Source organism: Arachis hypogaea, chromosome 17 (genome assembly GCF_003086295.3).
Source record: "Arachis hypogaea cultivar Tifrunner chromosome 17, arahy.Tifrunner.gnm2.J5K5, whole genome shotgun sequence".
In the NCBI taxonomy this organism is placed as follows: Eukaryota; Viridiplantae; Streptophyta; class Magnoliopsida; order Fabales; family Fabaceae; genus Arachis; species Arachis hypogaea.
In genome coordinates this window covers 10604836-10676924 of record NC_092052.1, presented here as the reverse complement: position 1 = coordinate 10676924, position 72089 = coordinate 10604836, and the positions used below count along the sequence as shown (strand labels likewise).

The following is a 72089-nucleotide window of genomic DNA, read 5'->3' as shown; positions in this document are numbered from 1 at the left end:
GACAAATTATTTATAATTTAATTAAGATGTTTTAAGTTCAAGTTTTAAAACTAAAAAAATATTTTATTTATAAATTATATATAATGAATAGTATTTTAAGAATGAAAATGTTCATTAACTATTTTTAATTTTTATATCTCCATTATATTTTTAGTATAATTAACAATGCACAATAATATTTGTTTTAGTATATAGATATTTTTACCTTCACTTTTAAAATTTTTTAGATTTGTCACTGTTTATATAGTTATATCTATTAAGAGTAAATAATCATTTTTTATCATAAAAAATTGAAACACTCACAATACTAATCATAACTAATAATTTAAATTAATTTTATAATCATAAAAAATTTATTCCGCTTCACATTTTTAACCAAACGTGAATTTTTCACATTCATATATTAGTAATCTCATGCCTTTTGAATCTTGTATTCACTATCCACCTCCAAAATTTCACTAATAGCATCCATATAAAATTCAAAACTATTACCGAAACACACACAGTTGAGGCAATGCAAAATTCAAGTTCAAACCTTTTGAATATTACAAATTGACATCACACATTCATATATCACAGTACTAAAGTTAGGATCTTTCTAAACTAACAGCAATTAATAAAAAACATTTAAGTTAAAAATTAACAACAAACAAAAATTACTAAATTAACAATGAATAAAATACTGAAATTAACAATTTAATCAGAAATCAACAAATAATCTTATGTGTTTTTGTTTGTATTGTTGTGCCAATTTATAAGGCTTTACGTAGCCGAAATATAAATAAGGGATTAGTACGTAACAAAAATTATCAAATAAAAATCAACGCCTTTGAATATTTAAATCGCTAGAATTGGAATGCCTTTATATATATTATCAATCGGTATGCATCTGATGAAATAGCTCTCTTATAAACCCACACGATCAAATGAAAGTTTAGCTTGGTGGTTTGTTTCAACAAACCATTTGTAACCTAATTAGTAAAATATTTGTAACATTTTCAAATTAAAGCAAATCATTACTAAATTGAAAATTCAGCAAAAATAATTTTTGCTCTAACTTAAAAAACAAAAACAATGAAAAAAAAAGAGTAGAAGCAGGCACCAACAAGAACACAGCAAAAGTGATGATGGAAAGGCGATGACGAATACTTTGAAGGCAAATTAATGCAATAACAACGATTGAGATGGGAACGTACAAGCTCTGAATTGTCAGCGATGGTGATTACACCGGCAACGCTCACAAACGATGAACGCTGGTGAAGAGCGACAACGTCCGTTGGATTAGAGGAGAATCGACTTCACCATTGATGAAGGACTTTTACTCTGTGCGCGAAACCTTTTTTTTCTTCAATTTGGTACCAACTCCTTCACGGGTGAGTGATTAGTTTAGTAAATAAGTGTTGTATTATTAAATTAAAATAAAATAAGGGTTAAGTACGATTTTGGTCTTGAAGGTAGGGGTTGAAAATTATTTTCGTCCCTAACTTTTTTTTGCTTACAAAATCGTCCCTAAGATTTAATTTAGTTTTAAAATTATCATTTTTACCAAAATTTTAACTTTTATTACCAAATTACCCCTAATTAAAAAATATAAAATAAAAAAGGAAAAAAAAAACGAGTTAAAGGACTGGGGAACAGGGGAAGGGAATCACGCTAGGGAGAGGGATTTTAGGGAAGAAGAGGGGGAAGGAAAGGTGGGAAAGGGAATCTGCTGCCGCTGCTCCTCGCCGCCGCCGCTACTCATCGTTGTTCGGTCACTGGATCTCGCCACTACTCCTCGTCGTTCGGTCTTCGTCGCTGCTCCTCAACGTTGACGCCAGAATATCCGCGAGGGTGGACATCACGCACCGCTCGTCGTTTCTGCTTCTCCTCCTCGCTTGGTCGCCAGTCGTCGCTGCTCCTCGCCGGTCGCCGCTGCTCCTCGTCCTCCTCGCCAGTAACTCACCTCTGTTGTTGTTCTTTTGCTTCTGCTTCTACTTCTATTATGTTATTGATTCTAATTCCTTCTACTTCTATTATATTGTTGATTTCTGATTATGATTCTTTTATATTGTTGCTTCTAGTTGCTTCTGCTTCTGGTTGATTACATTGTTTCATTGTTGTTGTTGTTCTGCTTCTACTTCTGGTTGATTACATTGTTTTATTGTTTCATTATACAGATTTGTTGATCCGTTATCCATTTTTTTAATGTTTATTACATTATTTCATTGTTGTTGCTTCTGGTTTTGGTTCTGCTTCTACTTTATTTTGGGGAAGAAGTATTTTGTTCCGAATGACGATTTTAAAATTAAGTTAAACCTTAGGGACGATCTTGTAAGCAAAAAAGGTTAGGAACGAAAAAAATTTTCAACCCCTACTTTAGGAACCAAAATCGTACTTAACCCATAAAATAATGACACATATATAGGATAATGAATAGCTACATAAGAAGCCAAACTAATGGCAAATTTAAAAAATTGACGTTAGATTAAAAAGGTCAAACGAGATAAATCTTTCATGGTTACAAAATTAATTTAAATTATTAATCATGGCCAGTATTGTCAGCGCCTCAATTTTTTATGGTAAAAAATGACGATTTACTCTTAATAGATATAATTATATAAGGCTGTGCAAGGATTTTATTTTGTCTTTCATAGCCAACAAAAATCTATTTTAGTTATTTTATCTTATCTTTTTTTTCATTAATTTTTTATTCATTTCTCAAGCAAACATGTAAATATTAATTACATGTTTAGCAAAAAAAAGGAAAAAGTTTGGTAACCAAAATTTTTCAGCCATAATCAGCTAAAACTTTCCATATTTTACTTCATTTATATCACTTAATAACATTTTTATTTTTTACTTCACTCTCTTATCATTCTACTTATCATCGTTCATTCTACTTATCACCGTTCTTATCAAATCTGCTAATTAATGATATTAATTAGAAAATCATATCCCTTTTTATTAGGCACTATTGTAATCAATACTTAATATTCCTTTTTATAATTTGATTTTTATATATAAAAATATAATAAAAATTAATAATAATTATATTTAAGAACGGTAATTATAATATCAATTACATTAAATAATTGCAATTGATTCTTTGTCCGTTATGGTATTTATCATCAATTATTTAAACTATATTTTATTATGTAGTTCAAATTATTTTACATATATACTAATAAATCATGATTCAAAATATTTTAATATTTTATTTTTGAAGACATTATACATTTAAATTAACGTATAATTTTTTAAATCACCGTCTTTGATAATTTAAAAATTTATTTCATGTTTTTCAAAGTGAAAATGATTTATTTTAATTCACGTATATTTCTAAATTTTACTATAATTAGATTTGAAAAAAAAATGTCAAATACCTAAATTAATTTATTCAATTGACAAATTTATTCATAACATCCACAAGTTCATACACATAACATCCATAATTAAGTAAGATACACATAACATCCAAAATTTTATATTAATAACATCCATAATTTCATACTCATAACATTCATAATTTCATACATATAATATTTATAATTAACAAATTTTTACAATTAATATTACCAAATTTTAAACTATGTGTCTTGTTATATATTTCAAATTATCTTACATGTACACCAAAGGGTCATAATTTTAATATTTTTTATTTACTATTCATATATATACTTATTTATTGATTTTAATACGACGAGTTAATAATTATTTTTTAAATTTTATTTTTTAATTTTAATTTTTTAATTTTATAATAGCCTATATGTAAAATATGAGTTGTATACTAGAAGTTGTTAAATTCTCTAATTTAACATTCATATTTTTATACGTATAATATTTATAATTTTATATATATAATATCCATAATCAATAAATTGGTGCTAATTTATTATTATTTATTATTTTATTTTGCAGGTCATGAACCAATAATTTTAGATATTTTTAATTTTCAATAAATAAAAATTGATCAAATTTAAAATATTTTATTTTTTATAAAATGTGTTGAGGTGATTTGAGTTTTTTTTTTAATTAAAGAGATAAGAATTTGAAATTTTTATTTGGAAGAAAAAAATTATACAATTATAAATACATGTAATAATAATGAAGGAGAAATTTTCGCAATCTGATTCACATTAAATTTAGAATTAACTTTTAGTATAATTAAATAAGGAAAGATAATTAATGATAAAAAGAAATTAATTGCGTCAATTAAATTAGGAGAGTGATTCACACTCTCTTATAAATATAAATACTATTAGTCATATACCTTTATTTATTATCTATAATATTTTAGTTACATAGCATTGATATTGGGCATTTACAACGGCCATTAGTTAATCCTTAAAAGTTAAAACTAAAAATTTTGGCGGTTATAAATTGGGTAGAAGTTAAGTGCATTGTGTTGATTTCAAGCTTAATGATGCATTGGGAAAGGCCTTTTTTTTTAGAAATTAACAAATTAACCTCTTGTTTTTTAATATTTTTAAAATTATTCTAAAAGGATATTTTAGTTTTTTAAAATTCAGTATAAAAATATTTTAACTTTTTTAAGAGTAAATTCAAAATGTAAACTTTAATACAATTAAAACAATAATAATTTTTAAATTCCAAAACAACAATAATTTCAATCCAATTTTCAAACATATTAAGATTTGATTCTCTAACATATTCTCAAATCTTTTTAATAATTTAAGATCTACGAGAAATATCAATTAGTAACAACTAACAAATCAAAACCATATTTAAAACCATCTATAGATTAAGATAAAGATTGGATTCATTAATAAAACAGAATTTTCTTTTGGTTAAAAAAACTCACAAACTCTATAAAAACTACATGGCCATAGGATTAAAAACATTAAAATCCTAAACCAGTTACTTTCACCACCTTGCAATGGAATTCACCTCTTTTTCATGGGCAATCAATTCCATTGAAGATCCAAGCATACCACAAGACTTGTGTTTCGACGATTGCTTCTCCATCATCTTCAGTTTCACCAAAGAATTGATCCAAATTACTCAACCCACAAGTCCAACCTCTGAGGTTGACTTTTCTTCTACAACTGTGGCCAATGAAGCGTTCTTGGTTCCTTCAGATATCCTGTGTAATTGTACTCCGTTCACAGACCTCAATGGAGAAAACACCGCATTCTTGCATGAAGTCTTCTCTTCATTGCCTATATCCCATCAGATATTGGACCAAATTTTACCAGCAATGGGCGAAACCGCAAGAACGATTCGAAGCCATGAAGGGTGTGACTCCACCATGCTGGAGATTGTTGTGAACCTTTATGTTACTACGCACATTGTTGTCGAAGATTCTGATTTCTATAACGATGATCTTCGTCAAAACGTTCCTGAACTGGCACAACTCGTGAATCTGTTGGAGAGAACCAGAATTGATAAGCAAGATGATGATGCCGAAGAACAATGCGCCATTTGCTTGGAAGAGTTTGATTATAGTATTGAAGATTCAAGTGTAGAAGTTGTTCGCACAAATTGCTCGCATGTTTTCCATGAACGCTGCATATTCCGTTGGCTCCGGCGTTGTGCCGACCGGCAATCGCCCTATTCTTGCCCGTTATGCCGCTGTAGCATATTTCCAAACTCACAGATACATGACGAATAGGTTCATCTTCAGTTCTTCACCATAATATATTCCACTTAATTACCCGGCTTACCACTTGAAGGAACCTTTCTTTTTTAGTGTTCCTTAGGCTTCTTTAATTTGTTTTAATAATTATGTAGCATTATTATCCTAATTGTTAAGATGTGAATAAATAGTAATTTTCTTAAGATAGGATAAATCTCCAACCTTAAAGTAAAATTCTAATAGTTGTTTTGTTAAATCAGTCACTGTAAATTAACTTTACACAAACAGCTAATAAGAATGTCTCTGCATGAGCAAAACAAGAAAGATCAATTGGCCATTTTGTCTTTTCAATTCAACTTTCTAAGATCAAATGCTTTAAATGATGGTGTTTGCTACGATGATACTGATAAATTTAAAATATGGACAAATAATAATAAGTCACGTGGAATTTATTTTCTATATCAACATTTAATTTTTGTTTTTTTAAATATATATTATATCACCACTTTTACTAATACACTCTTTTAATTAAATAAAAATAAAAAAATATTTTTTATTTAATTTTATAAAAAAATCTTAAACATCTTTCTTTTATTTGATTAGACAAAAATATCCTTTTAAATTAACGAAATTTTAGAATTCAATTAATTCTAATTTTATAGTTTCAAATAATTTAAACAACAAAACAAGAATATATTAAAAAAACAAAAAATCAAAATTTGTTCGTCTTCTCAAATTTCTCTGATTATTTGTGCCCTTTAAGCAAAACATATGAAAGAAACAAAAAATCAATCGTTTTTCATCTTCTCCAATTACCCCTTTAAAGCAAAGTAGTGAAAATCCCAAATCAAAATCCTAGGTTCTTCGCCGCTGCTGTAATAGTTTCTTGGACAAGAATAATAATAATAATGGTGAAAAGCCTGCTTTTTTGCAAAGACTCTAACACAATCCGATGCCAACAATGGCGGCGGTTTTTCTGTGCCTCGTTACTGCGCCGTAACCATTTTTCCAAGGCTTAATTACTCCGTAGAGCCTCCGGTTCAGACCATAATCGCAAAAGACGTGCATGGGCAGTGTTGGAAGTTCAGACATATTTATAGAGGCACGCCAAGGAGGCACCTTTTGACTACTGGTTGGAGCAATTTCGTTAACCACAAGAAGCTTGTTGCCGGTGACTCCATTGTTTTCCTCCGAGCCTAAAATGGTGACCTTTGTGTTGGGATTAGGAGGGCCAAGAAGGGTGGTATTGGTGCTGGCTAATATTAATACGAAGAACCTAGGGTTTTGGTTTGGGATTTTCACTACTTTGTTTTAGAGGGGTAATTGGAGAAGATGAAGAACGATTGATTTTTTGTTTCGTTGATATGTTTTGTTTAGAGAGAACACGAATGATTAGAGAAATTGAAAAAGATGAAGAAATTTTGATTTTTTGTTTTTTTAATATGTTTTTGTTTTGTTGTTTAAATTATTTAAAATTATAAAATTAGGATTAATTGAATTCTAAAATTTCGTTAATTTAAAAGGATATTTTTGTCTAATCAAATAAAAGAAGGATGTTTAAGACTTTTTATAAAATTAAATAAAAAATATTTTTTTCATTTTTATTTAATTAAATGGGTGTATTAGTAAAAGTAGTGATATAATATATATTTAAAAAAATAAAAATTAAATATTAATGTGAAAAATAAATTCTACGTGATTTGTTATTATTTGTCCATATTTTAAATGTATCGGTACGTATAAATTTATTATCGTACCGTAACAAACACCTTAAATTATACTTGGGATACATTCATCCTTGTTACTGACTATAAGAAAAAAAAAAGCCTATTTTGATTTCAACCAAAGCATAAGTTTAGAAATATTAGGAATAGGAGGATTTAGATCAGAGAAGGTTTAACTACTCTCTGTTGGTCTCTATAATTTCGTAAAATTTTTAATTAAGTTATTATACTTTTTTTTTAATTGGGTTTCTGTACCAATTTTTTTTTTAATTAAGTCCCTCTTAGTCTTAGTAGTAATTGACTTAATTTTATAGAGACCTAACTAAAAAAAAAATTGGTACAGAGACCTAAATAAAAGGAAAAAAAGGTATAGGAATCTAATTAAAAAAAAAATTTTAGTGCAAAAACTCAATTAAAAAAAAAAAATATAGAGATCTAATTAAAAATTTTGCGAAACTATAAGAACGAGTAGAGTAATTAAACCATCAGAGAATGGTAACTTATCCGAAGCTAAAATCTAACTTTTATCTCCCCAAAAACGTTTACATACGATGTAGACTTCATGTTATTTTGTGTTAAGGTGGTGTGTTTTTTCAAATGGAAATATTTGCCTATTTGGTAATAAAAAATTATTAAAATTTATTATTTTTAATTTTATTTAATGTATTTTATAATAAATAATTATTAAATAAAATAAATTTAAATTTTTTGAATTGATTATTTTTTGTCTTTCTAACATTATTCCTTTTTAAAATTAAATTTTGAAGAGAATATAATGTAATAAATGTCTTAATAAATTATTTACTTGTTAAATCTTTCCTCTAAAATAACCAAAGTTTTAAAAATCGGACCGGACCGACCGATTAAACCGGTCAAATGTCTTAATAAATTATTTACTTGTCATTCTCAAATGCTGGTTTTGTTCTCTCAGGTGGCATGTCAAGTATGATTGGCCTTCTTTCAGATCTCAAATGCCGGTTTTGTTCTCAAATGCTTCAATATTGGGATTAAATTATTAATATAAATGGATAAAACAATTTAGGATTAGAAGCATAATGTTCAATTTTAATATTTAGATCTTTTTTTTATCATTTAACTTTTGAGTTTGTATTTTGATAAAGATCATATGGTTTTAGTCGATAACATTTCATATAGTGTTTTAAATTTGAAAGATATTTAAAGATTTATATTAGACTATAATTATATTTTAGGATGTTTATTTATAATTTATTTATTATTTTATTTAAAACGATTTTTTCGGTAGAACCACGATTGAACCGATTAAACTAATAAAACTGTAAACCAATACTTAGAACGGTTTAATGACCGGTCTGATTCTCAGAACCTTTTAAATAACAATAACAATGTCAAAAAACTCAAAATGACCAAAAGTTTCGAAATAATTTCTGACTTCCCAACTGACCTGGTCATAATACTCTATATATCACCAAGTAACATACTTTTTATTAGATTTAGCATGAAATGTGTTAGTTTGGGTAGAACTTTAATTTCTTCACTCAATTAAACTAGGAGTTCAATAATATCGGCAATTCGGCACTAATATACATGACGGATCGAAAAAAATTTTAAGAATAAGAATAAAAATATGTATACTAAAATAAATTTTATTGAATATTATTAATTATACTAAAAATATAATAGAGATATAAAATTTAAAAAAAATTAGTGAATATTTTTATTTTTAAAATATTATTTATTATATATAATTTATAAAAAAATATTTTTTATTTCTAAAACATGAACTTAAAATATTTTAATTAAATTATAAATAATTTATTATCTTAATTAATTTATATTTTATTTATTTTTATACACATTTAATAATAAAAGACTAAATCAATTAGTACATTAACGCCTAATGATACACTAATATTTATAATTTGAAACTAGAATTACATATAAATACTAAAAAAATTAAACATATATATGAAAAGTATGTTTATATAAAATAATAGAAACTTAATTTACAATTTTTTTTCTTTCTTTCTTTTTAAAATATTAAATTTGTTATATATTTTTTAATTTAATTTTGATATAATGTTAGATAAAATATTTTATACATCTATTTAATTATGTATTGTAATTAAAATATTTTTCTATTACTATTTTTAAAATTGAAAAATATATTCTAAATTAATAAATTAATCAATTCACTTTAAAAATTTATATGTAACATAGGTATATATAATAGAATAAAAGATAAAAAAAATAAGTAATAAGGATAAATAAATTGAGAATAAAATAAAGTATATAAAATTATAAAAAGAATACAAAATTAGATTAATATCTAAACTATAATAGTTTGAATTAAAATTTGTAATTGAAAATATTAAAAAAAGAAACAATGAAATTGAAAGATACATATAGAGTAGAGAGCTATATAAAACAAATAGAGAATTTAAAATTTATTTTTGATAAAAAAAAAAATAACCACTGAATAAAGAATAGAAAAAAAAAAAGTTAAAAATATGATTCACCAGTAAAAGGATTTTTTTAAGCTATTAAAAAAAATCAAAACTGTATAAAAGTTACATAACTATAGAGCAAACCAAACTAATTACTTTTGTTATCTTGCCATGTTCCTAGCTAATCACTTTCATCGAAGACCCAGCTATACTACAAGAGTTTTATTTTGGTGATTGCTTTTTTATCATCTTCAATTGCACTGAAAAATTGATCCAAATTACCCAATGATTTTTCTTTTACTATAATTACGCCCAGTGAAGCAATCTTTGTTCCTTCAGATCTCCTATGTAGTTATACTCCACTCACAGACCTCAGTAGATAGATGATGAATAGGTTCATCCCCACCATGCTATGTTCCACTACCACCACTAAAACTTGAAGGAACCTTTCTTTTTCAGTGTTCCGTGGTGATTTAATTTGTTTTAATTATGTAACATTATTATCCTAACCTGTTAAAATTTGAAAAAATAATAATTCTCTTAAGATAGGATAAATCTCCAACCGTAAAGTAAAATTCTAAGAGCTGTTTTGTTAAATCAGTGTAAATTAACTTTACACAAACAACTAATAAGAATTTGTTAATTTGTCATGTTATAATTAATTATCTTAATAAACTATTACAAAAAGAGAAATCTCTGCACTAGCAAAATAAGAAAAATCAATTGACCATTCTGTCTTTTCAATTTAAGTTTCTATGATCAAATGCTTTAAATTATACTTAGGATATATTCATCCTTATACTGACTATATAAAAAAAAAAAGCCAAAAATCTTATTTTAATTTCAACCAAAACATAAGTTTAGAAACATTTAAGAACACAAGGATTTAGAGAATGGTAACTTATCCAAGCTAAACTTAATTTGCTAACAATTGCTAGAGAAAGAAATTAAATACTCACTAAAAGTATAATATCGGCAACTTTTGGATTTCAAAAGTTTTTTTTTTTTTTTTGGCTATCTTGAAAACACCCTATATCTCAAGTATAAAATATATAGAGCTAGCTGCCATACAACACCATAACTAGCATCCATTTTGAGAAGCCTAACCACAAGAGTTCACAAATTTATGAAGAAAAATTAGCATCATTATTATGTTGAAAATTGCATGCATCCTTGGCTTGAAATCACAACTCATGTAGTTTAAATGGTACCTACTTCCAAAGATCCAAGAATTCCAACCACACTATAAAACCATGTTTATGTGTCAAAGAACAGCATTGAATTTGTGAGTAACTGTGGCAGGATACCATTACTTTTGTAAAACACGCTACTACCACTATTTATGTGTTAAAGGTAGTACATACAATATTCTTCATAAATCATGACAGAGTAGCACAATAGGACATTCATGTAATAAATTTTGATTTAGGACAATTTAATAAATGTGATTTTTTTATGTTATTTTAGTAAAAAATCCTCATTCTTTCTTCACTAATTTTTAGCCCAAAAAAAAAAGGCTTACATTACATACGATATGTAGACCCGATGTTTTTTGTGTTAAGGTGGTGTGTTTCCAAAATTGAATTTTAAAGAGAATATAATGAAATAAATGTCTTAATGAATTATTTTACTTGTCAAGGTGGTGGATGCGGATGATGGAGTAGTTCATGGGGAGGCAGTTCAGAGTGAGAAAAGAACACCAGATTGAGAATCTGAGCAGTGATGATGTTGAGGCCTCGAGCTCAGGGGAGGGAAATTCAATAGTGGAAGAAACAACGTTAGGAACGGAAGAGAGTGTGAGGGACTTAGAAGATTCAGAAGGTTCACAGAAGGATGAAGACAGTGACCTTGCTCAAGCAAAACAAAAAAATAGTTAGAAAGATGATATGATAGAAAACAGAGCTGAGTGAAAATTAGCAGTGGCAATCCTTCAAGCTCAAAATGAGGTCATTACAATAAAAAGAAAACAAGCAAAACAAAAAGAGAAAGCAAGAAAAAAGTCGTCCAAAGAATCAAAATAAGGTGTGTAAAAATATTTATAAATGATTTACTGTTCTTGGAACGTTAGGGGGTTACAGAGTGTTGGAAAAATTAGTATGGTGAAAAATTTGAAGAAAAAATATAATGTTAATCTGTTAGGATTGTTACAAAAAAAGGAGGTTATTACAAATTTTGATGTCATGCAAATTTGGAAAAATAATGCCGTAGGATGGAAATTTGTCGGATCGGAAGGAGCTTCTGGGAGATTGTTAATCATGTGGGATGAACAGATGTTTAGAACAAAATAATTGCTACAAAGGGGCTAGATGGCTGTGCATTGAAGGCGTTCTCCTAAAAAATAATTTTAACTTTGCGTTTTGTTTGGTGTATGGTGCTCATGAAAGAGAGAAAAAGCTACTTGTGTGGAAAGAGTTGAGTTTTCTGTCAAGATTATGTCAAGTATCGTTTTGCTTTATGTGAGACTTTAATGAGGTTGTTCAGGTGGAAGAAAGAAGTATGTTAACAACATCAGCAGAAGAGTTTAAGAACTTGGTCCAGGAAATGGAGCTAGTAAACCTAGAACTGCATGATCGTAAGTACACTTCGTTCCGAGGTCAATCATGTAGCCGTATTGATAGAGTGCTGGTGAACGTGGAGTGGATTGAGGAGTTTCCTGAGATGCGACTTAGAGGAGGCCCGAGGGGTTTATCCAATCATTGCCCGATAATAGTGGAGGATAGCAGGATGGGTAGGGGGCCAAGGCCGTTCCGAAGCTTATATTCTTGGTTCACACATGACGGTTTTCTCCGACTGGTGAAGGAAGAATGGAGGGGTCTAGGAAATGCTCAATTTACAGATAAGTTGAAGGCTTTGACTGTATAGTCAGTAATAGGGTGTATGATGGTACAATGGAGACAAGAAAAAAAGCTCTGGTTAGTTACTGCAAGAAATGGTATGTCAGGAAGGAAGTTCAGTGGAAATAGATGTCTAGGTTCCCAGCATGCGAAGCTGATGGATAAAAACTCCAGGTACTTTCACTGTAAATCCCTTAGCGAATAATTAATTAATAAATTAATTTTTAATAAAAGAGATTAGAAATGTGGATTTTATAGTTTAATGGGATATAGCTAATTAAAATAAGAATTTTGATACTAATTTTAAAGAATTTGGCCCAAAATTGGGCCGAACGGATTGAACCAGTCAAACTGGGCCCAAAATGGGCTCACTAGCCCAACCCACACTTCACTAACTTAATGAGCACAACTTATTCTCTTCCATTCCTCATGAAACACGCTGAAAAACTCAACAAGAGGAGGAAGAACACCCAAACATAGCCAAAACCCTTGAATAATTCAATTCAATTCACCATATCTTTTCACTTCGAATTCCGATCGCCGCATCGTTTGCAGCCACACATCCGCGGTGTCGAGTTCTACAAAACCCGGTGACTAATTCGGTAAGAAAGTCTCAATTTCAATTTCAGTTCTTCCTTTCCCAATTTTTTGAATATTGGATATAGTGAGTGTTGAGATTTTGGTCCTTTTATGTTATAGGATTCGATTAGTTTGAGGAAAATGTTCAATCTTGCTTTATTGGTGTTTGAGTAAGGTGATGATCCTAGAATCCTAGCTAATTCATTAATTTTGTGTGTTGAGTTTTAAATTTGGGTATGTATATGTGATAAATGTGTTAGGTGTACGTATATATGTGATATGAAACAATTGGATATGTTGAAAGTTTAATTGGAAGCTTGGGATTTGGTGCTAGTTGCTGAAATTGGTATTGAGGACTTGCTTCTTGCCTAAGTGGGTTATCTTGGGTTATACGAGAAAATCGGCCAAGGAATGATTTAGGTTTCTCGTATTTAATATATAATGTCTTGTAAAAACTTAGGCTAGAGGACCATAGGATAGGTTGGAAGGATTAAGTATGTTGAATGCTTAGTACTTATGGTAATGATTGATGTTTTCGATTGAGCATGTGTTGGTGATTATTTTTGTGGTTGAAATAAAATGCTAAAATTGTGATTGAGTAATGATTAACATGTTGATGATGTTGATTATGCATATATGATGGATTGTTGATAATCTTGTCGATTAAAGTGAGAAATTTAGGTGTGAAATCGTGTAATATTGAGGTATAACTGATTGTGGTTTGATGTGGAGATTTTTAGTGTTGTGTTAGTGTGATATGGTTGCTGTGTTGAATATATGTATAGGAGGTTGGGATTGAGTTTGGATTTTAATGAAAATAGAGGTTGAAGATTTTGTGAAAATTTGATTTTTGGCCGAACTTCGGCGAGCCATAACTCAGCGTCCAGACTCTCAAATTGTTTCAAACCTGTTTCATATGAAAATTGGATCCGTGAAATTTATGCCATTTGAAGAATGGATAAAAACTGTTTTAAAATGAGAAAGTTATGCGCGTCGGAAGTTCGGTATGTAAAATTGAAATTCTGCAGACTTAGCCATTTTTGACTAATCTGCAATGTATGCGTACGCGGACCCCTCCATAATCTGTGTTTCAAGCTTGGACTTTCTCTTTCTTGCTTCTTTGATGATCATTTTAGGGAAGGAGCTTTCTCTTTCTCTTTCTCACTTTTCTGAGTTTTGTGATTTGACTAAGACAGATGAGAGAAGAACGTTGCTTTGGGAGCAAGTTGGAGGGATTTGGTGAAATCAACTCGGGCTTGGATTGGATCACTTCTTTTTGCCCGTTTTGATTTTTATCAGCCTTGTTTCCTCATGGGCTTTGTTTATTTATTGACCCACCAGCCTTGCTATATTATTTTCATACCAATTTGGGCTGCTAAACTAAGTTTTGGCCTGCAACATATAATATATAATTAGTAACATATACTAAATTATAATCAACACTAATTATTTATTTTTTCCAAAAATAATATTTGTCATCACTAATTAATTTATTTAATTTCTTAACTCAACAATCTCCCCCTTGATGACAAACATAATCAAGCAATAACCAAAAGTATTTGTATTTTAGTAAAGTTAAGAAACTTCCTTTGATTGATGTTATTTGATTTTGAGTTGCTCCCCCTTTCTTTTTCAAGAGTAGCTCCCCCTGAATTTATATTTTTCTCTTTGTTCCTGTTTTACATTTTACTTAAAAAGAACACAATAAAAAGCTACACACATTTATCTTGTCTAAGGGGTATCAAACAAGCAACACCACATAGTCAGCCCAACATCAAGCTAATATCAGTAGCCAAAAGATTCAGCATATGAAATCACGTTTTAATGCAGCATTCAGACAAAAATTCCAAAAAAAAATACTAGTAGCTTGCAGCAATACCAAAAAATCATAGGACACATCATTTACCATCTTAGTATCCTATTGCTATTACTCCCCTTTTGTCATCAAGGGCGGATAATAAGCATGATCAACAAAAGCAATGTCTTGAATCCTGCAGGAAAGAGTCAGATAACAGTGCACAGTACTAACTAAGCTATCAAAGGTGTAACAGTATTTAGAGTTATTACAGTCATCTAAAATAAAAACAGATTAACAGTAGCAAAAGAAAGAGAATTTATGAGACAAAAAGAGAGCAGCATCAGCAGTTTTCATGAGACAATTTTTAGGCATTAGAACCATTTCCCTCCGAACTAGCTTCCTCTTCAACATCAGTGGCATGATCTTCATCCTTTTGAAGGTTATCAATGAAAGTCATGAACACAGCCACTCTATCCCTTGATTTTCTTAGGAAATTCTCATGCTTGCTAGCTAATTTCCTTTGCTCTTTGCTCATAGCAATCACGTGATTGGATTGGGAAACGAACTCCTGAACAACATCTTTGACCACATTCAACAGAGCAATTTCTTTCCAGTAGAGATGGATGTACCTTCAGTGGAAAGAGAAGGAGATTCCTCAGGAACAAAGTCATCATCTTCATCATCTAAGACCACCCTTTCAGATCGAGTAGGTCCTTTGGGCTGTTTCACTGAACCACCCCCTTTCAGGTATGAATGTCTATTTTAATATTCCTCATTGGTCAAGTCAACACTAAAATACTCAAATATGCAAGTTAGAAACATGCCATAAGGAAGTGCTTTGTCTTTTTCACTCCTAACAGAGTCAAACATATATCTAACCATCAAGTATGCAAATAAAATTTCAGTTTTAGTGAGAAGGGCATATAAAACAAGAGTATCAGTGTAGAAAACCCTTTGATATGAGCCACTTTGAGGAAGTATAATATGGTTGACCATTCGGTGCAACTGAGCACGCTCATATCCTAGGGCTTTGTGAGTGGGTGTAATGCCATCAATTAAAGAAATATGTTCACAAATGTAAGCCAATGCATCATTGTAATAAATTCCAACACTTTCATCTCACTTAACTGAAGTGTAAGCACATGGCCCAACATCAGTATACTTCAAAGCATCACTGATAGTTTCGTTGTTTAAAACTATGTCTCGGCCCTTTACATATGAGTGAGCAGTGCCTTCATGATAAGTCGTGTTGGCATAAAATTCTTTGACCAATAAGGGATAAACAGACTTTTTGATGTCAAAAAGATGATTCCAGTCCAGAAAAATCAAGTTATCAACAAATGGAAAACCTTTTCTTTTTAAAGATGGCAAATTGGCTAGAAAAGATGGACACAGGGTATGATACTGGATAACATCCTCAAAAAAATCATTATTCATGGCAGATTTGAATCTATAGGGGTTATAGTTTGAATGAGAGGTCAAAAAATGGGCTTTGTGATCAAAAGGTCCAATGTCTGGTTCTTTTACTGATTTAAGAGGAACTCGAGCTTTACCTTGTTGAGATCGCACAGGAACCGACCTGGATTTGTGTTGAGTTGGCTTGGGAACTGGTTCCTCAGCCGCCGGACGTTTGCCTTTGGAGGAGCTAGGTTTTGAAGAACCAGGTTTTGAGGAGCCTGGTTTGGAAGGCGTCGCCTTTGGTGGTGGCGTCGGCTTGGCAGAGGCAGGGAATCTAGGTGTGGTCTTGGTCCGCGCCATGGAAGTAGTTCTTGGAGTAGAGGTAGGAGGAGAAGGTGAGGGTGTGAAGGTTCGGTCGTGAGAGCAAGTTGAAGGCTTTGTGTGAGGCTTGAAGATTTTTTCACGAGGAGGCCTTTTAGCAATGGTTTTCTTCCTCATTTGGTAATATTTAGGCTTTTGAGGGAAGAGAAGCAGTAAAGAGAGTGGGAAGAAACCGAAGGATTTGAGGAGAAGTTATGGAGGGAAGAGAGGGAGTGTTGGTAACCGTACCCAAAAGAAAGTTTCTCAAACCATGCAACTGCATCACCACTGATTTGACTTGAAAAGACATGACCTCATTAAAGAAAGATTTTATTTGATTTAAAAAAATTAATTTTAAATTTTAAAAAGATTAAACTGAAACCCTTTTTGGACCAGAAGACATTAAATGAAAGCCTTTTCAAAAAATAAACACACAAGCCAAAAAATCATCAACCAAACAAAAAGTGTAACATTTATATTTGGGCCCAGAGATGGTTGGATTTAAGGAAACACATTAGACCACTCCAGATCTAATTTATGAGGTTGGCCCAGAATAACTTTTACTTGAAACAAGCCCAGAACACGCTGATAGAAAGGAGTGTTCTTCATCTGCCCAGAATTGTCTCATACCTGTTTATGAGACAAAATACTCCAGCAAACAGATTAGCAATATTTAAACGAAGAATCATAGCTCAAAATTCCTAGGCTAGTCCTAAGCATGCAGAATCTGTCCTCAGCGAGTGGTTTTGTGAAAATATCTGCTAATTGCTCTTCCGATTTAACAAATTGAATGCTAATATCTCCTTTTTGGACATGTTTTCTAATTGAGTGAAATTTCACTTCAATATGTTTAGTCCGAGAGTGCAAAACTGGATTTTTGAAAATATTAATGGCATTCATGTTATCACACAGTAGGGGAATGTTTTCAGCATTTAATTTGTAATCAGCAAGCTGTGTTTTTAACCATAAGAGTTGAGAACAACAAGAAGAAGCAGCTATATACTCAGCCTCAGCAGTGAATAGAGCCACTGTTGGCTGTTTCTTACTTGACCAAATATTTAAGGACTTCCCAAGGAAGCAACATAAGCCTGAAGTGCTCCTTCTATCAACTCTATCACTAGCAAAATCTGCATCACAATAACCAACTGCAGAAAAATCATCAATCTTAGGATACCAAAGACCAAAATTAGATGTGCCATAAACATATCTAATGATCCTTTTAACTGCAAAAAGATATGACTCTTTTGGTTTGGATTGGAACCTAGAACACAATCTAACACTTTGCACAATATTGGATCTAGAGGAAGTTAAGTACATAAGAGAACCAATCATTCCTCTATACCTAGTTTCATCTACATCTTTCTCAGTTTCTCCCTTATCTAGTTTTGAATTAGCATGCATGGGAGTTCCCATGGGTTTGGCATTTTCCATACCAAATTTTTTAACTAATTCCTTGGCATACTTCTTTTGATGAATGAAAATATCATTTTCAGTTTGTTTAATTTGCAGCCCAAGAAAAAAATTAAGTTCACCCATCATACTCATGTCAAATTCACTTGTCATGAGTTTTCCAAATTCAGAACAAAGGGATTCATTGGTTGAACCAAAAATAATGTCATCAACATATATTTGGACTAGAATAAAAGAATCATTAGAGTTCTCGATAAATAGAGTTGTGTCAGTGGTGCCTCTTTGAAAACTATTTTTCAAAAGAAAAGAGCTAAGTCTCTCATACCAAGCTCTAGGAGCTTGTCTTAAACCATAGAGAGCTTTAGATAATTTGAAAACATGATTAGAATGCTCTTTATTTTCAAAACCAGGAGGCTGCTCCACATATACTTCTCTATCTATCACACCATTCAAAAATACACATTTCACATCCATTTGATATAATTTAAAACCACAAAATGCAGCTTAAGCTAAGAGAAGTCTTATGGCTTCCATTCGGGCAACAGGGGCAAAGGATTCATCAAAGTCTATTCCTTTTTCTTGGTCGTATCCTTGTGCCACTAGCCTTACCTTGTTTCTTGCAATGCTACCATCTTCTCCTAACTTGTTCCGAAATATCCACTTGATGCCGGTCACTTTCTTTCCACTTGGCTTAGGAACCAAAGTCCAAACTTGGTTCTTCTCAAACTCTTGGAGCTCATCTTCCATTGACTTTACCCGAGAAGGGTCACTAAGGGCTTCCTTAACATTTTGAGGCTCCATTTGAGAAAGAAGGGCAATGTTAGTTCTTTCATTTTCTTTTCTTGTTGAAGACCGAATTCTAACCCCATAAGAGACGTCCCCAATGACAAATTTCTCAGGATAATTCTTCAAGAATCTCCATTCACGAGGTCTGGTGGACTTGGAGGCAGATTCAGTCACCAAGGGATTTTGGGGGTTGCTGTTTCCAGGATCTCCTTCAGATTCATGAGACAAAATGGAATTGTCTCTTGAATTTTCAGCAGTTGCAGTTTCTGGTTCAGCTTGGCCAGAATTTTCTTTTTCATGATTTTGAGCAGTTTCATCTTCCCTTTGATCTTGATTTCCTGCATCACAATCTTCCAAAATGCTTTGCACCAAATTAGTATAGCAAAATGTAACATGTATGGACTCCTCAATAATCCTAGCATCTTGATGATAAACCCTATATGCTTTACTAGTTATGGAATATCCTACAAACAAACACTCATACGCCTTTGGATCAAATTTACCCAAATTATCCTTGTTATTTAAAACAAAATATTTGCATCCAAAGATGTGCAAGTAGTCTAAGTTTGGTGGGTAACCTTTTCAAAGTTCATAAGGGGTTTTCTTAAAAAATCTCCTTATGATTGTTCTATTCAAAATGTGGCAAGTCGTGTTAACCGCTTCAGCCCAAAGAAATTTTGGAACATTACTCTCACAAAGCATAGCTCTTGTCATCTCTTGTATGCTTCTATTTCTTCTTTCCACAATACCATTTTGTTGTGGGGTTCTTGGACAAGAGAAGTTGTGAGATATTCCAAATTCCTCACAAAAGGATTCAAATGAATTATTTTCAAATTCAGTTCCATGATCACTTCTTATAGAATAGATTTTTAAATCTTTTTCATTTTGAATTTTCTTGCAAAAAGGTTCAAAGGCCGAAAAGGCTTCATTTTTGTGTGCAAGAAATAAAACCCAACCAAATCTAGTATAGTCATCCACAATCACTAAACCATAATGTTTACCACCTAGGCTTTGAGTTGTTGTTGGACCAAATAAATCAATGTGTAGCAACTCAGGTGGTCTTTTAGTAGAGATGTCTTCCTTTGGTTTAAAAGAACTTTTTGTTTGTTTTCTCATTTGGCAAGCATCACAAGTGATGTCTTTGTCAAACTTTATCAAAGGAAGGCCTCTTACTAATTCTTTCTTTACAAGTTTGTTTATTTGAAACATACTTGCATGGCCCAATCTTTTGTGCCATAACCACTTTTCAGATTCTTTAGAGTGAAGACAAGCTAGATTTTGATCCTTTAGTTCATCAAGAGTAAGTCCATACATATTATTAAAACGCTTGGCAACAAACATCACTTCATTTGTTTTTTCATTAACAACACAGCATTCAAGTCTTTTGAAAGTCACTAAATATCCTAAATCACACAACTGACTTATACTCAAAAGATTGTGCTTCAAACCACATACCAAAAGTACATCATCAATGAAAGTAGATTGCTCATTACCTACTTTTCCAACAGTAATAATTTTACCTTTACCATCATCTCCAAAGGTCACAAAACCTCCATCATACTTATTTAGTTTGATGAAGTAAGTTGATCTTCCAGTCATGTGCCTTGAACATCAACTATCCATGTACCACATGTTCTTTTTGTTCTTGGATGCTAGGCAAATCTGCATGAAGAGTTTGAAGTAGCCTTAGGTATCCAAATTAATTTGGATCCTTTGAAGTTAATCCATCTTGGTTGCCCAAGTGCATTGAAATCACAAACAACATTGTAAATTTTGTTTCCTACAATCCTCTTTTCAATGAAACATTGTGCATATGAGTGACCAAATTTCTTGCAATTAACAAAATAATTTTCTGATGTGTGTCGCTGAAATTGAGGTGAGTTATATTGCTTGAAATGATTAAAGGGTTGAAATTTTTTGGTTTTTGGAGGAGATGCATTTCTTTTGATAAACTGATTTTTATTAAAATTATTCATCTTTGCAAAAGCATTTTCACCAGAATTTCTTTGAATATTTGGACTTTTCGAATAAGAGGTTTTGTTGTAAAATGGTGGTTTCTTGAAAACAACCTCATTTTTCGAAAGGTATCCCAAACCTGGCCTGTTTGGGCTTGGTTCGGTTCTTGGTGAAGGCTCAGTTTCACTAGTGTATACTTCATCAAATTTTTCTTCAAATGTTGGAACATATCCAATGCCAGATTTGTTTGGTATGGATTTTGTATTTGATGAAGAAGCTATAAACTTTATAGAGGAAACATTAGAAACTGCATCTTCCTTGGCTATGTAACCTATACCAGATTTTTCAAACAAAGGTCTTTGACTTGCAAGTAATTTGTCCAAGTTACTAGAACCTTGAGCAAATTTTGCTAAGTCGCCATTCAGCCTTTTAATCATATCATTTAATCTTTCATTTTCAGCAATTAACTTATGAGAAGGATCCACAATATGCTTTCCTTTTAATTTTTCAAGTTCAGATTTTAGAAATCTGTTTTCTTCAATGATGTCCAAAGCACATTCGGTTTCCTTCACTTTTTCTTTTAAAAAATCATTTTCAGCTCTTAACACATCTCTTTCAGATCTGCATTCATTGTACTTGTCAAGCAGTTTTGAGGTATTTAAAGTGAGATCATCAATAATAGCATGTAAATCATCAATGGTCAAATCATAATAATTTACCTCATCAAGATTGTTGTTTCCAGCCATGAAGTAGTCTTTATCTTCACCTTCAGGTTCTTCTTCTTCATTTGAGTCGTTCTCAAGATCCTCCCAAGCTGCCATGAGTACTCTCTTCCTTTCATTCTCTCCTTTGTCCTCTTTTTTGAGCTTTGGACAGTTTAACTTGAAATGTCCAGCCTCCTTGCAATGATGGCACGTCACCTTGCTCAAGTCGATCTTGTGCTCCTTTGAGCTTGAACCCTTGTATTTGCCCTTATTCTTCATCATCCTTCTAAATCTCCTAGCAAAAAACAAAAGCTCATCATCTGAAATACCATCACTAGACTCTCTCTCTTTTGGTTCTATTTGTGACTTGAGGGCTATTCCCTTTTTCTTTGAGTCTGTGTTTGTGTGTGTGGCTTCATAGGCAAGGAGTTTTTCTCTCAGCTCATCATAGGTTATGGGACTTAGGTTGTTGCTCTCGGTTAGGACAGTGGCAGTGGTTTTCCATTCTTTTGTGAGACTTTTAAGGAGTTTTCTCACCAAGGTTTATTTTGCATAGTTTGTACCCATAGCATCAAGGTTGTTGATTATGATTGAGAATCTCTCAAATGCTTCATCAATGCTTTCTCCATCCTTCATGTTAAACATCTCGTACTCTTTTCGCAGCATATCAATCCTCGTTTCTTTGACTTGTTTAGTGCCTTCGTGTGTAACCTGGAGTTTTTCCCAGATTTCTTTGGCTGTCTTGCATCTAGACACCTTCCGATATTCTTCAAAGCTGATAGCACAGTAAAGAAGGTTGATTGCTTTAGCATTCAGCTCCATCTTCTTCTTATCGTCTTCATTTCATTCAGCTTCTTCTTTTGGAGTCACCACTCCATCAGCACTTGTTTTTGTTAGAATCTTGGGACCGCTCATAACAATCTTCCATATGTTGTAATCAATGGATTGGATGAAGATTCTCATCCTTTCTTTCCAGTAGGCATAGTTCTTCCTGTTGAAGAAGGGTGGCCGGTTGTTTGACTGGCCTTCAGTGAGGGTGTAGGCAACTGTGGTTGTGCCCAAGTTGTTTGCCATTGGATCTTTGATCCAAGCGGTTAAGCTTGATTCTTGAGACCTTAGCTCTTGATACCAATTGAAGGTTGTGGTAGGCTTAGAGAAGGGGGTTAAATCTATGCCTTCCTTTTAAGTTGCTGTTATGACCCTTTTAAACAAACTTTCAGTTCTGATTTTGTTTGTACTCAGCAGCGGAAATTTATGAGACAATTTATTTTTGTCTCATGAATATCAGAAAACAGAACACAGCAGAGAAGAGAAAAGCTAACACCAGCATATATCCTGGTTCGGTTGCCTTGTGCTATGCAACCTACATCCAGTCTCCTCCACAACTATGGAAGAATTTTCACTATAGTTAACAGTATTACATACACCAATTTCACATGATTGACCCAATCCTTTCACACTCAAGTTCTAACCTAACTTGACATTGGCTATGCTAATACCTAATTATTCACTCTTAGTGCTAACCCAACTAAGAAAGGGATACCTCACAGGTACAAGATACAAGACATAGACATACCTAAAGAAATCAGAAAATAACTCTAGGCTTTTCTCTCAAGTGTATCACTCATCCTTTTTCCACTCATGGCTTTTACTTGAGTTTTCTCACAATGCCTTTTCTCACAAGAAATTACAGAAAGATAAACATAGAAAAGTACATCACAATCTGTAAAACATGAAGGAGATTGACTTCATCAACAGCCTCTTTGCTATGTGATAAACCAGATTTGCAAGCCTCTGATTCAGTTCTTCATACTGGCGGAATGCACCTTTGATTAGGAAACACTGTCCAGTTAGATGAACTTCTTCAAAGAGCTCTTCTCAGAACATACACCTTAGATTCACTAGTTTTTTCTCCTTGACTTTTGAACGAGCAGCAAGCCTCTTTTATCTCCTTGCATGTTGCTGGGTTCACCTTCCTAGGTCAACATCTTGAGCCCTTAGCTTCACCAACCCACAGACTCACTTTTTCTCATTAATCCTCAGAGTAAAAACTTTACTTCTGACCTTCTAAGGTTGACCGAAAGTCATAAAGCAGCAACCACAATAGTCTTCCAATGGTCAACTTGATTTGAGCCCTTGGAAACCAACTTGGTCCCCAAGACATGTTTGAGACCGTAGATTTACAGCAGAGAGGAACATAAATCCTCTTTTCCATATAGCTCAAAATGGAGATACAGAGAGTTGAAGATGAAGAGAAGAAAGTGTGTTGCTTGTAAAAGGAAATGGGTTACCTTTAACCTAAGCTTGATATGGTTTGAATTTGCTGATTAGACTTCTGTGTTTCAAGCTTAGACTTTCTCTTTCTTGCTTATTTGATAATCACCTTAGGGAAGGAGCTTTCTCTTTCTCTTTCTCACTTTTCTGAGTTTTGTGATTTGACTAAGACAGAGGAGAGAAGAACGTTACTTTGGGAGCAAGTTGGAGGGATTTGGTGAAATCAACTCGGGCTTGGATTGGATCACTTCTTTTTGCCCGTTTTGATTTTTTTCAGCCTTGTTTCCTTATGGACTTTGTTTATTTATTGACCCACCATCCTTGCTATATTATTTTCATACCAATTTGGGCTGCTAAACTAAGTTTTGGCCTGCAACATATAATAAATAATTAGTAACATATACTAAATTATAATCAACACTAATTATTTATTTTGCCCAAAAATAATGTTTGTCATCACTAATTAATTTAGTTAATTTCTTAACTCAACAGTACTCAATAGTCTGGCAGTGTACTACCTAAGCTTGTACAAAATATGCCAAAAACAGTAGCAAAGAAGTTAATCTCACTGCAGAAGAGATTTTTGTGGAGCAACGAAGATGATAAGCATAGAATACTATTAGTGAAATGGGAAATAGTACAAGCTCCGAAAAAGTTAGGAGGTCTGGGAGTGGGGGATGCAGTACTTCAGAATACCGCACTGTTATTCAAATAGTGGTAGCGATTTTCTAAAAAAAATTATCCATTATGAAAGAAGATTGTGTGTTCTTGTAAGAACTTAAATCCTAATGTATTGCTTTGTCATCAATCTGTATCTGCCAGAGGGGGACCATGAAAGGATATTTGCCAGTTACAAATCAAAGAGCAGGAGGTGAGGGAGAAGATGATTCGGGGTTTATCTTTGAAAGTAGGTAATGGTAGACAAGTCCGATTTTGGGAGGACAGTTGGTTACCGACTGGTATATTAAAGGACACTTTTCAAAGGCTTTTCTTGGTTTCAAATCAGAACGAATCTGTTACAAGGGATTGTGGTTTTTGGGATGGGCTAGAATGGATATGGAATTTTCAGTGGAGACGGAAACTATTCCAATGGGAGTTGGAACTAGTTAACCAACTTCATGAAGTTCTACGATCAGTCAAGTTAACAACTGAGAGAGATGACCAATTGGTGTGAAAATTTGATAAATCTAGCGTTTATTCTACTAACTCCTTTGTGCAGGTTTTTCAGGCGAAAACACTTTCGGAGAAAATTACAAACTATAATTTCACTAGTTCCATTTAGAGAGGTTTAGTACCTCCACGTATTGAGTTATTCACTTGGTTTGTGCTAGTTAGTAGATTCAATAATAAGAAAAGATTACGTAGGTTAGGCGTTATCGATCAGCATGATAGCGTGTGTATTTTATGTAAAAAGGATGTTGAGGACTTTCACCACTTGTTTCTTCGTTGTCAGTTTATTTGGCAGGTGTGGTGTGTATGGTTGTTTGACTATGGCAGATTGTGGGTTGTTCCAAGAACAATTAAGCAACACTTTGAAAGTTGGACGGGAGTGACCGTAAGGAAGGAAGAACGTAATAGGTGTCTAATTGATTTTTTTGCTGTTGTTTGGCATATATGGATGAAAAGGAACGACAAAATTTTCAGGAGTCAAGAAGCAGGAATTGCAAAAATTATTAATAGGTCGCTTACAAGTTGCAAGGATTGGAGTAGAGATGATCCAAATGATTGTTGATGACAGTGTCGTAGATGACTATGGATTGATTATTGTTTTTGTTTAGTTCTTGATTCTCTTGTTGCACCATCTTGTTGTGTTGAGCTTCTTTACTTAAAAAAAAAAACATATATTTTTATACAAATATCAAGATATCAAGAATATTTGATATATGAATGATTGATATTTTTTATTTTTATTTTAATAATGTCATTTTTTTATAAAACTAGTCAAATATATAATAAAAAATAAAAAAATACTAGAAGCCATCAGAATTTATTATTTTTTATTAGCATTTAGCTATTAATTCGATTTTTTTAGCCTAATTTTTTAGTCTAGTAATCCAATAACATATTTTATCTCATATTTTTTAAACATTAATGAATAACTGATAATAAAAAATAATAAATTTTGATAGTTCTCTAACATTTCTCATAAAAAAAATTACATGAAGAGTGGTATTATAAAAAATAGAATAAAATTATAATTTTTTAAAAAATATACATAATTATTACTTTATTAGTAATTTTTGTTGTTAGAATAACTTTTAAAAAACATTTAAAAAGTTTAACTTAAACCAGCAAAAGTTCCTGTAGTTAAAGTTTTTGTTTTTACACACATCATGATGTTATAAATTTTTGTTTACATGCAAGTACGTAGTTTTAAGTTTTAACTTTTAACTAAGTCGAACGCGAATCTCGCTTGAAACTCATTCCAATTTTCCATATAAGCCTTTCGAATTTCAAAAATTGCATCCATTCATTATTATTCCATCGCCTTCTTTCTCTCTCTCTCTTAGCTTCCTCCCTCTTCCTTCAATCTTTTCTGCACAAACAAATGCAACAACTTAATTAGGGTTACACCAAACCCTATTATTTCAAATCTCCAAAAAATACTAATTAATTTAATTAATTAAAATGGCGCAAAATATCAAAACGATCAAGTACTTCCACCGGAAGTTCGTCCAAGAAGAGCAGACGGCGCCGGAGGACGTTAAGGAAGCTTTCGCCACGTTCGCGGAGGGCGGCGACACCATGTCCGCCGGCCAGCTTCGCGAATTCGTGGACAAGGTTCAGTGCCAACCGCAATACACCGTCGAGGAGTGTGAGCGGATCATGGAGACCTTCTTGAGATCGCGAAGGGACGAAAGTGATAATGATGAGAACAACAAGAAGAAGAAAAAGGGCGGCGACGGCGACGGTAATGACAATGGTGGTTGTTGTTTCACCCTCGAAGAATTCTTCCAGTTCTTGTATTTTGATGAATTCAATGCTCCTCTCTCTCCTGAGGTATGATTGTGCTTTCTGTCTCTTATCATTCTTTTCAAATGCTTATTGTTTGGTCAAAAATTACATAGGAATGTTATAGGCATCAATTTTGTATACATAAAGTAATGGATGAAAAGTTAAATAAGATAAGGTGTGTCGTGTATAAAAGGGGTGCATAAAAAGTGATGTAAGTATCATTTCTCAAAATTGTATCTGTTAGTAAAATTATAATTTTTTTTAATGATAATATACCGTACAAGAGAAAGAAAAGAAGTTTGTATGGATGAGTAATTGCCTCAACAAAATCTTCCTTTTTTCCCTTTTTTTATTAAAGATTGTATATTTGGTTGTAAATTTTAAATATTTAAATTCAATTTTATGATATTTTATTTCTGACGAAATATTGACTAAATTTTTAGAGTGATCCTTTAGATTTACATTATGTACTGATTTAGTTTCTGAAATTTTAATTATTATTTTTGAGGTTGATTTTCAGACACTATAGTAGAGTCTCTTGATCCCTTTTCACTAGTAACTTGTAGTGAAGTTTCAAAGGTCGATGTTTGTTTTTTATACCAAAAAAATGGGTGCATTTTAGATGCAAACATATATCAAAACAATGTCATATCTATTCAGTTCATCACTTTGTTTATTGAGTCACTGTTAAAAAGGGAAAAGAATGATTACTATGATAGAGATTAGTTTCAAAAATGATAACCAAATTATTTTAACCAAATTCAGAAATAATTTTACAATTTAGGCATCTTAAGTTCATAGTATAAAGGATGGATATTGGGGTGATTTTCCAGGTACATCATGACATGGATGCTCCATTATCACATTATTTCATAAACACAGGGCACAATTCATATCTCACTGGGAATCAACTAAGCAGCGATTGCAGTGAGGTGCCAATCATACAAGCCTTGAATAAAGGTGTTCGAGTTATTGAACTTGACTTATGGCCCAATTCAAATAAAACTGATATTGATGTAGTTCATGGAAGGTAACGTAGCTATATTAATCTCCTACTTAGAGTTTATTAATTTGATATATTATATCATTAATTTATAAACATTGATGTGAACATTGTAGGACACTTACTGCTCCTGTGTCACTATACAAATGTTTAGTGGCCATAAAAGATAATGCTTTTGTTGCTTCTGAATACCCAGTCATTATAACTTTAGAAGACCACCTTACAAAAGATCTTCAAGCTCTAGCTGCAGAGGTAATAATAATAATTCAGAAATGTTTGATAACCAAAGAAAATCAGCCAAAAACAGTCATAACTTGTCTTATTTAGCATTTATTAATTGTTGCGATAATTAATTAATGCTAAATAAGGCAAGTTCTGGCTGTATTTTTGTCTACCTAGCATTATCCATAATAATTAAGATTATTCCATTACTTCCCTTAATTAACTGAGTGTAAATGTAATTAATTAATTAGTTAATTAAGGTTTGTTACGTTGTTTGTAGGTAACAAATGAAATATTTGGAGATTTGTTATACTACCCTCCAGAAGATGCAATGGATGAATTCCCATCACCAGAATCATTAAAAGGGAGAATCCTAATATCAACAAAACCACCTCCAGTTGATGAACTAAGAGATACCTTTTCCAAGCGTTTGATAAAGGATGGTAAGGAATCTGAAAGAGAATCTGCTGATGAAGCTCTATCACCCCCTCCAAGCATTGGTTCTGATGTGGACGCTTGTGATAGGGTAAGCATTTTGCATGTTTTCTAATAGAATATAAGTGACAAATAAATTCTTTAGAATTTATATTTGGAATAAATTAATTTTTAAATAAAAATTATTAAATTATTCTACTAGCCTTATAATTTTACTAAATTTTTAATTAGATTTTTATATTTTCTTTAATTGTATCTCTGTACTATATCAGATTTTGTAATTAAGTTCTGTCGTTATAAAAATATTAGAATCAACCGAATATTTTATTAAATAGAATAGAATATTCATTTAAGTATTAAACATATTCGTATTATTTAACAAAGTATTTCGTTAATTTTAACGTTTTTGTTATAGTAAAAATTTAATTACAAAATTTAATATGGTATAGAAATTTAATTTAAAAAATTATAAAAATTTAATTAAAAATTTAATAAAATTATAAAGACTAATAAAATAATTAAACCTTAAATTTTGTAGGATAATAATGATAATAAATGATAGATACATTACATTCTTTTGTTTCGTGTAATTAATTAATGAAAGGATGTGACATGTCTATCGTTTATTTATCTGTTACCGTGGTTTTTTTATATGATAACATAAACACGTTTACTCTTTTATGGTACATTTGTGAAATTTGATTATAAGATATACATGGTTATTATGTAATTTACTAAGTGGAAATATATAAAATATATAGTACAATGCAAGTAGTGATCGTGAATGTGAAGAAGAATTGACGCCTTCAAGTGAGATACATAGTGGAGTAATTCATTACAAAAGAATGATTACAATCCATGCTGGAAAACCCAAGGGTCATATAAAAGATTCCTTATCAGTTGATGGCAAAGTTAAGCGTTTAAGTTTGAGCGAACAGGAAATTGAAAGGGCTTCATCTTCTTATGGAGATGATCTTATTAGGTATATTTAATTCATTTAAATCTATATTTAATCATTCATATTGTTGACAACCTTAACAAATTAGACTGAGATGGTTGAGTTGTCCAGTTTTACACAGAGGAATATTCTGAGGGTGTATCCTAAGGGGACACGTGTCAACTCCTCAAATTTCCGGCCACATATAGGGTGGTTGTATGGAGCACAAATGGTTGCAATGAACATGCAGGTAAAGGACTTAATTATATATGTTATGGTGATTCAACAGAATTATATTTATAAAATATTATAAAAAAAGTTAAGAAGATTATTTTGATATTATTAATAAAATGATAACATATATTGTTCTCATTTAAAATGTTCTAAGTAACCAATACTTTTTTATTTTATTTTTTACATTTAAACTAATACTTTTTTTTTCCACTAAGTACTGATTTTCTAACATTTTTCTACTCGTTAAGACATGTTATTATCTTTTACAATCCCGCTATGTTGTTAATAATATTTTTATCAAATTTCTGTCAACTCTTATTTATAATTGTGTTTAATAAAAGTATCTTTGTGAATATGTCTAATAAAAATGTCTTTTTTATGGATGTATTTAATAGAAATATCTTTATAAATATATTTTTTGGATGTATCTCTTTATATATGTGTTTAAAATATAATAATTAATTATTGTTAGCAATAAGTTGGCAGATAATATGTTGGTACCCTATACTTTTCCTATCTTTTATGTTTAGCTAAACGATTTTGTTAGATAGACAATGATTTTTGTAAATAATGTGAACAATAAGCTCTATATAAAATTGATCCAATAAAATAAAAAAGCGCTCCATCCTAAATTACCTGTTAAACCTTAATATTAGGATAATTATCTGCGTACCTAATGAATTAAACATCCAGCCATTGTTAATTGTGCATGAGTAAATCGAATCAAAATAAATAACCATCTAATTAAAAATAATGAACATAATTATCTACATACCTATTAAATTGAACATCTCACATATTCATTTTTCACGTTATACCTATTAAATTGAACATCTCACATATTCATTTTTCATAGTATTCTAATTGTTTACGTATACTTTTTCTTAGCTAAATAAAAGAACGTCACTTCATTAATGACATTTAATTAGTAGATCTATGCTAATTATTATTATTATTATTATTATTATTATTATTATTATAGAAATGTTATCAAAATTCGATAAAATAAGAGATTTAGTATTAATATATAGAAATTATATCAAATCTATAATAATAATAATAATAATAATAATAATAATAATATCTAAGAGCAGTTGTGTTATGCGTGCAGACATATTTCTTTGTTGTATATATAATTATATATGATGTTAGTGGCAGTGGCACCATTAAGATATAATCACTTTCTTTAATTTATTTTGTTGATGCATGTCAACAATTAACGCATTTTTTTTTCTTTATTAGGGGTATGGAAAATCTCTATGGCACGCACAAGGTTTGTTTAGAGCAAATGGAGGGAGTGGTTATGTGAAAAAACCTCCACTCCTAATGAACAAAAATGATGATGGCCAATCTAATATTTTTAATCCCAAAACACCATATCCCACCTCCAGAATTATGAAGGTTAGAATATAATTATATTCTTGGTCAAATTACTAAATGGTACTAAAAAATTTACATTGCTGAAAAAAATAATTTTTAAATATGCAAACAAAAAATAAACCTTTAAATAATTTATGAAATATTAAATATGACAAAAATAACAATAAATTTTATGTTTTTATGAATAGCAAAAAAAATTTGTATTTAGCAAATCACTACTTATTATTAATTTGATCCATTTTTTTAATAATATTTAAATAAATATTTAGAAGGTATATATATAAAAAAATTGGAATAAATTTTGTATTATTTTGTTATTTTTCAAAAAAAAAAGGGTCATCCACAATAATTTTTTTTTTTAAAAATTCACTTGACATAAAATTATAAAATTTTAAAAATAAAAAAATCTTATTTTTTCAATAATGCTTATAAAAAATTGTATCAAAATTTAGTTTTAAAATTTTTTTAGAATATATATTTAATATTTAATTTTTTTTATCGCGTTTTTAAATTTTTTTGAAACTTATATGTGTTCGCATCTTTTAGAGTCATTTTTATCAGTGATATTAACTTTTAGATACTATTTTAGCAATTTACTCTTATATATATATATATATATATATATATATATATATATATATATATATATATATATATATTTTGTTTCAACCTCACAAGTAAGGTGGCTACTTCTACAAATATATTTTCGTAAAAATGATATTGTGAATTGTTAAAAGGTTGAATCAAACATGTAAAACCATCTACTAATTCATAATATTATTTGACATGAAAATGTTTTCGTTAAAATAACCACCTTTTGTAAATCACAATTTTTTTAAATTTTTACATGAAAGTTTTACTAGCAGTTGTATAAGTAACTTTAATTTTCTGTTTATATACAAATTAAAGGTTAGTGAAATTCTTTTGAATATCTCCTGCGTGAAACTATATAGGTGAAAATATATATGGGAACAGGGTGGATTTCTAATTTCAGCAAAACACACTTTGATACGTTCTCTCCACCAGACTTTTACATAAAGGTGAGTTTCTTAATTTTCCATATATATTAGAATGAAATTAAAGAGCATTCCAGTTGTCATATATAGTTGAATATTTGTTGTTTACTTGTTATCAAGCTACATTTTTTGTTTCTTTTTTTATTTCTTTCTGGAATTGCACTAGAACGTTGGTTTAGTTTTTAAGATTCAATATTCATAATTACCCCCCTCCTTTTCAAAGGTAACATAAGTGTTTCGTGATATAAACAAACAACAACAAAAAATCACAAAAATAAAGACAGAAAAATTTATCTTGGATTCTGAACCTCCATATTTATTTAGAGAAAAAAAGAGTGATATTTTTCTAGCCCTTTTTTATATTTAATATTTTTCGTCAAATTTTTCCCTTATGTTTCTACCTTTAGAAAGTATAATAAGAATTCTTTTCAATTTTATGATAAATGAACTTCTGCATCTACTATTTTGTATTGGTGACTCTAAAAATTAGTATTCAAATGCTGCAAATAAAAATGTTAAAAGGAATACTAACTAGTAAACATTTAAATTGGTTTCTAAAAGACTTCAGATCACATATTTTAGTTTTTAATATATTTTAGAATTTAATAATTGTACTATAACAAAATTTGTTAAAAATTTATCTGTCTAACGCATAATAAAAATTTTATTAAAGACGACAAAAAAAATTAATCTTTTGTAAGAATAATTTTAAAAAACTTTTAGAATAATAAAAATATATTGAAAATCAAAGTATTTCATGTAAAATTCATTAAGGTTAATTTAAATATTTTCTCTAATTAAAAGAGTATGTATTTGATGAATGTATGAAAGTGCACTTTACAATACAGATCAAAGTTGTATAAAAAAATATAGATTTTTTTTGTAGCTATTTTTTTATTGTACAAAAATTTTTTTTTTTAGAGATTCAACTTGTTAATAGTACTATTTAATTTTATAAAAGAAAAAATCTGTAAACTCTTATCTTTACTATATAATTCATCATGTATGAAAACAGGTGTCTATACATGGTGTACAATATGACAAAGCTAGGCACAGAACAAGGGTGATTTCAGATAATTGGTTTCCAGTTTGGGAAGAAGAATTTGAAATCCCATTGAAAGTTCCAAGTCTTGCATTGGTTCTGATAGAGGCAAGAGAGTATGATAAGCATGAAAAGGATGATTTTGGAGGCCAAACATGTTTCCCTGTCGATGAAATAAGACCGGGCTTCCGTTCAGTCCCTTTATATGATGAAAAGGGCAATAAATATAGCCATGTAAAGCTTTTATTGCGCTTTCAATTTCAACATATTTAGAACATTCTTACTTCTCTCATCTCTCTCCATCTATATCTATATCTCACTTTTAAAGTTTAGATATGTATATTAAATTTAGGGAAAAAAACATCAAAATTGTATATTATAGTAGTAGTAATATTACAAAATCTTAATTATAATGTCTTTAATTAATTTTCGGTAGTTGTAAAATAGTTATCATGATAATGGATGATTACACTACAAGAAAAAAGGCCTATGGCCACGCTTTTTTTTTGCCACGTTTTAAAAGCGTGGCCAAAAGTAGTCAATGGCCACGCTTTTGTGAGGGTGGCGATTGAATATAGATTCAGCCACGTTTTTTTTTTCGCCACGCTTCAAAAGTGTGGCGAAAAGGGTCAATGGCCACGCTTTTGTAAGGGTGACAGTTGAATAGAGATACGGCCACGTTTTTTTTCTGCCACGCTTCAAAAGCGTGGCCATAGACAAAAACAGGGACGTTTTGAAAGCGTGGCAACAGGGTTTCACTACAGTAGCGTTTATAAAGCGTGGCCATATCCTAGTGCTCTTTTGCCACACTTTTAAAGCGTGGCCATATCCTGATGCTCTTTTGCCACGCTTTAAAAGCGTGGCCAAAAAGTTTTTAAAAAAATAACCTAATAACCCGCCCCAAAGGCCCAAACCCAATAACCCCTCATTGGCAATCTCCCCTCGCTGCGCCATTTTGAGGATTTGAGGAGAAGAGCTCAGATCCCCGCCCTCGCTGTGCCATTTTGATGTCATCGCCATTCCCTTCCAGCTTTCGGCCATCCCACACCCGCCGTAATTGTCCTCCACCACCGGCGCCACCAGGCTCCTCGAACCCCAACCTGACCACGTACCTGTACCACACCGACACGGGCCTCGTGACTCTAACATGGTCACGCTCTATCTTAGGCCGCTCCCTCCACGCCCACGTCCACAACCACAACCCCTTCGATTCCCCTCCTCCTTATAAAGCCCTTCATATTCTGGAAGAAGCACGGATCCAAAACCCTCTCTTCCACCACGTGACTCTTCTGGAACCTCTCCAAGGCCAAGTTCTCTTCCTTCTTCTCCCCCGAACCCCACTCCTCCTTCTACCTCGCTCTCGTCGTCCACAACCGCATCGTTCTCCTCCTCGGCGATTCCCCCAAAGACGCCTACTCCAAGTCCAAGGCTCTCCACGCGAACAACCCCCACTCCCTACTCCTCAAGAAGGAACATGTCTTTGCCGACACCGTTTACTCCACCACCGCCATTTTCGGCGGCAAGACCCACCGTATTGAAATCGACTGCGGCTCCTCCAGGGATAACGACTCTGCCTCCTCCAAGCTCTCTTTCTCCGTCGACGGCGACAGGGTGCTGCAGATAAAGCGCCTCAAGTGGAAGTTCAGGGGGAATGAGAGAGTTGAAAGCACGGAGGGAGCGCCGGAGCTGTCACGGAGGGAGCGCCGGAGCTTCTCCCGAAAGAGAAGGATTCAGAAGGCGGCGAAGGTGGAAACGAACAAGGACAACAAGGGAAGGCGTCAGAGGGAGAAGAACGAGCTAGCGAATCGCCTTGCGAAACTGAGTCGCAGTGCGGCGTGATGAAGAGTTCAGATAAACCTCCGAAGGGGTCGAATTCAGGAACCCTAGCTGCTGAATCACCTGTTGTGAACAATCGGAGTGATGGTACGGTTTGGTTTCAATGAGTATTTGCATTTTTTTTAATCTTCAAAAATCTAAATGAGTGATTTCTTTGTGGTGAAATGGTCCGGTTGGGGAGCCCTGCTATGCCGAATATGGATGTCAAAGCTGAAAGTAAGGTTAGAGCATTTCCATGATAACTTGTTACTATTTTTATTATGTTTCTTAAATTGAGATTTTAAGTATTGTTTTGCTGTGATCGTTTTAAATTTTGTGGGAATCTCACTCTTCGTGTTCATCTGCTTGAAGTTGTAAATTGTACTTGTACATATGTGATACGTGAGAAGGGCTGGTTTTGGTTATGGTTAGAATTTTCTGAGCTGCCTGGTTTAGGGTTGTTCTTATCTTTCTTAATGTTGAGTGTATAGTCTGAGCTGCCTGGTTTAGGGCTGGCTGGTTTTGTTTATTGTGCTGTTTTGGTGTTGAATTCTGGACTTGTGATTGCTGTTTATTGTATTTTTTTTCATTGTCCAAAATAGATGCTGTGAAAGTGTTACTGTTTCATTAATTTTTTTTTCATTAATTGCTGGTTTGTAAGGCAGAGAGTGGTTGGCACAAGGAAGATGAAATCCTTGATGACAGTTGGGTTTAGCAAAGTAGAAAGAAAGGGCCAGCTACCTCGCATCTCGATGGATTGAATTGGGAGGTGCTTGTTGTCAATGAGCATATCTTCAAGTTTGAACTTTGAAGCAAGTTCCCTAGTGCTGTTGAGATGTTATGTTATGCCTCTCGAATTCCAGGTTATTTTTTCAACCATTTGGATTGTGATAAGGAAAATACTAATCAACTATGATATGGTTTGCGTATTTGTTTGTCCTTGGTTTTATTCAATTTCTGCTGCTGAAGGAAGTTACCACCAGCATTGAATCAGGGGAAAATTAGCTTTTTGTTTAGTTTATTAAGTAATGTTAGTACCAGAGATACATTGATCCACAGATGCTGTTAATTATTGAACTCAATTTTTCGAAGGTTTTTATGAAGTATACTAGGATTGTATCATAATATTATGCTGTAGTTTTTTGCAGATCTGTGTTTTCAGTAAATAATCAATCGAAGATTGTAAGCAACTGCTTGGATAGGAAGTAACAAGCATAAGCATTTTCCATAATTTATCTTATAGGAATAGCTTATTGATTTTCCATAATTTTGGGGAAACTAGAAACAACCTGTGCTGCTTTGCTCCTATGTTCCTTCCCACTTCTTCCGTGTTGGTTTATGACTGGTCAGTCTTCTCTGCTCCAAAGGTCACTGATTCTGCTGGTATGTTGTGAACGTAAAGATTTTCCCTCAAATTGTTACCTTGTTGCTGAATTAAATACAGATTGGTAGGTAGATCCACTGAAATGACCCAAAATGAATAAAGTTCTTTTCAGCTAGAAGGCAAAATTCTAATTTAAGTCCTGACAAACAAATTTTCAATTTGTTTTTACTGTTTTATTTTTGGCAGAATTTGTGTGTATTGATTGTAGAGTTAGTGTAGTTTGTGTTTTTGAACAATTTAGTGTAGTTAGTGTACTTATTGCCCCCTTTTTCGCTTGGCTATTATCTTGGAGTTTAATTCATGCTTGAAATTGCACGATCATGCGTACATTCTAGCAGAAGAGATGCTCAATCCAATCCTTTGGACTATCTGTAACTCTATCTTCATGCTCAATATCAGATAGAATGCATAGCTAAATTTATCTGGATTTTCTTTATTCATTTGTTCCATTTTCTACTTTTTATGATATCTGCGTTAATTTACTGTTCCCATTTTTCTTCTTCTAGATTTCAGAACTGTGATGGCAATTCTTGGTAATGGTCTCCTCTAATTATCATTCTTTTTTTATCCCCCTCTCTTGTCATGCCCAGTAGCAGTTTCTCATCCCCTTCCCCCCCCCCCCAAATTATATAAACAGCTCAAAATATAGTGTTTGATTTAATCTGATTTTGATATATATTAATATGCAGGACCTGTTGAAGTGGTAGATGATGTAACAGGTGGACTGAAAAGCTATAGTTTTCTCTCCAATCAAGATGATTAGGCTTTACCTGAGTTCTCAATTTAGTGTAGTTAGTGTAAATTGCAGTGGCATTATAGCTTGTAGGATTTAAGTTGTATTGTTTCTGTATTTTTTTTCAGTTTTTAGTTTTGGAATTTGAACTCGAGATTTATTTTGTATTTGAGTATTAGTTTTTTAATGTATAAAACAGTTATAGCAAAAATTATATGTCACTAATTATTATTTGATTTGTCTTGTAATAAAAATTGCATACTATATTTATAAGTTTGGTAATAAAAAAGAACTGAAAAATTTATATTTTGTATCGCTGAAGGTAAAAATTAGAAAAAGGATTTTTTTTTTTAAATTTTATAAGGCTATTGCCACGCTTTTAAAGCGTGCCTGTATCTCTGGCTATGGCTACGCTTTAAAAGCGTGGCCATATCTCTCTCTATCGCCACGCTTTGAAAGCGTGGCCATATCTCTCTCTATCGCCACGCTTCAAAAGTGTGGCCATATCTCTCTATTGCCACGCTTCAAAAGCGTGGCCATATCTCCCATATGGCCACGCTTTTAAAGCGTGGCCACATCTTCCAAATACGGCCACGCTTTAAAGGGTGGCCATTTGTAAAAAGCGTGGCAAAAGAAAAAGCGTGGCGATAGGTCACCAAAAGCGTGGCGATAGAGCAACCGCCACGCTTGCATACGCTACCCTTTCAAAAGCGTGGTGGTAGCTCAAAAAGCGTGGCGAAAAGCTATCGCCACACTTTTTTCAGCTTTTCGCCACGCTTTAAAAGCGTGGCAATAGAGCTGTTTTCTTGTAGTGTTAGGAGCAAGGACTATATATCTTAGTCGTCTTTCAAAAGATAAATATTGTTGAAAATATTTAAATATAACCTAATAATGTGATCTCACCTTAGATATTGTAAAGACACACATAATACAAAATTTCAAGGTGTACTGTGCTGACTACAAGAAAATAAGTTTTCTGCCACGCTTTTAAAGCGTGCCGAAAAGTGCTAAAAAGGGTGCCGACAGCTTTTCGCCACGCTTTTTGAGCTATCGGTACACTTTTAAAAAGGTCACATCTGCGAGCGTGCCGGTTGCTCTATCGCCACGCTTTTGTAGATCTATCGGCACGCTTTCTTTTTTGCCACGCTTTTAACTCTTGCTACGCTTAAAAGCGTGGCGATATATATTAACCTATCGGCACGCTTTAAAAGCGTACCGAAAAATGAAAGATATGGCTACGCTTTTGAAACGTGCCAACAGTAAAAGATATGGTGTCACTTTTGAAGCGTGCCAATAGTCAAAGAAACATGGACCTATTGCTCCGCTTTTAAAGCGTGGCTATATCCCTATCAAATTAAAAAAAAATCTGGCATATACTTTGAGTACTCAAATTCTAATGCACTCCAAAAACAATAAAAAACATTGACAAAAATCTGTGAATATCATTTAAAAAAATTAATTAATAAAAATTAGTATTACATTAATAAAATTCAAACCAAATTAGCTATATCAATCTCTTATAACCAAAGTAGTTATAAAATACAGTGGGATAAAAAATATCAATACATATACAACTTATTAAAAGTCATTAACTTATTCTATCTCTGTCATTTTTTGTGTAGAAAATAAAAAAATTAAAAAATAAATATCAATAATCCAAACATAATATTGTTGAGTTTCGCAGTTTATAAGCAAGAACTCATGATGCTGAATCTTGTAGCTCACAGCATTGTGCTTTAGAGAAAGGAGATGGCCCTCTTGGAAGAACTTCTATCATTTTTGTAGCACTTGAGGATTTTATATTCTTCATGCATGACTATCAATGCAGTTTCTTTACTTCCCATTCTTCTTACCTACAACAAGTTTAAAAGAAATGCCATGAAAACACACTCAACCATTTTATCTTCAAAATTTCAGAAATTTCTCATCAAGTACAGATAAATAAATCATAATTTTCAACACTATAAAACACACAGAAATTTCCAGAAATTACTCATTGAGCTTTAACGTGCTGAAGGACATTATAGGCTTCATGTTCTTCTCCAAAATCCTACAGGAACGAATAGTTTAAGAATTACTATAATAATAATAATAAATGAATAAAGCAAGAGACGATAGCAATTAGCAAAAGGTTCAACTTGCACAAAAACAAAGCAAAACATGATACCTTCACAACTACGCAGGAGCAACCAGTTCAACTTGCACAAAAGCAAAGTAAAACAGGACCTTCTTCACTGCAGATTAAGAGTATGAAAAAAAGGGTATCAACTAACTACCATTTTGGCTTTAAAAAAATTCAAGTTTTGACAAAATGACCCTTCTGAAAGAGGGAAAAAAATGACATTTTGGCTCCCTAAAGATGATTTCAGTTTGACAAAATAAGCTATTTTCTTCATAAGTGCCAAATAACTCATGCATTTTATTCAACTTTTTATTGGAACATTTGAAAAATTATTTAGAAAGTACATACAAATAATCGAAGAAAAATTCAATCTCTAGGAATACAATAGTTTTCTTACTTAAATCATAACTGGGCCTTATAATCTAATCTTATTAGGTAAAAATTCAATTATCAATTATATATAATAAATAAGTAAATAAATATGACAGAGCTATCACCAATTCACCAGCTAATTTTGGGTATTATATCAATTTAAAAATAAATATTTCCACTCTCATTTTCTTCTGGCTATTTTTGCTAATACAAAGATGATGAACCAAAAGAAAAGGAAGGGAGCAAGAAATACTGAAATAGTACCTCATACGCGTTGGATTTGGTACCAAGCTAGATCAGAACACCAACACTCTTTACCTGAAAACCAGAAGAAAATGTTAAACATGATTAACTATAAGCCCTCCGAATTTGAAATCCCACAATATCCTTAAAAGTTTGCCTCTTATAAACACATGAAGCTAAATCACCACAGTACCACCCATTTCCCTTCCCAAAAAAGTTTTAAACACAGATTTGAGAAGCTGAAAACTCATGAGTTTTTCTTAGCATAATGAACACGAATCCATATAACGGGGCAAAAAAAGTCCATTTTTGAAGTGAACCCGATGACGAAAAAAGAAAAGAGAAGTTGAAAACAATGGATTTGAGAAAGAGAGGAATGTACCCAGATTGAAATAGGAGAGATCCATACCTGAAGCATTAGCAGGGACAGTTTTTAGATATGAAATCTATGAGAAAAGTGACATTTTTTTATGAATCTATGAGAAAATTAAATAAATAAGACATGAGTAAAATCAAATGGAACACACCCAGACATCCTTGTTGATAGGAAAAAAGAGCAATCTCTTCTTTACTGTACAGGAAAAAAAGAGCAATCTTTTACAGCCATGCACTCTACAGAGCTAAAGTCAACCCATAAACACTTCACTCCCAAAATAATCTAATGTGAAATATCTAGAATTAACACCTAGTATTTCTCCAACAACCAAATTAATCCATAGAATTAAGAGCTATATAGTTATATATACTACAAACAAGCCAATGACAATTGTTTCTCAATCAGATAAGAATTACTAAGATTAAATTTAATCACAAAACAGTAGTGTGAGTCACATATTGAGACAATTATAATTTGGTATTAATAGTCTCTAATAAAAAATTCAATTACTACGCATGAATCAAGAACAAACAGAGAAAGACACCAAAAAAAAAAGAGAAAAAACCAGTTCCAATCAATAGTAAGAAAAAGCCACCGACAAAAAGAACAGAGACACAGACACTTACCAAAGACGAACACAGACACAGCCTCACAAAACAGAAACTATACAATCATGTAGGCACATTATAAAGCTTCCATAGCATAAAAAAGTCCCATTTTGAACAAGGCACATGAATGAAAGCTGAGTTTGTTCACTCACCCAGGTACAAGAGACACCTAATTCCATAGTGGAACCTTTAATTAATTTGGACCCTACTGTGTGCACATATGCTTCCACTATCACGCATATTTCTATATATACTAACAAATATTACACCAAACTAAATATATAAAATCTACCTGCAAGACATCTTGTTGTGGAGAAGACAACACAGTAGAAAGAAGTTCAATGCTGTTTCTAGCAACATCAAAAGCTTCCTTAGTTTGTTCAGGAGTAAAACTCTGCACAGGAATATCATCATGCTGAGTCTGGCGTGGAAGATCAAGTTCAACCTCAGACACCGAACGCGGAGGAGTGAAAATAGGCGCCAAGCTCTCGTTGTGACAGCCAGGGAACCGAATACCCTTTGATTTCAGACTCAACCACAAAATGGAAACAAGCAATCAACAATAACACTAATAATAACCCACACTAGCAAATTCAACAGCTAGAGCTAGTAACTAACCCAATCAATTTAGCCTAGGATTTTGAGTTTCTAGGCATGATATGATTATCAGAAATTGTCCCTTGACTTCAACTTAACAATGAAGCAGATATGCATGAAATAGGAAAAAAAAGGTAGTAGTACCTTGTAAGTTTCTTCGTAAACAGGGAGATAGTGAAGCTCGATGGTGGATTCGCCTCAAGCCTCAATCATGATCAAAGCCTTGTTGCGGTTATTAAAACAGTTTGAGGATCGTCAATTAACCTAACCATATCATCAAGAACCCTCTCAGCAGCGACTTCAGAGAAAGCCTTCTCGCAATTCTTCACGATGGTTTCAAGCAAGACGAGGGGCAAGAAATCGAACCTTTCAAGCAGCGACTTCAGAGAAACTCTAAACCATGAATCGAATCTTTACCGCTGACGCCAGCGATGCATCCGACGCCAAGCTCGACGGAGATGCCACCAATCATTTCTTATAAACACAAAAGATGTCGGCACTAGCAGAATGACGGTTGGCGCTGACAGGTTGCCGCTGACGAGTGGCGCTGATGAGTTGCGCTGACGAGTGGTACTGATGGTTGGCGCCACGCGTGAGAGAGGGAGACGGCGGCGTGGGGCATGAGCGACAAGGGAGGGATGGATGTAGGTGCTGCGACGGGTTGGAGGGAGGGGTTGTGACGGGTTGAGAGAGGGAGACAGCGGCGTTGTTGGGAGAGGGAGTTAGGGTTTAGAGATGAGAAGGGTGAGTGACGCCAGATAGGGTGAGAAGTGATTTTCGAAACCAACACTTCTAGTCTAGGTTAAAACATAAAACTTAGAAAAAAAAAGTGAAGTGTGAAAAAAATGGGTGGAAAACTAAATTTTGGAAGGAGGGAACTCTATCGGTACGCTTTTGTAAGGTGCCCAAATAAACATAAGATATGGGCACGCTTTAAAAAGGTGACCATTGAAAAACTAACTAGCCACGCTTTTCAAGCATGCCAGTTTCTCTCTATGGCCACGCTTTTCAAGCGTGACAAAAAAAAGCGTGGCCGAATCACAAATCAGTAGCCACCCTCATAAAAGCGTGCCGATTTTTCTCTATGGCCACGCTTTTCAAGCGTGGCTAAAAAAAGCGTGACCAAATCCCAAATCAATGGCCACCCTCGCAAAAGCGTGCCCATAGACCACTTTTGGGCACGCTTTAAAAGTGTGACAAGAAAAAAGGGTACCGACAGACCTTTTTTCTTGTAGTGTGATAGCAAGACTTAAGGCTAAGAAAATCAATAATATATAATTTTTTTATGCCATACATTTCATTGAAAGCAAAAATACTGAAGTGACAAAACATTAGATTTTGGGGAAGCTAAGTGCAAGTGGGAAACAAAAGTATATATATATATATATATATATATATATATATATATATATATATATATATATATATATATATATATATATATATATATATATAAAAGGAAAAGTATAGATCGACAATAAAAATATTAAATAATGTGAACAATTAATATATTGGATGTTTATTTTACTAGGTGTGCAGATGATTATTCTAATATTAAGATTTAGGTGGATAATTTAGAGGTGTAGTATATTTTAATTTGATTGGTGATTGTTCATGTTATTCAAAAAAGTTATTGGTTATCTAGCATTATCTTATAAAAAAAAATATATTTTTCGTCTATGAATGTACGTATTTCTCTATCCAAGAATATAATATAAGCCAACTTTGAATATATATATATATATATAACACAAGAATTATTATTAGTTTAAAGATATTTAAATTTTTTAAAACTTATTTAACTTTATTAAAAGTTATTAAATTAAATGTTTAGTGCATAAAAAATACTACAATTAATGAAGAACAGTGAGTGGGTGGGAAAATAAATTAATATTTAAAAAGTTTGAAAATAAAATAAAATAAAAAGAAAAAAGTATAATGTTTAGGAAGAAATCAAAGTTGGAAATGAAAAAGACCAGTGAGTGGTATAGCAATTAACGTGGTGGCCCCTATATATGTGTGTGTTCAAAGTTTTGCGATGAATGAACCAATATCATAGAAATGAATCAATGATGCAAACAAATTCGTATCCCACAAATGCATCCCTACACTTATTACCCATCACAATCACAATTATTTGCTTCTTCAAGACCAATCATACATGAAAGAAAGAAAAAAAAAAGAAAAAAAGATATTTAAAAAAAATGACGTTTTCTTTTATTTAGCCGCAGAGGTTGCTAACATGAAAGAAAATGGTAATAAGGAGGCTTAAATTTGATCAAATTATGCATAACTTTTTTTTTAATTAAATATTGGCACACTTCCATCCTAGGGTTAAATTATAGTTACAGAATCTTACATATTTTCTTATCAATAAAAGTTTTATAGCAATAATTAAATTAACTATATATGTTCCTTATTCTCAGATACGTACCATAAACGTACGCCTACGAAAACTATCATACGAAAGATCAGATCATTATTCAGTTATGAATATGAAACAAAGTTATGTGCATGATCAAGATCTATTGTACTCAAGCACATCATTTAATTAGTTGACACAGTACTTAATTGACCATATATATGTAGTAATGTAGATACTTTTGTATATAAAACCTTTACATATGCTTATGTATGTTTTGACAATTATTGTGACAAGATTATCGAAGAAGTTTCAAACTGTTCATTTAATTTCCTACAATCCTTCGTTGAGCAGAAAACGTAACCCTATATCTAAATTGTTAGATTATCCTTTCCAATTTGCTGTCCATATTCCGCTTAATAAATCTTATAATTGAATTAATTAATTTGGATGGGTTAAATAATCAGTTTATTTATTCATTTAAATAATTGTTAGAAGTTTAAATTCTGTTTTATATATACATTAAATTACTGATTAATAATTGATTCTTGAAAAAAATTTAGATATATAATAAATTTAAGAATATTATTTATATATTAAAATTAATTATTATGTATTTTTATATAAATATATGTACAATTTAATTTATTTTTAATATATATTTTATATTTTAATTTATATTTTATATTAATAACTATTTTTAATAACTAATTTTAATAACCATAATTTTAATATATACTTAACATGATCATAACAAATTAGTGCTTAGTATGTGTGATAGAAAATATCAAAAGAATCTCAAAATTGAAACATTTGTTCGGATAATAATAATAATAATAATAATAATAATAATAATAATAATAATAATAATAATAATAATAATAATAATAATAATAAATTAACATGTATGCTTAACTATATCATTATTGTTGTGAATAGTCTCGAGATAATATTAATTTGGTCGAATCTTAAATTATATTTTAAAATTTTAATTGTTTTTAGTTAGTTTTTAAATTTTGCAAAGGTGATTTCTATTTATTTTTGAGACAATTTTTAATAATCAAACGTTAATGAAATACTGATATAAACAATTAAATATTACATTAAATTCCTAAAAACGATGTCATAATCCAAAAATAACACGTATCATTTGTTTTGGTGTTAATTTAAATATTTTATTTCCTTCTAAAACAAGTGATATAACATTATTTTAGATTATTTAAACGCTAAAATAAAAATGATGTCATTTTTAGGAGATCTAACTATTTAATATTCACATTAACATTTTATTAACATTTGTTTGCTATAAATTATTCGAAGGACTAATGTATATATGTGAATCATGTTTATAAAATTTATAAACTAAATAAATATAATTAAAATTTAAAAAATTAAATTAAAATTTATGTACAAATTTGTATAAAATTAAATAATATTATCTCGAATCATCTCTTCTAAAAATTAAGTGACCAAACATAAATAAATAAATTTAAATAATTATATATCTAACAGAATATCACGTATAACGGATAATGATATTTTATTTTTCTAACTAGCTAGTATTTGAGAAGTCTTGCGGCACATACTATAAGTATGAAATGATTTATTCTTATATATAGTGATTAAAATTGTCTTATTTAATTATTCTTTGATATCTTAACTAATTTTTTGTCTTTTTTGATAAATAATAATAAAAAAATTTATGAATTTAAGACGTCAATCAACAAGTAGGATTAAAAAGAAGAAAAAAAAAAGACTTCTTGGTTTGTCTTAAGAAAAATGAAATAAGCTATATGGTGGTTATACCAACATTACAATTGAAAGGTTAGAAAGTTGCAACTTATATATAAATACATGACCCACTTGGTTACCTTTTTAAATTAAATATAAACAAAATTAAATATCGTCATGCATGGCATATGCGAATATAAAATCACATATAAAAGTGATTCCACATCATAAACGTTATCCATTTTGACACTCCCTTACAGCAAATGCTTCCATTGCGTAATTATGGTTTCGAGATTTATCATTGCTTACATCAATAGTCATTTGTTGGCATCTGGAAAACTAATCTCTCATTAAAAATTAATATCACATTCAAATGGAACAGGACACATCATCATCTTGATGATAATTATTTATTAGAAAAAGTTAAAATCAATGATCATGAAGAACGTTTTCACAGTAAAAAAAACATAGGGTGGCCATCAGTTGACCTAGACCTTGTAGTTTTCAACTATAACTCTCAGTACGAAACCCCAAAATCAGTGTGTAATTGTGTATATATATATATAAACGCCAAAATTAAAATAGTTAGCCAAGAAAAGCGGAATTTGACTTAAAATAACGCAAACAATTATAGAATGAGTATAAACATCTCATATCATAAAATCATTCATCCAAAAAATTTAAACTAATTTTGGAGTTTACTAAAAATCGAATTTTAGACCTTTCGAATTTAGAATTTTGATACTATATCATGATACCACTCATTCCAAAAAGCTTACGTTGATAAAAAAAATAATACTAATAATTATATCTCTAATACTCTCTAAATCTCTATTATATGCATTGTACAAATATTTCATTGGCTCCCTATATTTTTCCTTATAGAATTTAATCTTAACTTTAGTAACAATAATATTACTTTTAGTAATAATAACTGTAAGATGCTTTACCATATTCGACGATCATGTTACCACACAATTAAATTAAAATATCTAGTTATTAATACATCATTTTCAATATTTCTAAACTATTATCTTGGAGACTTGGAAGCTTGGGCAAGAAAACATTTACGTCAAATTAAAATGAAAACTAAACATTTATCAAGTTAATGTTAATTATATATTATTATTACTAGGCCTAAATTCTATGAAAAAAATTCTCTAAATTGAGAAAATTAATAAATAAAAAAGAGAGTTTAACCATAATTAATTTTATAATTTTTATTAGTTTGAGTTCTATTACTGTATTACATACTTTGATTTAAGAGTTATTACAATTTTTTAATTTTATTAAATTTTTATTTTAGAGATATTTGATCTTAATTATATATATACACACCATGATCATCAATATAAAAATGTGTTTTACACACATATTCTATTATATATATTCACATTAATAACAATTATTTTTACTACCTATCACATAAATGATCTAAAGAATAAATTTAATTAAATCATTGTATAAAACATTTTAATATATCAATATGTCATATCTTATCTTAGATTATATAAGGAAAAAGAAATAAATAGTGTTCCAAGTTCCAATGCAAGTTCCTGATCTAAATAAAAATACCTAATCCAAAATTTTAAATTATGTTAATATACTTTTTTTTGGTGACTTACATACTTTAAACAAAAAGCATAATTTCGCTTTTTATAGAATTTTTATATTTTAAACACAAAATATTAATTAACTATGATAATTAACTAATATTTTTTTCTTACATTTATTTAATATTTAAAATAATATATACTAATTAATTTATTTTACTAAAATTATTAACTCATAGTATTTTTCTTTAATTTTTTTATTTGATAGATAAATCAGTCGGCCACATTATATTGTTTCTTTAAATGGAACTATGATTTTAAGATTTGTTAAAAGTTTTAAAATTTTGTACTAAATAAGATTTGTCTAAAAATTATTAACATTTTTAATAATAACAAAATATAATTATATTAAATATATATTAAAATTAATTATTAATATAAAATTTATATTAAAAATAAATTAAATAATTTATATATTTATATGTAAATATATCATAATTAATTTTAATATACAAATAAAAAAAATAACACATGAATTTTAAAAATGGATCTTCTCAATTTTTTTTAATAATTAAAAAAATAAAATATAATTTTTTATTATTAATTTTATAAATAAGATAAAAAATAAATATAAAAAAATATAATAAAAGATTAAAGACCATACTTTACGCTCTCAATTTTTGTTAAGGACGGAGAGGATCCCTCCCCATGAATCCCCATGTGTAAAAAATAAGACATGCGATGAATGTTAATGCAGAGAGAAAGAGAGAAAGAGAGTAAAGCTAGTTGGCACTCACTCACAACATAACTCACTCACCCAACACCCTTCTTCTTCTTCTTCTTCTTCTTCCATCATTTATTAACAATCTTAACAAGCTCAACCATTTCTCTCTCTCTCTCTCTCTCTCTCTCTCTCTCTCTCAAGAAGAAGAAGAGGAGGAGGAGAATTTAGAATTCCGAATATGTCATCCAAACAGACGTACAGCGTGTGCTTCTGCTGCCGGCGGCGCTTCAAGCTTGCGGCGGCGGAGGCACCGCCGGAGATCAAGTCTCTGTTCGGAAAATACTCAGACGACAACGAGCTCATGACAGCTTCGCACCTTCAGAAGTTCATGGTTGAGGTTCAGTGCCAACAAAACGCCACTGAAGAAGAAGCTCAAGCCATCATCGATAGCCTCAAGCATTTCCATCGAAAGGGTCTCAATCTCGATGCTTTCTTCAAATATCTCTTCAGTGACTCCAACCTTCCCTTGCTTCCTTCTCTTGGAGTAATTCTTCTTTCATTGTTTTGGCTGTTTCTGTTTTTGGACTATTCTAGGTCAATTGTTGAAGTCAACGACCTTGGATTTTCCATTCTTTGCTTTCCAATTGGGGAGTATTACTCTTGTTAGATTGGATTTTACATTTTAGTTTATAGTCTTTGTTTTTGTATACACTCGAGTCTTTGTACATATATGATCTTTTGATGTTTCCTAAAGTTTGGTCTCTTACTTGAAAATTTGGTAATTTTCTTAGTGTAACTGTTGTTTTGACTTTTATGGAAAGTGAGAGAGATTAGTTAAGGTGTATTTTAGCTCAGTTTATAGTAACTTGGATTTGATGCAAATTCTATGATTTTGGTCAATTATTTACCTGTTAGGATTGGCAATAAAAGGTGAGAATCTGTCTTTGTTAGAATAAGGCATTGTTGTTGGATATGGTACACCATGTTGTATTGTTTCATGTATATTTATAGGAATTCTCTTGTTCTGACTATGCTTCTTTGTGCAATTGTTTTGTTCCTTCTACTGCAGGTTCACCATGACATGAATTTACCCTTGTCCCATTATTTCATATATACCGGACATAATTCCTATCTAACTGGGAATCAACTTAGCAGTGACTGCAGTGATATCCCCATCATAAAGGCACTGGAGAGAGGTGTAAGGGTCATTGAATTAGACATTTGGCCTAATGCATCGAAGGATAATATCGATGTTCTTCACGGAAGGTTGAAAATTTTCTCTTTAAGAACAAGCGTAGATAAATTATCATGATACTATATCAATGTATTGCTGTTCTCCTGAAAATTTTGAATATCATTTGTTCACATCAATATCTATTCTTAATATAGGACATTGACTACTCCGGTTGAGCTTATCAGATGTTTGAATTCTATCAAAGAACATGCCTTTGTTGCATCAGAGTATCCAGTTGTAATAACATTGGAAGACCACCTTACTCCGGATCTTCAGGCTAAAGTAGCCGAGGTTAGTTACTCAGAGTTTTTATCAGAATTCAAAGTGCTTACATTCTTATAGTTGACGACTTTCTCCAAATTTTAGATGGTAGCTCAAACATTTGGGGAAATACTATTTTCTCCTGGATCAGAAGCCTTGAAGGAATTCCCTTCTCCTGAATCACTTAAAAGGAGGATCATTATATCAACCAAACCGCCTAAAGAGTACCTTGAGGCAAAGGACAAAGTCGATGATCCACCGCAGGAAAAAGCTTCAGGGGACAATCCAAAGCAGCGAAAGGTTTCAGGCGATGATGAAGCTTGGGGGAAGGAAGTCCCAAGCTTGAAAGGTGGAACTATTGCTGATTACAAGGTTTGACACTACACAAATGATGTACATATATTGCCCCTGCATTTAATTCTGTAAGGGAGACTTGTCAATGGATTTATGGTCGTGGCATATTTAGGACAATGAGGATGAAGAAAATTTCGATGGCGAGGAAGATCTCGAAGAAGGTGATAAGTCATCACACCACAACGAAGCTTCAGAATATAGACGTTTAATTGCCATTCATGCTGGGAAGCCGAAAGGTGGCATAACTGAGTGCCTCAAAGTGGATCCTGAAAAAGTGACACGTCTAAGTTTAAGTGAGCAACAACTTGAAAAGGCTGCTATGACTTATGGAAAAGAAATTGTCAGGTATCAGTTAAATGTTTTGACTTTTAACTACAATTCTTCATTTTTATGTAAATGTAGTCAAATTTGAATTTATATATACTGCTTAACTACTTCTTTAGTTCTGTTCAACTTTTCTTTCCCCTTGTTGCTTGTTCAATTGTTGTTTGAATAAAATTTATGTCTCTGTTGTGCGTACAAATGAAAAAGAGAGGTTTTTTTTTCTTAAAAATGATTTGTCATTGTCGATTTACTATAGGTTTACGCAGCGGAATATATTAAGGGTGTATCCAAAAGGTACTCGCATCGATTCATCAAATTATAACCCATTAATTGGATGGATGCATGGGGCTCAAATGGTTGCATTTAACATGCAGGTTTCTATTTCTTTCTCTTCTTCTTCATCTCATGCTGGTCCACACTATTTATATTTTCCATACTTTAAGGAACTTAACCATTGCTATGTATTTTAATTCTGGCACGGGTCCATTAGTTCGTTGTTCTACTTAGAGGTGCATGGTGATATAGATATAACTTTCCAGCTTCAAACAAATTTATACTAAACATATGATTTAACTTCTAGCAAAGTGACTTGAAATATCGGATCATGTTCGAAATATGAGTCAGTTTTCATTGTGGATGGTTTCATAACAGGGATACGGTAGATCTCTTTGGTTGATGTACGGAATGTTCAAAGCCAATGGAGGGTGTGGTTATGTTAAAAAACCAGATTTTCTGTTAAAGAATGGTCCAAATGGTGAGATCTTCGATCCTAAAGCGAAGTTACCTGTGAAGACTACTTTGAAGGTAAGGCGCATTTTGTCTATCAAGTATCAGTTGCCGCCTCCAAGAGTCAAAGCTTAGTGCTAACAAGAAGGTAATGCTTTTGTTATTGTTATTCAGGTGACTGTTTATATGGGAGAAGGATGGTATTATGATTTCAAGCATACACACTTTGATCAATACTCACCTCCAGATTTTTACACAAGAGTAAGTTAAGATTATCTATTAGATCACTCCTCGTATTCAATCTCTAAACTTGGGGAATCCTTAAATAGCAACAACTTTCCCTATCTAGAAAGGAAACTACTTTTATTTATGTAGCAGCAACTGATTAAGTGTTAATGTAAAAGAGTTTTAAACTAACAATGTCTTAAGTTAAACTCTTTAACAGTACATGTCAATGCACTTTCATATTCTTACACTTGCATATTCACTAATTCTCTTACACGGTCGATATAATATAAAGAAGATGAAAACTCATGTGCAGTTGTCTTCATGTGAAGATGATAGATGAGAACTGCTAGATGACAGTTTAGTCAAATATGTCAAATCATCCTCATTTTTTACTATTATTTTCACATTAAGGCATCTTCATGTGAGTGTTATCTATGAAGAAACTAAACTATTTGTTCACTGAGTTCATTGATAAGCTGTTCATTTTTGCTCATTTGATTCAGGTGGGGATTGCTGGAGTCCCTGATGATACCGTCATGAGAAGAACTAAGGCGATAGAGGATAACTGGGTGCCTTCTTGGAACGAAACTTTCGAGTTCCCATTAACTGTTCCGGAACTTTCACTGCTTCGAATTGAGGTTCACGAGTACGATATGTCTGAGAAGGATGACTTTGGTGGCCAATCATGCCTACCTGTTTGGGAGCTAAGAAGCGGCATTCGAGCCGTTCCACTGTATAGCCGCAAGGGAGACAAATACAACACTGTGAAGCTTCTTATGCGCTTTGAATTTTATTGATTTTGTGGATCCTTCTTGCCTACATTGTGTATAGCGATCAAAATATGTTCAGGTAAGAGTTTGTATGTAGCAGTTGAATGGTGTTGTGAATAATGCTTTTGAGAAATGAGGTATGTTGGTGTGTTATGTCCTGAACAGTGCAAGTTTCTACCGTAATAAGAAATTGTGATTTGATGGGAAATACTATAATTCCTGTGGCCTAAATTCTATGAAGCAAGGAAAGTTAGTTAAATTGTGTTCATCATTACTCACACTGATCCACACAACACAAGTATCTTCCTAATCCAATTATGTTTTCTAAAAAAAAAAAATTAAAGTTTTTAGATACACCTTCATACATCTAAATCAAATGACGTGTTGATATGTCTAATTTTATGTTAGACAAAAAGAAAAATAATGAAAAGCACAATATATAGTAAATCTGTAATGATGCAAGTGCATTATTTACATCAAAATTTAGCGTTTTAAGAACACTAGGTCAAAAGATAATAAATTTGCTTTTAAAATTTTTAATGTATTTAACGAATTGAAAATGGAAAAATATTTTGAACATGATCAATTTGTATTCATGAAATCTATATTTCGAGCCTTTTGTCAGATGTGCTAACTTTTCTTGGCTTATCGCTTAAATATATATACTATTATTTAACGTATATATGTAAAGACATTTTAAAAATATCATAAAAATTATTTTATTAAAAGTTTTATAATTTTTTTTTTATATTTTCAACACATTGAATGTATTGAAACTTAAAATATTTTTATTATTATCTTTTTAAAATATACATTTAAATCACAGAATAGCTAAAGCTAATTCCATATTTATATTAAGATAATTTTTCCATTCACTTGTGACCCTTGCTTTACACAGCTACTTTGACTAGTTCTATAAGATGTTCCTCACTTCTCACCACGGTTATTGATTCTTTCTGCTTCTCACTTGCTCTTTTTCTATTACATCATAGTTCATGATGGTCTTTCAGTAATCATGATATGAAAAGTAAAACGTATTTGAAAGAAACATTTATTGAATCTCAGTTTTTGTTGACAATAAATAAATGCGGTCAATTGTACCTGATACCTACCAATCGCTCAACTCTTGTGCTTTACCCTTTCATTTTATTTTAATACGACTTGTTCTTGATCATAATTTTGCAAATTAAAAAATCTGAACAGAACTCTTCTTTATCATATTATTTTACATGTACTTGCAATAAATAAAATTCAAATTTTAAAGGTCGTATTAGACATTACCATTCCCTCCCCCAAAAAAAGGGTCATATACCATTTTCGAATTCCAATTTTGAAGAAACGTTGATAAAGAAATTGCAAACTAAGCTTCAACATCTTTCAACATATTTGGAAATATTGCATTGAATTACATTTAAACATGATCTTTAATATTAAATCATGATTTGAACATAAGTTAAAATCCATACTTTTATATAGTTCTGCTGAAAAACTATAACTGAACAAAGAAAGTGTATTCCAAAATCAAAACGTTCTGGAATCCTGCTGCTCTTGCTAAGCTCCTTCTGCTAGAGTCCTCTTTGAAGTACTAATGTACAGAACTGCATCAGGGAAAATTCCCAGCAATTTCAATTATTTTTACAATCATATATCAATCATATTATGGACAATTATAATTCAATAACATCATACTTCAAGCATACCATTATTCCCTCGAATGAAGGCGTCGCCATATTTGTTCTTCAGTTGGCCATTGACATACTCCTCTGTCTGTTCCATTGCAATATTCATATAGCCATCTAGACAAGCTAGGATACCTGCAAAAGTAACCACAACGAGTCAATTTAATTCGTCTCCGTACACAAGCATAGAATAAATTCATGAATCATGATAGTAACATTCAACTGCTCTAATCTAACATTGGGAATTTTGTAAATATTGCAAACTATGATCTTTCAAGTATTCTACGTGTAAGCAATCTCATTGTAAACACGATATATAATAGAGTGCAATGGTGTGGTTTGATCCATATAGCCGAACCCACCTAGTGGGATGTTGTTGTACGATCTTCAAGTATTAATCTTCATAGAGTAAAAATGTAAAATTTGTGGGGGAGAAATTCAATGACTTGAACCAATTGTTCATAAATAATGTAAACCAACATATAGTCTACATCAAAAGAGACTCTTAGTATTAGATATATCTAATATCTATATCGACAAGCAGGTACTACCTTGTTTATGCTGAGTGCTCATATGCTACCCACTACCCAGGAATCTAATATAAGCTCGGCCTAGAAACCAACACATGAATCTCCACCAGATGAAAAACAACTTCCATTTGTCCTATCAACATGAGTTTCAATTACTAGTGATCCACATACGATTGTGTCTTGGGAAAACTCATTTTCCATGTGTTGTGAAGACTCCCAACATTCCTTTCTATTTGTCACTGTAAATCCGGTGCATCTTTGGATTGCTCTAAACGTATTTAGATGTGTTGATTCAAAGACGTACCAAATTTTTCACGGTGACTAATAACAATTGTACAGAGTGAGTACCATGATCAGTTGATATTCCTTTACGATTATGCTCTTAAATTATACTTATAAAGTTCAAGGAGCCAAGGGCCATGGATTCCACAATAGACAGAGTTCATTTCACAAAGAGCGAGTGCGAAATGAATCAATTGGTTCACTTTATTAATGAAACTATAACCTCGAGTTATACACATGTTGACCAAATAACCGCCTAACTAACAAATCCAGCTCAATAATAAACTAACTCCACCATAGCTTTATCTAACTAAACATCCAAGCCTAAAGATGAAACTATGCAAGTATACACACTAAGAGATACCACAAACAAACCACAAGAGGAAAGAGGTAACTAATTTCCACATGATAATTACACTGTTTCCTGGAATCTAGCTAGGACCTTCATGGCAAATTAATCAATGTAAATAAATTTTACAGATACATTTTCGATGTATTGTCACGTTAACAAAAAGAACTCAACCGTGTATTCAACGTGGAATTTTTAACTAATAGAAAGCGAATTTCTAAGGAAATTGCAGTTAGCGTTATAATATAAAGAAAATGAAATTGAGATTACGAACCACGATAATCAACGCCGGAATTGAGCTTAACGACAACGGGGCGGCCGCGAATGGATTTGAGGAAATCGGCAGGGGTTTTAGTGGTTCCTGATGATCCTTTCTCCTTCTCTTTTTCTTTCTCTACTCCACTCATCTTCTATCTTCTGCACACCGCTCTTCAATTCAAATCAAATGAAACGAAAAGAAAGGGAGTACCTCTCACGAAAATAAAATGAATAAAGGGATAAGAAGTGGGGACTTACAAATACTGCGCCGTCAGGTATACAGAGTGGGGAGACGGTGGTCGTCGGAGCGGCTACCGCGGAGGGAGAAAGAAGGCTGAGAGTGAGAGTGCTGTGAACGAGCCAACTGATTTGAAAAATTGTAAGAAACCCTAACACCAACAATTCTCTCTCTTCTTTTTTTTTAAAAGGTAGGTTTTTTTGTTTAATTAGTTATTTTTTTTTAAAAATATCTTAAACATTTTTTTTTTTTGGTGACTAAATATCTTAAACATTTAATTTTATTTAATTTAATTTTTAATATTTTTTATTTAATTTTATTTTTAATATTTTTAATTTATATTAAAATTATTTTCGTACTTTTTTAGTTTTATCATTAATATTTTAAATAGAATTAATATCTAGAGATAATTTTAATACAAATTAAAATTTTAAAAATAAAATTAAATATTAAAAATATTTAAAAAATTCACAAATATTAATGGGAAAAAAATGCTCTACCTTTTATTTATCTCCAACAATTTCATTTCATTTCTTATATGTCACCAACTTTTTGTCCTCTCTCACAACAATAAAAATTTTGTATAATAATCAAATAAATTATTAATTATCGTTAAATTTATAATTTTTATTCAACTATATTAAATTTATATTAAAAATTAAATACAGAATCAATTATCGAGATAAGAGTAATTATTTAAATTAGTTCCCAAAAATTTTAAAAATGAATATTTCAGTAAAAAAAAAATTAATACACAACACAATACTTAAGGTTTTATTCTGGTAGATAAATAAATAAGTCTTCAGTTTATTTTCTGGTAGAGTAATTATCCAAATCACTCTCTAAAAATTTTAAAAGCAGACATTTTACTCCCCAAGAAAAATTAATACACAGATCAATCCCAACATTTTTCTCTGTCCGATCCATTTTATTTTTACTATATGTCAACATTTATTATTATTAACTTAGCTTTGTACATGTGGACCATGATACCAACATATTAATATACTTTTTTCGTTAGAAACAAGTAAGGTAAATAATGATACTTTGAAATCCAAATTAAAATATTTTCTTTTAATACAAACATATTTTTTAAAATATGATATCTTTTGATTATATTAAATACAAAAATATCAAATGATTTCAACCTTGAATTTTTTGTAGAATAATCTCTAATAATTTTATTGAATATTATTATTATTATTATTATTATTATTATTATTATTATTATTATTATTATTATTATTATTATTGAGTGAACATATATATATATATATATATGTATATGTATGTTCCAATTCAGTTTTCCATTACAAATACAAGATTGAGCTAGGGTTAGGATGTTCTTACCATACCCATATGCTCAATAACTTGAGCCCAGAAGTTCCAGAAGCTAACTTGAACCTAGAACACAAAAATTGGACAAGATTCACCATAGGTTTTCAAGTTTACTAAAGAAAGAGGGATAGAGATTCTGAACCTAATAGGAGGCTTACCAGTGAAATTGTTCAGATAGAAAGGTAGAGCTTGGCGCGCTGAGTGCGTGGCTGCGAACGGTGCGGCGATCGGAGCCCAGACGGAGGAGTTATGGTAGTGAGAAGGAAAGGTGAGGGTTAGGGAAGCTCCTTCTCCTCCCAATATGTTTGCAACGATGGTGAAAAATGATGAAGAAGAAGCTTTTTAATTATGGGTCCGGTTGGACCCACGGGTTCGGTTTGGACCCCGGTCCAACCGATTCAGTCCTTTCGGTCCGATTTTGGGCCAAATTTTCGAAATTGGTATCAAAATTCTCATTTCGACAAGCTCTATCCCATTTTGATATTAGTTTTGTATTTTTAGCTTTCCAAATAAAAATTTAATTTATTAACTAATTATTTACCGATTTTAGCGAGGTTTACATCCTACCCACCTAATTAGGAATTTTGTCCTCAAAATTCAGAGTGAGTTACCTGAAAAGAGGTGTGGGTAGTTCTTCCGCATCTCTGATTCAGGCTCCGAGGTATGTTCTTCAATACCAGCCCGACTCCAAGCTACTTTCACCAAGAAAACCTCCTTTCCGCGTAGACGCTTGATGATGGTATCATCAATCCTAACCGGAGTTATTGGGAGCGTCAGATCTTCTCTGACTTGGACTGATTCCGGCTCTAGGACATGACTAGAATCAAAAGTGTATTTAGGAAGCTGCGATACGTGGAACACGTCATGCAGGTTCGAAAGATATGGTGGTAACGCGATCCTATACGCCACTGGTCCAATTCTCTTCAGGATTTCAAACGGCCCAATGTAACGGGGATTTAACTTCTTGGTTTTGATGGACCTCCCTATTCCAGTGGTCGAAGTAACCTTCAGGAAGACGTGTTCTCCTTCTTCAAATTCTAAAGGCTTCCGTCTTCGGTCATCATAGCTCTTTTGACGGCTCTGAGCCTCAAGCATTCGACTCCAGATTCTCTTTATTTGCTCAGTGGTTTCACTTACCATTTCAGGTCCTATCAAACTCCTTTCTCCTGCCTTATACCAACATAATGGAGACTGGAATTTTCTTCCATACAAAGCCTCATATGGAGCCATTCCAATACTCGCATGATAGCTATTGTTATAAGCAAATTCTACCAAAAGCATATATCGATCCCAGCTCGCCGGTTGATCCAAAACACAAGCTCTTAACATGTCTTCCAAGGTTTGGATTGTTCTTTCTGATTGGCCATCCGTCTGAGGATGATAGGCGGTGCTTAGGCATAATTGAGTGCCAAAAGCTCGCTGAAAAGCACCCCAGAACCGTGATATAAAGTGAGGATCTCTATCCGATACAATGGTGGAATGTACGCCATGTAACTTCACAATCTCCTTTATATATAAGTGCGCCAACTCCTCCATAGAACAACTTATCCAAATAGGCAGAAAATGAGCTGACTTGGTCAGTCGGTCTATAACCACCCAAATAGCATCACAACCTGTCCGAGTCCTTGGTAAGCCTAGTACAAAATCTATAGCAATGCTTTCCCATTTCCACTGTGGAATTTCCAAAGGTTGAAGGGTTACCGCTGGCCTTTGGTGTTCAATCTTGACTTTATGACAAGTTAGGCATTTAGAAACATGTAACGCCACATCATTTTTCATTTCTAGCCACCAGAACATCGTCTTTAAGTCTTGGTACATCTTAGTGCTTCCAGGATGAATGGAGAACCCGCTCTTATGAGCTTTCTCCAATATGCTCTGTCGCAAATCTCCGACATCTGACACAATTATCCGGCCCTTGAACCTCCACAACCCATCTTTATCTTCTGACATTATCCATTGCTTGCCTTTCTCAATCGCCGGCAAAATCTTATACAATTCTTGGTCATTCTGATGAGCCTTTATCAGTTCAGCCTTGAAGTCGCTTGAGATCTGTAACTGGCTTAGGCATAAAGTCCCAAACTCCTCTCTGATTCCCAGTTTCAATCCTTGGAAGGCTCAGGAGTTCCATCCACCTCCTCTGACGCATATTCAATTCTTTTTGCTCAAATAGGTACTTCAGACTCTTATGGTCCGAGAAGACTTGAAATTTCACTCCATAGAGATAATGCCTCCAAATTTTCAAGGCAAAGACAATGGCTACAAGTTCCAAATCATGAGTTGGATAGTTTCTTTCATGTGGCCTTAACTGACATGAGGCATAAGCTACAACCTTATGATGCTACATCAACACGCATCCTAAACCTTTCAAGGACGCATCACAATACACTTCGAATGGTTCTCTCGGCTCAGGCAACACTAATACAGGGGCGGTAGTCAATCTTTGCTTTAAGGCAAGGAAACTCTTCTCGCACTCGGGAGACCATACAAAAGGAACATCCTTCCTGGTCAGCTTGGTCAAAGGCAAAGCGAGCTGTGAAAACCCTTTGATGAACCTTTGATAATAACCCGCCAAGCCTAAGAAACTCCTGATTTCTGTCACTGAAGTTGGCCGCTCCCAATTCATCACCGCTTCAACCTTAGCAGGATCCACTGCTATTCCTTGCTTACTCATCACATGACCAAGAAATTTTACCTCGGACTTCCAGAATTCACACTTGGATAGCTTGGTATACAGCTTCCTATCCTTCAGAATTTGTAGCATTGTTCGCAAGTACTCTGCATGCTCATCCTCGGTCTTAGAATAGATAAGAATGTCGTCAATAAACACAACAACAAACTTATCCAGATATGGATGGAAAATCCTGTTCATGTAATCCATGAATATCGCCGGAGCATTAGTTAGTCCGAAGGACATCACGGTATATTCATAGTGGCCATAACGCGTTCTGAAGGCAGTTTTGGGAATATCCTCATCTCTAACCCTTATCTGGTGGTATCCGGATCGTAAATCAATCTTAGAGAACACACCAGCTCCCTGTAATTGGTCCATTAGGTCATCAATCCTTGGCAACGGGTATTTATTCTTCACTGTAACCTTATTCAGATGCCTATAGTCAACACATAAGCGCATACTGCCATCTTTCTTTTTCACCAGTAATACTGGCGCACCCCACGGAGATACACTTGGTCGGATAAAATTCTTACCCAACAGATCCTCTAGTTGAGACTTCAATTTGGCAATTTCTAGAGGCGACATCCTGTAAGGAGCGCTTGAGATTGGTCCGGGCCCAAGTACTAAATCAATAGCAAACTCCACTTCCCATTTTGGTGGAAATTCATCGATATCATTAGGGAACACCTCCGAAAACTCACACACAACCGGGATTTGTTCCAAGTTTTGATCATCACCCGAAACACCCGCAGCTAACAACAATATCCCCTGACATTCGGCCCCAGAACAGTTTACCGTCATGGACTTCAAGTAGTAGTCATTCACCACAATCGGCCCTTCAGTGCCTTCAGGCAAGAAATACACTATTTTCGCCGAGCAATCTAGTAGAACGCGGTTCTTGGATAACCAATCCAATCCCAGAATGAGATCAAGACCAGTCATCGGTAAACAAATTAAGTTATGCACGAAATCACGCCCTTGTACTCGAAAAGGAACTTGGAGGCACCCTAGCCTAGTCACCATAGCCTCGTGGGTAGCATTATATACCTCTAAATCGTACCCCAGTACTACTATTTTCAATCCTAGCTCATCAGCCTTATCAAATGCAATAAAAGTATGTGAAGCTCCAGAATCAAACAAAGCATTCAAAGTTTTACCCGCCATCTCACAGTTACCTCTGATCAATGTCTCTGACCCCTCAGTGCCTACTTAAGATGTAGTGTATACTCTTCCTGGTTGCTGCACTCCGCCTGTCTTATACCTCTTCTTTTCTGGGCAACTACTAGCCAAGTGTCCCGGGTGCCCACAGGAGTAACAGACTCCAGTCCCAAACCTGCATGGCCCTGAATGATACTTCCCACATCTGTGGCAACTCATATCCTGCTGTGGCTGCTTTCCCTGTCTCCTTCCCTGATTAACACTGGTATTAGGCCTCCTGGAGTTGCCTTGCCCTTGATTTTTCTAAGGGACAAAGCCACCATGCTTGAACTGTCTGCCTCTGGGTGCAAAGTTTCTCCCTGTGGTCTCTGGAATGGCATCCTCAGACTCCCTTTTTCTGCTGCAGCCCTTCTGACACAATCCTCCGCCACCCTGCTCCTATTCAGCAGCTCAGAAAACACCCGAATCTGCATAGGCACCACAAAACTCTGAATGTCACTCCTAAGGCCTCCTTCATACTTTATACATTTCCACTCAGCAAAGTCCTCAGGAGCTCCCTGACAGATGCGTGAGAAGCGGCACAATTCCTCAAACTTACTGGTATACTCAGTAATAGTCATTTGGCCCTATTTAAGTTGAAGCAGTTCGAGCTCTTTGGCATTTCTGACTGAGGTGGGAAAATATTTCTTATAGAATTCATCTCGGAACAACTTCCAAGAGATCACAATCCCATCAGGCTGCTGATGCGTGAGCATCTTTCCTATCTTTTCCTAGTAAATTTGCATCTAATTTGTTGAGTTTAATAAAGAATTAATTATCTTTTAGCCAATATGGATGCTGCTTTGAGTTTTTTTGCAATTTTGTTTATTTTAGGTAGCATTCGGTTGGATTTGATGGAGTTTCTGCAGCACAAGAACCAAAGGAGATGGCAGCGATGAGCGACGCGTACGCGTGACTGATGCGTGCGCATGATTTGGAGCTTTCCATGGCGACGCGTGCGCGTCACTGATGCGTACGCGTGATTTGAAGATTTGCTCAGCGACGCGTGCGCGTGACTGACGCGTGCGCGTGACACGCGAAGAAGACCATCGACGCGTACGCGTGACTGACGCGTACGCGTGACATGCGCCATGTGCAGAAAATGCAGAAAAACGCTGGGGGCGATTTCTGGGCTGTTTTGACTCAGTTTTCAACCCAGAAAACACATATTAGAAGCTGCAGAATGGACAAAACGAGTGATTCCCACCCATCAACTGAAGACTTGTTAATTAATTCTAATTTAAATTCAAATTTTTTTTTTAGGAAAAGATATTATTTTAGTTTTAGATAATAGATTTTAAATAAAATTAGGATTAGATATAGAAGGGGATTCCAACAGGGGGATTCCAGCCCAACATTATTCAATTCCAATTTACAATCCTAGTTTTCTACTCTAAACCATGAGCAACTAAACCTCCATTGTTAAGGTTAGGAGCTCTGTCTATTTGTATGGATTGATTTTATTGCTTTTTCTATTTTAATTCATGTATGAATTTATAATTTAAGAATTATTTTTGCTCTTTATCTTATGAATTTGGGTGGAACGGAAGTATAATCCTCTTTCTACTTTAGTTCTTGTATAACTTGGAAAAGCTCTTTACTTTAACAACAACTTGAAAATACATTCTCTTAAATTTTAATTATCTGGATTTAACGGGATACGTGACATATAATCCTTTTATTTTTGGGTAATTAGAGTTTTTGTGGCATATAAACTAGAATTTGATCATCACCCTCTAATTGGAATTAATTGACCAAGGAATTGGCAGTTGATGAAAATTAGAGGAGATTAGAAAGGTCTAAGGAATTAGGGTCTAGTCACATATAGTTTGCCATAAATTAATTCCTACAGGATTAAAATAGTTAGTAAGAAAAGTGAATCCGGAAAAATAGATAACTCTAAACCCTTAACTGCCTTCTCCATATTTTACTCCCAACCCATTTACTTTACTATTTTAATTTCTGTACGATTGTTTAATGCTCTTTGAACAAACACTCTTTTCTGTTTGTCTAACTAAGCCAATCAATCAATCATTGTTTCTTAGTCCTTTAATCCTCGTGGGATCGACCCTCACTCACCTGAGGTATTACTTGGTACGACCCGATGCACTTGCCAGTTAGTTTGTGGGTTAGAAATTACCACACCAAGTTTTTGGCGCCGTTGTCGGGGATTGATAGTGATTAACAACTATCAGTTGTTTGATTGCTTGGATTAGGCGTTTTAGTTTTAATTTTATTTAAATTTTGTTTATTAATTTCGAATTTTTTTTTTCAAAATAGCACTAATATTTTTCCTTAATTTCTGAAATTAAGTTTGGTGTCACCTAGTTAATTTTATTTTAATTGTCCTGTTTATTTTTCCTGTTAATTTTTGAAAGTTTCTGTTTAATTTTAGTTATTATTTTCAAAATTTGTTTATTTATCTTATTTAGCATTTTTTTATTATTTTACACAGGATACCTCACTGGGAACTCTCTACACTCTGACGTAGAGATTTCCATCTTTTCTTATTTTCTGTTTGTTTATACGCAGGAACAGAGACAAGGAACCTTTGTTAGACTTTGATCCAGAACCTGAAAGGACTTGTAGGCGACGTTTACAACAAGCAAGATGTAGCAAGCCTGCAGAATCCATCATGGATCACAATAATGCTGTTAATGCCAATGTGGCAAATCCGAACGGGAATGAAGAACAAAGGAGAGTGCTTGGTTCTTACTCTGCTCCTACTGCAGATCTCTATGGTAAAAACATTGTGGTGCCTCCTATAACTGCGAACAACTTTAAGTTGAAGCCACAATTGGTCACCCTGGTGCAATAAAACTTCCAGTATCATGGTCTCCCCCACGAAGATCCAAATCAATTTATTTCTAATTTTCTGCAGATTTGTGATACTGTGAAGACAAATGGAGTGAACCCAGAGGTGTACAATCTCATGCTCTTCCCGTTTGCTCTAAGGGATGGAGCAAAGCTATGGCTAGATTTCCAACCCAAGTTTGAATACTTGGGACAAGGTTGTTACTGAGTTTCTTACTAAATTTTTCCCACCAAAGAAGTTGACTAAGCTTAGGGTGGAGGTTCAGACCTTCAGGCAGAGGGATGGTGAACTCTTTATGAAGCCTGAGAGAGGTACAAGCTACTGATTAGGCAATGCCCTCCGGACATGTTCTCTAAATGGACCCAACTAGATATCTTTTATGAAGGCTTGGGTGAAATGTCCAAGATGTGCTTAGATAATTCTGCAGGTGGTTCATTGCACAAGAAGAAGACACCGGAGGAGACTATTGAGCTGATTGAATTGGTTGCTAGTAACCAATATTTATACTCATCTAACAGGAATCTTGTGAACTCTGAGACTCCTCAGAAGAAGGGTGTTATGGAAGTAGAAGCTCTTAATGCTCTTCTTGCTCAGAAGAAGCTTATGTCTCAGCAAATAAGTCTACTTACTCAACAGATGGGTGGAATGCAAGTCTCAGCTATCAACACCCAAAATCCATCTCAAGAGATTTCTCATGATATGACAGGTATTTGTGCAAAATGATAATTATGACTATGCTCAATGCTCTTCTGAACAGGTCAATTACATGGGGAATGGTCATAGAAATCCCAACAATGACCCCTATTCTAAGACATACAATCAGGGGTGGAGGAATCATCCAAATTTTGGGTGGAGGGACCAATCTCAGAGACCTCAAAGCTTCAACAATAATTCTCAGGGCGGCTTTCAACAGAACAATCACAATAACCGCCAATTTCAGTCTCAGCAGCAATAACCACCTCATCAGGCAAACTCTAAATCTCAAGAAGATTCTAATTGGGAGATGATAAGGAGTTTTATGCAGGAAACCAGAGCCTCCATTAGAAACTTAGAAGTGCAAATGGACCAACTGAGCAAGCAAATACCTGAGAGGTCTGCAAGTACATTTTCAGGTGATACAGTGGTGAACCCAAGAGAAGATTGCAAGGCTATTCAATTGAGAAGTGGTAAAACAGCTGGTCCTGAGACAGGGGCCAATAAAAAACTAGTTGAAAAGAAAGCTCCAAAGGAGAAAAAGGAAGAAGTAGAGCACGCCCCTCCTAAGCGTGCAGACAACCCATTTCCTGACTCTCTTGACACGTATCCTACATTGCCAAAGGCTCCTGAATACAAGCCAAAAATGCCATATCCTCAGAGACTTCAGAAGGCTTCCAAGAAAAAGCAATTCTCTAAATTTTTAGATGTCTTCAAGAAGCTACAGATCAACATTCTTTTTGCAGAGGCTCTTGAGCAAATGCCCCTTTATGCTAAATTTATGAAAGAATTGTTGACTAACAAGAGGAATTGGAAGGAGCAAGAAACCGTGGTGTTAACCAAGGAATGCAGTGCTATTATTCAACATAAACTGCCTGAGAAAATGCAAGATCCAGGGAGTTTTGTGATTCCTTGCACCATTGGAGATGTCAACATTCAGAGAGTTTTATGTGATCTTGGAGCTAGCATCAATCTCATGCCACTTTTAGTGATGAAAAAGCTTCAAATTGAGGAGGTAAAACCTACTCGTATCTCTCTTCAACTTGCTAATTTTTCTATTAAATTACCTGTGGGTGTTGTTGAGGATTTACTTGTGAAAGTAGGACCCTTTATTTTTCCTGCTGATTTTGTTATATTAGACATGGAAGAGGATGTAAAATCCTCTATTATTCTTGGTAGACCATTTTTAGCTACAGGTAGAGCTCTGATTGATGTGCAAAAGGGTGAATTAACCTTGAGGGTCAATGAAGAACAGGTGGTTCTTAATGTTTTTGAAGATCTCAAGCACCCTAATGATTCTGAAGGGTGTATGAGAATTGATGTTCTTGAACCACTTGTTCAAGAAATACTGGAAGCTAAGGTACTTGATGACATCCTGGATCCTATTTTTGAATATGAGTTAGTTGAAGTTGATGATTCACCATCTCAGAAGGCACTAGTTCACACGCCTAAAACAGAGAAGGAAGCCCCCAAGCTTGAGCTCAAAGATTTACCTCCTTCTCTGAAATATGTATTCTTGGGTGCAAATGATTCCTATCTAGTGATTATTAGCTCTTCCCTGAAGCCTGAAGAGGAAGAGGCGCTTATTTCAGTGCTCAAGAGCCATAAAACAGCTCTTGGGTGGACCATTAGTGACTTGAAGGGGATTAGTCCAACAAAGTGTATGCACAAGATCCTCCTTGAAGATGATGCTAAACCAGTTGTGCAACCACAAAGGAGACTCAATCCAACTATGAAAGAGGTGGTCCAAAAAGAGGTAATGAAACTATGGAAAACAGGTATTATTTACCCCATTTCTGACAGTCCTTTGGTAAGTCTGGTGCAGGTAGTTCCCAAGAAAGGAGGGATGACAGTGATCAAAAATGAAGAGAATGAGCTTATTCCTACAAGAACAGTCACACGATGGAGAATGTGTATAGACTACAGGAGGCTCAACACTGCTACAAGGAAGGATCATTTCCCCCTGCCTTTCATTGATCAGATGCTTGAGAGGTTAGCTGGTCATGCATTTTATTGCTTTCTAGATAGCTATTCTGGATATAACTAAATTGCAGTGGACCCTCAAGATCAAGAGAAGACAGCATTCACATGCCCCTTTGAAGTATTTGCCTACAGAAGAATGCCTTTTGGACTTTGCAATACTCCAGTAACTTTTCAGAGGTGTATGCTTTCAATTTTTTCGGATATGGTTGAAAAGTTCATTGAGGTATTTATGGATGAATTTTCTGTTTTTGGTAATTCTTTTGAATCTTGCCTCAAGCATTTATCTCTTGTCTTGAAACGGTGTCAAGAATCAAACCTTGTTTTAAATTGGAAAAAAATGCCATTTTATGGTTACAGAATGTATTGTTCTTGGACACCAGATTTCAAGTAAGGGGATTGAGGTTGATAGAGCAAAGGTGGAGGTATTTGAAAAATTACCACCACCAACTAATGTAAGGCAGTTAGGAGTTTCTTGGGTCATGCAGGATTTTATAGAAGATTTATAAAAGATTTTTCTAAAATTACTAAACCTTTAAGCAACCTGCTGGTTGCTGATGTTCCTTTTGTCTTTGATTCTGATTGTCTGCATGCTTTTGAAACTCTGAAAGCAAACCTTACCTTTGCTCCCATTATAGCTCCCCCTAACTGGGATTTACCATTTGAATTAATGTGTGATGCTAGTGATTTTGCCATAGGAGCTGTTTTAGGACAGAGGCATGGTAAGCTTGTACATGTCATTTACTATGCCAGTCGTGTGTTAAATGATGCCCAAAAGAATTACACAACTACAGAAAAAGAATTATTAGCTATTGTGTATGCTGTTGATAAGTTTAGGTCCTATTTACTTGGTTCTAAGGTTATTGTTTATACTGATCATGCTACTTTGAAGTACCTTCTAACCAAACATGATTCTAAACCAAGATTAATCAGATGTGTGTTACTCCTTCAGGAGTTTGATATTGAGATAAAAGACAGAAAAGGGTCAGAAAATCAAGTAGCTGACCATCTCTCCAGAATTGAGCCTGAAGCAGGAGTACAACCACCCACAGCTGTGACTGAGATGTTTTTGGATGAACAATTATTCCTCATTCAGCAAGCCCCATGGTTTGCAGACATTGCAAATTATAAGGCCATGAATTTTATTCCAAAGGAGTACAGTAGGCAACAAGTAAAGAAGCTATTGACTGATGCAAAATACTATATTTGGGAGGAACCATACCTTTTTAAAAGGTGTTCAGATGGTATCATTCGGAGATGTGTCCCAGATGAAGAAAAATAGTAGATTCTTTGGCACTGTCATGGTTCTGATTATGGAGGTCACTTTGGTGGTGAAAGGACAGCTACAAAGGTCCTTCAGAGCGGGTTTTACTGGCCGACCCTCTTCAGAGACTCAAGAGCATTTGTGAAGCACTGTGACAGATGTGAAAAAACCATAAATCTTCCTGCCAACCATGAAATGCCACAGCAGGGGATTCTTGAGGTTGAGTTGTTTAATGTGTGGGGTATTGATTTTATGGGACCTTTCCCACCCTCATATTCAAACAACTATATTCTAGTGGCAGTTGATTATGTGTCCAAGTGGGTGGAAGCTATGGCTCTGCCCACCAATGATGCCAAGGTGGTAATGAGCTTTCTTCAGAGATATATCTTTAGCCGGTTTGGTGTCCCAAGGACACTCATTAGTGATGGAGGAAGTCACTTCTGTAACAGACAACTGGACTCTCTTCTGCAGAGATATGGAGTCCGTCATAAAGTGGCAACCCCCTATCACCCTCAGACAAGTGGACAGGTTGAAGTTTTCAACAGGGAACTTAAGAGGATTTTAGAGAAGACCGTCAGTGTTTCAAGAAAGGACTGGTCTAGGAAGCTTGATGATGCTCTCTGGGCATACCAGACATCTTACAAGACTCCTATTGGCATGTCCCCTTATCAGTTAGTCTATGGCAAAGCCTGTCACTTGCCAGTTGAGTTGGAGCACAAAGCTTACTGGGCAATTAGGTATCTGAATCTTGATTCCGAAGTTGCAGGAATTAAGCGAATGCTTCAGTTGAATGAGCTTGATGAGTTCATATATTCAGCCTATGAGAATGCCAAGCTCTATAAGGAGAGAACTAAGCTACTGCATGACAAGAAGATTGCCATCAGAGTCTTTGAGCCAGAACAGAGAGTGCTTCTATATAATTCAAGGCTCAAATTCTTTCCCGGGAAGCTGAAATCCCGGTGGTCAGGACTGTTTGTGGTTACCAGAGCTTCACCATATGGTCATGTGGAAATACAGGAAGAGAATTCTGACAAAAAATTTACAGTGAATGGCCAGAGGTTGAAGCACTATCTTGGAGGCGAGATTGATCGCCAGAGGTCCACTCATCTGCTGAACTAGCAGAATTTACCGTCAAGCTAGTGACGTTAAAGAAGCGCTTGTTGGGAGACAACCCGATAAATTCGTATCCTTAGCTATTTTTTGTAGTAGTAGTTTTCTTCCTTATTTGATTTTTACTAAGTTTTTACTGTTTTCAGATCATGCAGATATCTTAGAACAGGAGCTGGACAAAAAAAAAAAAAAGAGAGAGAGCACCCGACGCGCAAGCGTCGCTGACGTTAGGATTTTTGCCAGTAAAGAATGTCATAAAAACAGTCGCGTTGTAGATATAGTCTCTAAACCGACAAAAATCCCTTCGTACAAACGTTTTTGGTTGTCACAAGTAACAAACCCCTTTAAAATTGATAACCGAGTATTTAAACCTCGGGTCGTCTTCTCAAGGAATTGCAGGGAAGTATGTTCTTATTATTGGTTATGAGTTTGTAAATTGGGGGTTTTGGATCAAGGTAAAAAGTTAGTTAAGTGACAAGTAAAATAAAATAATAACAATAAACTTAAACTCTTGGCAAGGTATTAGAAATTGGAAGTCCAGACCAAGTTATCCTTATCAATGATAATGAAAATTGAATTTTAATTTCACTTAGTTAACCCTTACTTAAAGCAGAGGAAGGTCAAGTGACTAGATAGTTTGATCTTCAAATCCTAGTTAATTCCTAAGAAAAGATTGGGATTATTGAAGCTCAGTTCAATTGGCAAGATAACAATTAACAATTATGCTGTTGAGTTGGATAACTCCTGAGTTACTGATTTCTTAACCAAAACCAAAAGGGAAAAAGTAAATCTACTGGAATAAAAATGCCTTCAGATGGGAAGCAATAATCATGTAAATAAAAGAAAGCAATATTAAATTGAAATACCTCAAATTGAATTAACAAAAGAACTTAAATCTGACATAGACATGCATGAAAAAATAAATAAAATAAAGAACCTGGGATTGAGAGTCACTCCTAAAACTAAGAGAAGTCCTAAATCCTAATCCTAGAAGAGAGAGGAGAGAACCTCTCTCTCTAAAAACTACATCTACTCCTAAAATTGTGAATTTGAGAGCCCTCTCATGAATAGATGCATTTCTCCACTTTATAGCCTCTAATCTGTGTTTTCTGGGCTGAGAACTGGGTCAAAAATAGCCCAGAATTCTCTGGTTGCGAATTCATTTGCGCTGATTTCCGTCTGCAACGCGGCCGCATGGATCACGCGGTCGCGTCGCCTAGCGTCAGGGGAACTATAGAATATTATATATCAAATCGAAGCCCCAGACGTTAGCTTTTCAACGCAACTAGAACCGCATCGTTTGGATCTCTGTAGTTAAAGTTATAGCCGTTTGAGTGCAGAGAGGTCAGGCTGGATAGCTTAGCAATTTCTCCAACTTCTTGCATTCCTTCCACTTTTACATGCTTTCTTCCCATTCTCCAAGCCATTCCTGTCTTATAATATCTGAAAATACTTAACACACATATCAAGGTATCTAATGGTAATAAGAGAGGATTAATAATAAGCAAATATAAGATCAAAGAAGCATGTTTTCAATCAAAGCACATAATTAGGAAGGCAAATGTAAAACCATGCAAATAGTATGAATAAGTGGGTAAAGAGTTGATGAAATCCACTCAATTGAGCACAAAATAAACCATAAAATAGTGGTTTATCAACCTCCCCACACTTAAACACTAGCATGTCCTCATGCTAAGCTCAAGAGAAGCTATAAAGATGAAGAGGAATGGTATGAAATGCAACCTATGAATGCAACTACATGCTAAATGCTTTTACTTACTTGGTTAAGAGTAAATAAGTTCTTCAAGACAAATACAAACCAATTTCCACTAATTCAAATCATACAATAAAAAGCAAGTGAACCTGTAAGAAGACAGCTCATGAAAGCAGGGAACATAGAATTTAAGCGTTGAACCCTCACTAGAAGTGTATATCACTCTAATCTCTCAAGTGTATAGGGTAATTCACTCTAGTCTTCTCTAATCATGCTTTCTAAAACTTTGTTCTTCATCTAATCAATCAACAAAATTTAATATACCAATGCAAACATCATGAGGTCTTCTTTTCAAGGTTGTAATGGGGCTAAGGTAAGGGTAAAGGTATATATATGGCTAAGTGAGCTTTATAAATTGAATCTTTAATTAACCTAAGCTCTCACCTAATATACATATACTCTATATACTTTTAAATTCATGCCTAGCTACCCATAATTCCCACTTTTGTATAATTCCCATACTCATGTACCAAATTTTCTTTAATTTTTATCACATGTGCATTGATTTTTCATTAACTTAACATTGGGGTAATTTTGTCCCCTCATTTATTTGCTTATTTATTGAATATTTTATTTTATTTTATTTTATTTTATTTTATTTATTTATTTATTTTGAATCATAAAAGCAAACATAACTTATCAATACACATGGATTTTCCATTATTTTTCTATTTTGATTTTTCATGAGTAGGTTCCCAAATTCCCAATATTCAAATAAACATGATACATTCCCTTATTAACCCATGTTCCCACAGTTTTCCCGCACTTAATTGTTGCACAATCCCTATCTTAAGCTAACCAAAGATTCAATTGGGATATTTACTTATTTTTCTGCTTAAGGCTAGTGATGTGGTAAAATACAGAATAAATGGGGATTAAAAAAGGCTCAAAGTGGCTGACAAGGGTGATTTAAAGGGTAGGCTTATTTGGGGTAAGTGAGCTAAAATCAAATAATGGCCTCAATCATATGCAAGCATGTAAATATACTAAATATTGGACATATAGATTGGAACAAAATATAGATTACAATCATAGAGAAGGAAACACACAGGAATAAAATATTTATGGTTAAATAATGTAACCATGTAAATAAGCTCAAAATCTTACAGGTTGTGTGTTCTTTGGCTCAAAAAATCATGTTCCAAATACAACTTCAAACAAATTTACACATAAAATTTTTTTTAAAAATTTTTATTTAAATTAGTGAAAAATATTTTTTCAAAAATAGGATCTTAAAAAGAAACTTATTATTTTAACCAAGCAGTAACTAAATGAAAAAATCAAATAAACATGCAATTAAATATGCAAATGCAACAATTAACAAAGAAAATAAAATATTGGTGTTTGAGACAGGAAAATACTAACCCATGGAGATCGGTATCGACCTCCCCACACTTAAAGATTGCACCGTCCTCGGTGCATGCTAAGATGTGCAAGTGGATGGGGATTGTGGTTCCTCAGCTGGGGCTCTTTTTGTTCCTTTCCTTGCTGGCGGTTTGGGAGTAGCTTTTCTCCTTTCCTTCCTTGGTGGCCATCCTGAAGAAGGGAAGAGGAAGTAAATTAAATTCAATAGATATATAGCAAGAAAGAGAATGGAAGAGTGGTGATGGATGCACATTAGGATGTAATTGACATTAACACATGCTCTCGAGTACATGTGAAAAGTCAGCAATGAAAAATAGCCAGTGCATCGAAAGATAAGTGGATGCAGGGTGTTTATTGGCATGCCGGAAAAGGGCATGAGTAGCATAGACCAAGCATTACTTGTAATAAATTACCATATTTGTATTTGACAATTATATTCAATTAAAATAGTAAAGGGAGTTTATGAAAAGCAAGCATTGAATAGTAGAATAACATAGAGAAGTGCATAATGCCATATGAGCTTTTTCACAAACACATAGCATGCATGGTGAAGAAGGTATAGAAAGTATTACAGTGAACATGCAAGCAATCCTTTAAAGAAGATAATAATAATTGTCAAACATATAATGAGGAATAATGACTCAAATAAAATCCTAACACCAATGAAAATAATGCAATGAAATAAAGTATGCAAATAAATGAAATAAAATAGAATGGAAGTGAAAGAAAATAAGAAAGGAAGAAGAAAGAAATAAGAAAAGAGAAGAAAAATAAGGATTCTGAGAAGAAAAGATAAGAAAATTGGCACTAATTTGGATAGGTTATGCGACGCTGGTGACGCGGTCGCGTGGGTGACGCGGTCGCGTGGTGCACGATAAGGTTGGGTGACGCGGACGCGTTGGGCATGCGATCGCGTGACTCAATTTGTGCTAGTGGCGCGAGTGCAGCCTCGTGGTCGCACAACTCTCTGTTCGAAAC

The 72089-nt window shown here is 33.2% G+C and overlaps 4 protein-coding genes and 2 long non-coding RNA genes across 20 annotated transcripts; 3 read left to right on the top strand and 3 right to left on the bottom strand.

Moving 5' to 3' along the window:
• The first annotated feature begins 26505 nt into the window (after nucleotides 1-26505).
• Nucleotides 26506-33423, top strand: LOC112762770 (phosphoinositide phospholipase C 6-like). The gene is made up of 9 exons (XM_025808612.3): nucleotides 26506-26827; nucleotides 27616-27812; nucleotides 27902-28037; nucleotides 28288-28533; nucleotides 29204-29424; nucleotides 29512-29629; nucleotides 30856-31014; nucleotides 31947-32033; nucleotides 33025-33423. Exons 1-9 carry the CDS (start codon nucleotides 26573-26575, stop codon nucleotides 33322-33324), a joined length of 1719 nt encoding a protein of 572 aa, XP_025664397.2. The 5' UTR covers nucleotides 26506-26572; the 3' UTR covers nucleotides 33325-33423.
• A 547-nt stretch (nucleotides 33424-33970) lies between these two features.
• Nucleotides 33971-37194, top strand: LOC112766257 (uncharacterized). Of its 9 annotated transcripts, none has more exons than XR_011874941.1 (5): nucleotides 33971-35108; nucleotides 35528-35729; nucleotides 36015-36249; nucleotides 36757-36783; nucleotides 36940-37194. It is a non-coding gene; the product is annotated as an uncharacterized lncRNA (long non-coding RNA). The 9 variants fall into 9 exon arrangements; XR_003184221.3 differs by having other exon boundaries at nucleotides 33980-35108; nucleotides 35532-35729; XR_011874942.1 differs by lacking the exon at nucleotides 36757-36783 and having other exon boundaries at nucleotides 35532-35729.
• Nucleotides 37195-38472: 1278 nt separating this feature from the next.
• On the bottom strand, nucleotides 38473-42615 carry LOC112765973 (uncharacterized). 6 transcript variants are annotated; one of them, XR_011874936.1, is made up of 9 exons: nucleotides 41668-42492; nucleotides 41446-41565; nucleotides 40997-41221; nucleotides 40248-40291; nucleotides 40103-40129; nucleotides 39742-39795; nucleotides 39151-39217; nucleotides 38977-39033; nucleotides 38473-38836 (listed from the first exon to the last, which is right to left on the bottom strand). It is a non-coding gene; the product is annotated as an uncharacterized lncRNA (long non-coding RNA). The 6 variants fall into 6 exon arrangements; XR_011874934.1 differs by lacking the exon at nucleotides 40248-40291; XR_011874935.1 differs by lacking the exons at nucleotides 40103-40129; nucleotides 40248-40291 and having other exon boundaries at nucleotides 41668-42615.
• A 4815-nt stretch (nucleotides 42616-47430) lies between these two features.
• Nucleotides 47431-51776, top strand: LOC112764916 (phosphoinositide phospholipase C 2). The gene is made up of 9 exons (XM_025810744.3): nucleotides 47431-48215; nucleotides 48741-48937; nucleotides 49061-49196; nucleotides 49272-49538; nucleotides 49633-49865; nucleotides 50101-50218; nucleotides 50496-50648; nucleotides 50745-50831; nucleotides 51302-51776. The coding sequence occupies exons 1-9, from the start codon at nucleotides 47910-47912 to the stop codon at nucleotides 51593-51595; spliced, it is 1791 nt and encodes a 596-aa protein (XP_025666529.1). The 5' UTR covers nucleotides 47431-47909; the 3' UTR covers nucleotides 51596-51776.
• Nucleotides 51777-52913: 1137 nt separating this feature from the next.
• Nucleotides 52914-55096, bottom strand: LOC112766766 (sm-like protein LSM6A). Of its 2 annotated transcripts, none has more exons than XM_025812663.3 (4): nucleotides 54925-55096; nucleotides 54683-54825; nucleotides 53269-53382; nucleotides 52914-53166 (listed from the first exon to the last, which is right to left on the bottom strand). In XM_025812663.3, exons 2-4 carry the CDS (start codon nucleotides 54813-54815, stop codon nucleotides 53120-53122), a joined length of 294 nt encoding a protein of 97 aa, XP_025668448.1. In that variant the 5' UTR covers nucleotides 54816-54825; nucleotides 54925-55096; the 3' UTR covers nucleotides 52914-53119. The 2 variants fall into 2 exon arrangements, with proteins under 2 accessions (XP_025668448.1, XP_025668449.1); XM_025812664.3 differs by having other exon boundaries at nucleotides 54683-54837; nucleotides 54925-55080.
• A 1201-nt stretch (nucleotides 55097-56297) lies between these two features.
• On the bottom strand, nucleotides 56298-58192 carry LOC140180481 (uncharacterized). The gene is made up of 3 exons (XM_072221677.1): nucleotides 57856-58192; nucleotides 56854-57408; nucleotides 56298-56308 (listed from the first exon to the last, which is right to left on the bottom strand). The coding sequence occupies exons 1-3, from the start codon at nucleotides 58190-58192 to the stop codon at nucleotides 56298-56300; spliced, it is 903 nt and encodes a 300-aa protein (XP_072077778.1).
• Nucleotides 58193-72089: the final 13897 nt, after the last annotated feature.

Coding starts and splice junctions, on each gene's coding strand:
- LOC112766766 (XM_025812663.3), bottom strand. CDS start 54,815: ATGAGTGGAGTAGAGAAAGAAAAAGAGAAGGAGAAAGGATCATCAGGA. Junction 53,383..54,682: donor TTCCGGCGTTGATTATCGTG/GTTCGTAATCTC, acceptor TTACTTTTGCAG/GTATCCTAGCTTGTCTAGAT. Junction 53,167..53,268: donor CTTCATTCGAGGGAATAATG/GTATGCTTGAAG, acceptor TCCCTGATGCAG/TTCTGTACATTAGTACTTCA.
- LOC112764916 (XM_025810744.3), top strand. CDS start 47,910: ATGTCATCCAAACAGACGTACAGCGTGTGCTTCTGCTGCCGGCGGCGC. Junction 49,539..49,632: donor GAACTATTGCTGATTACAAG/GTTTGACACTAC, acceptor TGGCATATTTAG/GACAATGAGGATGAAGAAAA. Junction 49,866..50,100: donor TATGGAAAAGAAATTGTCAG/GTATCAGTTAAA, acceptor GATTTACTATAG/GTTTACGCAGCGGAATATAT.
- LOC140180481 (XM_072221677.1), bottom strand. CDS start 58,192: ATGTCAGAAGATAAAGATGGGTTGTGGAGGTTCAAGGGCCGGATAATT. Junction 57,409..57,855: donor CTTACCAAGGACTCGGACAG/GTTGTGATGCTA, acceptor GGTATAAGGCAG/GAGAAAGGAGTTTGATAGGA.
- LOC112762770 (XM_025808612.3), top strand. CDS start 26,573: ATGTCCGCCGGCCAGCTTCGCGAATTCGTGGACAAGGTTCAGTGCCAA. Junction 29,630..30,855: donor TGGTTGCAATGAACATGCAG/GTAAAGGACTTA, acceptor TTTCTTTATTAG/GGGTATGGAAAATCTCTATG. Junction 32,034..33,024: donor CACCAGACTTTTACATAAAG/GTGAGTTTCTTA, acceptor GTATGAAAACAG/GTGTCTATACATGGTGTACA.